The following is a 60,948-nucleotide window of genomic DNA, read 5'->3' as shown; positions in this document are numbered from 1 at the left end:
TATATTTAAAAACAGACTGTAGGAACTTTAATTGGCTTCTGATCTGAATTCTTCAATACCAAGTGGTAAGGACAGGGTAATTCTCCGAAATTCTCTCGACAAAACATAAAATACTCAATATTTTATTGAAGTCTTCCCAGCTCTCATTGTTCCTGACACAAATTCTCAGACAAGAAAAGAGTTGTTCACGATTAACCGATATATCTCATCTTCTGCATATACATTTCCACCAAACAGGAGAACATTTCTCACTCCCAGGGTGAGTGTTCTGTGTGACCCTGCACAGGATTTTTTGTGATTAGGTCTATCACTGCTCTCCTCAAAATTGCATGCACCTAGAGACATCCCAGCCACTGCCACAAGGGATGGATAAAAGTTGTCACTAGCTGGGCCCACTGTTTACCAAGGTACCTGCTGTTTATATGCTAAATTACATACATTCTTGGCCATTACCAGGAAAACGTAAGGATTTCCCACGACAGAGTATCTCTAACAGGTGTCAGAATCCTGACTGCTCAATGATCAGGGAAGAGGTACTCAACAAGTCAGGATTTCAAGGTACAGACTAAAATTTCTTTGTCAACTCGGGACCCTGCATCCTGAAGAGAAGGTACAGCATGAGAAAGACACAATTGCGATTTTAAGTATTTATTTATATTCAAAATTTTTTATCCAATAATATACTGTTTACTTTTTATGACAGGTACACAGTGAGCTCATAAAAATGCAACTAGAAAAGCCTATGCAAACATAGTTAGAATTTACTCTTGTTTCCAGTGGTAATTAAAATAGATTTCTTTTAATTCCCTTCAGCTGTTTCAACTTTTGAATCAGCTGTGCTCATTAGGCAACCTCTTCTGATTTATTCAGTTTCTCTGCTTTGTCCAATTCTTCTGCTTTATTTGATTCTTCTTTAGCTTCCACATCTGCTACCTCAGGGTGACTGCAAGCAGCGTCCGTAGCTGAGAGCTTTTTCATTTTGATGTTTGGCAGTTTCCTCAGATCACCATCCCATTCTCTTAAAGAAAAAAAAAAAAAATCAGTGTAAAACCGTTAGCAATAGAAATTGCAAGAAGGAATGGCAGAATTACTTCACCTTTCCTCAGAATGCGCTAACTCACGTGAGGCTGCTTTTCTAAATTTTACTACTAATCCCAATGCAGTATCAATAAGGAGCACTGTTTTCACCTAGTCTTGTACACTACAGCAGCTGTATTTTTTCTGTGAAGATTAAGTACTTTCAAATTTCACATTCTGAACAAAAAAATATATGATTCACTTTATTCCCACAGACTATTTGTATCCTCAGTTTCTTTAGGCCACCTATTTCTAGGTTTGACACATTAAACTCTCAAGTCTTGCAAGAAATGGAAAAGCAGTTTGGAAGAGCTGCTTCATCTGGATGCTGAATTTGCAGAGCTAATATCACATGTACATTATTATTTATTGTAAGTGTTAACATCTTGCATGACTAACTTCAAGGGGACACAAAATGTTAGCAAATATTAATTCACATGATAAGCATATTATTTCAAAAGGCTGCATGAAGGAGGAAGGGTTCATTTAAATTTAAATATCACAAGTCAAATCCAGTACTCAAATAATGGAATAGTTGCCTGATTCTAGTAAGTGCACTTCATGGACAATTTTTCTCAAGGGCAGAGACAGTATTTGCCAATTATAAGATAAACATGTTCTTGCTCTGCGAAGGTAATCAAACACCACTTTCATCAGATGTCCCAGTGCAAGAAGTCAATTGTTGTATTTATAAACACAGCAACCAGAGGCCTGTCTGTTCTTTGATATTTATGACTTTATTCCAATATCCTGTAAGTGTGACTTCTGGCTACGTATGACTCCTAGGAGTTAACAGTATATTGCTCCTGGCAACATAAGCATTCATAAGTCTTTTTTCTCCTTTAAAGTGTCTCATTTGATAGAGCTGTCAGCCAGACTGTTCATTCAATCCATTACAAAGGCACATTGACTTGCTCACCCAGACAAGCTAGCAGCAAGTTTCACAGCTTGCAGTTGTCCATTCACTTAAGATTTTAAACTAGTATATACAAACACTACTGTACTACACCTAGAATTGGATCTTCAAGAACATGACTAAGAACTTTGTGCTGTTGTAGTTGCTTAGTGATGATTTCTGACTATAAATGCCTTAGGTCAGTATGTTATATAACAATTACCATCTGAAAACTCATTTCAAGTAAGAAAGCAGTATAATGCCATTTATCGATAAATCTATGTCTTGATCTTTAAACACTAACAGAGAATGCTTATCCTGTTTGTGTAAATCAGTGAACAGCGGAGGTGAGAGTTTTAGGTAAAGAGAAAATATTCTCTAAGAATACTGAAAAAAAAAGATACTTAAGTTATAGAAATTGAATTCTAACTGTTGAAGCTTTCTAACTCTTCCAATGTTTTAATGACTGTTACCAGCATTTAGCTTGTGACAGCTAAGAAATGTTGAAAGAGCAACACCACGCCTAGCCTTTTTCCAATGACAAGTTCTCTGACAGTTTTGCATAAATTCTTTTTTAAGAAAAAATACATACAACACATCAAATTCAGAAACACTGTTTTGCCTAAACAGATTAGTAGTTATAATAAAAAGAACTTACCTGAAATATTTAAGATGCTTTCTGTTCATAATGTCTGGGATTTCTAATGGGAATGAAATGAAATTCTATTAGATGTGTTACATTATTCAGGTGAGTTTCACTGCACAAAAAGAAATGTGAGCTAAAGGGCTGAAAATATTATTTCGGACATAAAAAGACCAAGCAAATGAGAAAGTGGATTCATATTAGAAAGTCTCTAGTGCAATACATAAACAGAAAGACCTCTCATTGGTGAAGAAAAGGAAGTGAACTTATACCTAGGAACTATTCCAGAATTCAAATGTACCAGTTACCAAAAAAACAGACCTGACAAATAAAAAGAAGGTGCTTCATTTTCTCTAAACTGACACATCTGAGAAATAGCAAAATTTCAAGCGCTTAAAGTTTCCGTTAAAAAAAAGTCTAATGAAGAAACTAGAAAAATAACTAATGCATTATTTGTTTTAAAAGTATAACTAACATCCTCAACCAAGATCAAAGTGTGGTCAAGCTAGGTTTTAAAAGACATTCACAAATATAACAACACCGTTCTGCTCTGCAGAACTTACTATAAATATGCACAACAGATAAAAGGTAAAATAAGAAAGCTTAGTTTCAAAGCTGAACTAAATATACAAGCCTCACTAAAAATTAGTGACTACTAAGTGGTCCATAAGTATTTTTAAATGTTTTTGGAAAGAAAACTTCAAAGCACTTAAGTCACCACTGCAAGCAAGACAGATCAGCAGTAGAGTTAGGAAAGTAACTCTGATAATTCAAGTAAGAAAACATAACAAACAATTATATACACTTCGTACAATTTACCATGCAGTACAAGAATATATATGTGTGTGTGTGTTTTTAAAATAGAAACACTGGGAAAAGTACAGTAAGATGTGAGGTGTTTAAATAGAACATAGTCTTGGATTTTGGAATATAATACTACCACCTTCAAAGTGCAATGAGACCATCTGAGAGCAAAGAAACGCTATTTGATAACAATCAGTCTCCTTCCGATGCCAATTATAGTTTCCATTGTTAAATACCTTTTCTATAAACCACTCAATACTGGGAAACTAGCATTCCATGGTTGCTGAAATGCCTGTTAAATACTGCACTAAATGCAACATAATACTTATAGACTGTTGGCATCTGTCTCCTCCTCTGAGTTGAAAAAAACCAAACATCAATAGTTTCAATGACTGAAAGTTTTCAGTCTTCTCCACTAACAGAAATAAGTGACATATACTCACTACCAATCTTTATTACCTTTGGTAGTAAAAAAGAAGGCAGACATCTTGTACAGAGACCTATGGGACAGATTTTTTTTTTTCCTTTCTGGAGCAGCCAAAACATTCCTACTAGATGTCTAGTTTATAAGCTGATGCAGAATTCTACCTGGGATGCCTAAGCTGCTTTGCTTTGATTGAATGTCGTTCTTTTCTTGGTCAGTCCTGAAGTATTGCAAGTGACCTATGTTTAACATCTTCACTACTTTGTAGAGATTTATGCCTTTGGAGGCTTGAAATTTTTGCACAGTATAACATACCTTATTGCTGTCTATGAAGTGTACAGATTTCACAGCAAGCTGGTCTCTTAATAAAGACGACTGCTTGCTACCTCTGTAATGTTAAATCCACTTTATTATTTTTGCTATTAACAACGTGATGTTTCAAGAACTTCTTATACCGTCCTTGAGCAAACCCTGAACTTAGAGTCCTGCCTTTGTTCATCTATCAATTTTCCCAAGTCTTACAGTGATAAATCAGACCATGCTATCAATGCAGAATTATAGATGATTTTGCTACTACAGAATGTAGGATGATGGCACCTGCCACTTTCTTCGTGGCCAGAGTCTTTATTATCCAGAAATTCTTTCTTCCCTTCACATTGGGTTACAAAGTTACCAACTGAAGAACAATAATATACACAAGAGTTGTTGATACCAATTACATTGATTTCTGCAGCCTGCTTCTTGGCAAACAGGTAACAGCAACACTGCTCACAGCTGATCCAGGCAAGGCAAATAAAAATATATCTAATCCTCTTTTTGTCTGCCGATTCCTGGGTTCCGATAAACACCAGTGCCACATTAGGTCCATCCTTCCCAACTAAGCATTGAAACAAAGCCATGGTCACTCTTCCTTTCTTTGTAATGGCTTGAATTGCACTCTTGACAGCACAGTGCCAAATGCTGAAATGTCCTAACCTCCCCCACGTGAAAGAACTCCTTTCCGTCTCTCAGATACTGTACAAGGAGCGATGCCTACTCAGTTTTCTCCTAGGGCAGAGCTTAGTGATGTAAACAGTGAGTGTGGCAGGAATGGCACTATGCTAATTTGGGACAGCTGCCCCAGAAATGTGCTGAGATTCGTATATGTTCCTTCTGTCAAAGCACTGACCCAACATACAGTTCAGAGTTATTCTCAGACAAACCAGGACTAAATTGCAAGACTTTCAAATGAAGCCCTTTCAACTGCTTCATTTTGGCTGAAGAAACACGAAACAAACAAAATAAACAAACCACCTTGGAAAGCATTTAATGGCTTTTATTAACTTATATAGGATGTTTTCCAGACAGAATATTATCTAACAGGTTTATCTAGCTTGTCATGCAGGGCCTTCCCCAGCGTCACAAGAAAGCACACATTCTGAAGGGGGGAGATTCTCTGCCAAATCAAGATTTGGCACTGAACAGATCTTTAGTGCTTTAGCAGTGGCAACATTTTTAAATTCTGCTTAGATGTGTGTTTGCAATATGTTACACAATACAAACTCCAGCATTGCCAGCTTAGGAACAGAACTAGAAACTCTAGTCTCATTCTGGTTTGTGTGTAGAAAGTATAATCATATACTGTACAGTAACTGATTTTTTAAATTATGGTGGAAAGCACTGTATTTTCCAGATTAATGACACCTATCTTACTCAGATGTATCCCCTTAGCCTGCACCAGTGTCATGTTTTTTGCTGTGAACATTTTTGCTTGTGAACATTTTTAAAGCTAACTAACAAGCCCCAGGAGAGTGTTTTCTAAACTAAAGATGGAAAAAAATGGAAGACGGAGAAATATGGCACAGAGGTTAGTGGAAAAGAAACAGACACAGTATTTTGGGGAGCAGATACTGTCTGGCATTTCTAAGATGAAGTATTCAGTAACCTACGTATTATAACAAAACAGCAGTGAAAAACTGAAGTAAGCACTTGTTTTCATGTTTCTGACCCTTTTAGATAATGTTTTATTATCCTATCTTTTTTCTGAGGAAGAACAAACAGCATGCTAGCTCTCAAACTTTGTCATGAAGATGTTGCTGCTTAACACCATTTCAGGATAAGGAAAAAGACAAAGTGACCGAGCTTAATTTGTAACACAGAACTTGTGTAAAATACTGTGAAGTAAGCACCTTTCCAATTGTTCATACTGGACCTGATTACTTCAAAGTTCTGATGGACATCAGAAATAAAAAGCTTCTGTCAGCTATAGGTCTAACCAGTCCTAGCTCTGTGCACAGGCATGGACTGGAGGGCTTCTAAAGCACAACTAGAGAAAAAAGGAATAGAGAAAACAATCCCACAGCTAGAGTGCCCTTTTATAGGCAGGCAGGATTCTGCTGTGTCCCACAGCACTATTTTTTGACCAAGTGCTCTGTGACAGTCTGCCAGGATGCTTTATTTCCTTCCAGAAGTATGCTCTTAATAAAAACATTAGCATTCTTCACAGCAGTAACCATGTCTCTCTCCCAAAGCAAAGATTTGCGCAAGAGATTTACTTAAATCTCACAAGGACTGAAATGTCACTGCTCTGCACAGAATAGAGGCTGCATATATATCACATTCATTGGAGCTGTCATACAGAGAAACACTCAAATCAGGTCAAAGGATGATATTGCAGCCTAAAGTTAAAGAAAAGGATGTTACAAATTGTAGAAGCTCTTTAGACAAAGAACCATTCAGTTACACAATAATGATTATAACAGAAAAGAGCAGCTAACTAAGTAGTGCAGTAGTTACACTAGGCAGATACATGTAAATAATACAATTTTCATCTGAATTACATCCATTTCCTTGTAATACGAAGTTTCAGGAATTAGTTAATACAACTGGTGCGTTTAGCTTTAAAGACTGTTTTCCCAATGAGATTTACATTATGCTTCTGTGAGAATACGCAAGGTAATTAGAAGCAAATTATCAAAAATGTGTGATGTTCAGATGAAACAATTATGATGCTTTTCAACTGAAAGCATGCTAACCCTGAGTTCCAAGGATATATCATTTCAATAGCTTAGCTCTGAACATGTAAAACTAGATTAAAAACCACACATATAAATGACAACATCAGAAAGAAAATTGCAGTAAAATTAATTTATATACATTTAAGGAATAAGGAAGTGAAAGTAGCTGCTAACAAAACTCAAAAACTTCATAGACAGACTGAATGTTCCCTGTATAGGTACTATTTAAAAAAAAAAAAAAAAGCAAGAAAAAAGACTAACATTTACTATGCTTTTGGATATCTATCTACTACTTTTGTAAACAGCCAGTAAAGAATTCACTTTTCATTTACATATAACTGATATATACACATATATATGCATGGCATCAAATTTTAGGAGAGTTTCCTAAATGTAAACAATTCATATAATCTAGTCCCTTCATAGCAAATGCACATGTATACAAGAAACAACTGAGTTCAAGAATAGAGGAGAAAGAAAAAAACCGCACAAAACCCACACAACAAATACAAAGTCAGTTATAAAAGCTCCCCTCACTACAGCTTCCAGGGATAATAATGAGCTAGAGCATAAAAGCAGAGTTTCCAGCTGATTTCCATTTATCCCCAATCTCTAATTACAGTATTTAGCAGCAACTATTTTCTCTGAATGAATACTGTCCTAGACAGAGAGCAAAACCTGCAGCAGCTGTGATAACAAATAATGAATGATTTGAGAGCGTATTTAATATGTGAAGTTGCACCATGCTCTCTCAATGCTTTACTTACTAATACTATAATAACCCCAAATTTTGCTTACAATGTTTCTAGATTCTTCTTTATTTTTATGTTGTGCATGTGTATTTGACATCTTTCTATCTAGTCCTGTTGCTTTTTTCAGTCAGCTTTCCACAAAGAAGGAAAAAAGGAAGAACTAAGATTTGAAAACAAAAATCAAAAAGTAGTTTTTCTACAACTGAGCTATTTGATAACATTCATAGTATCTTCCTATGAATTTCCCCCACTCCCTTTAAGAAATCAAAGATTACACATGAAGTCACACAGCTATTGTTGAATTCCTCTGCTATTGCAGGATGTGAAAGTACTAAGTAACACCGGCAGAATTTTTAGAGCCATTCATTTTCTTTATTGGTAAAATATAAATTGGGGGAAAAGAGAATATGACACAACCCAAACCTTGCTGTGCTTTGTATTCTAACCGCAGAACAATGCAGATTTTTTTAATGTCCTCCATTATGCACTTTTACTGTTAGGACTGACTGCCTTTGAATAATACTGTAGCATTAAAGCCAAGTTCATCACTTAACTCCAACGTGCTTATTTCTTAGAGAAAAATACATCAATTTCACTACTATTTTGTAGTTGACTCTCCTCAGAACAACTCCTTGCTTTTTGTAATTTCATTATCCCTTTGTCTTTCTCCCTTATTGCACCAGACTACTTCTGCTTCCCTTCAGCCTACTTCCAGCTGTCAAATTTTTAGTCTTTTATTTATATTCTCTCACATGTAGCTTTCATCTATATGCTATTAATACCTCCAAAACCACAAAATACTTTCAAAAAGAGTTTGTTTCTTCTTAAAGAAGGCTATGTACCTTAAGAGGGAATTTTCCTCTCTAAGCTCATGTTGTGGTTTTCACACATGATGCTCCTCAGAAGATTTCACTGGATGATCTGCTGGCACAGATGGCTACCCCACAGGAAGATAAATAGTAATAAAAAAAGTCAACAAGAATATCTGGCATCATGATTTTATTCAAACTTGTGATAATGGCCAAGGTACGTGATTAAAAACTCAAAGTGCTTTCAACTAGGCTTTTATCTACATGACTTTTAGTTTTGAATTTTCGGAGGTTTTGTGGGTTTTTAATTATTAAGAGGTTAAGTATTAGGACCTTCACATATTGCCTTTCACTCCTTCCACCATCTTATGCAGTAAGACAAAGAAAGGAGCATAACTCCTTTGCCTGAGAAGAACAAGAGCAAAACCATAGTTTTCTACTTGTGGATTATCACTTGTGTTTGTAGAATAGAGCCTGTAGAGTAGATGTGTCACGATAGCCCAGGATTTCTTCCTGGATTACCTAGACTTAAACAGGAAAACTCCAGAAATATTCAAATTTTGGAAATACATCTGTACTACAATTTCTGCTGCAATCATTCTCCCATATGAAAGACATCTCAACCTTGGTGGAATGAAGGGTCTCTTTCTGAAGATGTTTTAGGCACATGAATTCAGAGACTTTGGTTCTCCTCAAGTTCATGAAACTTAAAGCCCACTCTCTCATGATAAGAAACCTGCTGAAGTTCTTCATGCCACTGGTGCAACTCAGTGGAAAGGGGCAAGTCAGGCCACAGGTTTATCCCTAACAGTAATTTTACATATTATCAAAAGTTAGAGGAAGTATAACAACTTCATTGGCCCAAGTCGGGTTAACAAAGCCCATCTAAAAAAAGCAATTAATTTGTAGACAAAGTGATGTTTGTTATTCCCCCACATGACCAAATAAAGTCTTGATGCTAATGCATGTTAAAACATGCACGCCCACTGAAGTGCACTTTAAAGATAAAAAATACTTTGTATATAATGAAGGTCCATCAAGCTGCTCAACAGAATTTGTATTTGAGACAGGTGCATGAAATCTCACTTTAGTTTCAAAAATATGTTATATATGACTGCACTAAAGAGGCAGTACTAGCAAAGATGCACAAAAGCAAAGCAGTAAAGCAGAAATGTATAAGCCAGATCTCCACTATCTTTTCTTCCTTTTCTTCACTCTGCCCCTCCTCCTAAACTCCTCTGCAAGACATAAACACCTGCCACTTAGTTAACTTCTTTAAAGAGAAAAATAAAAGATAATGCCTACACATTTCGCTTAGATTCTAGCCTTGTAAGCAAGAAAAGATGTGACCACAGGATTATTTGTAATATTTTTACATACCTATTCCATAGCCTTCGTAGAGCTGTCTTTCACGTTCTATGGTCTGCTTGATGACCGCTTCCCGTGAACCATGCTGTCTTCCTTGTCTGCCTTTAATACTGTTTTGTAACTCAATCTGCTCCAATTCAGCATTGAATCGACACATATAACTGAAAAAAATAAAATGTGTTTATGCTAGATGCAATCATGCAAAACTTTTGCAAAACAGAATTACTTTGATAACCTAAGAAGTTATTTTTACTAGTTGTATTTATTTTCTAAATTAGTCAGAGATGTTTCTTAGATTTGAACTATTACTTTAATCTTCAAGGTGGCAGCTCCATTTAGCACTTCATTTGAATCATCTGCAGCTTCCAGAAGGACTACTTTTTTTATTTGACTTTTTTTTTTTTAAACTATGCTTGCATAAACCAAACAAAACAAAAAACTCAAACACATTGTTATAATTCACCTGCTCTGGAAGACCAGTGTTAAATCTAAGTATTCCTAACTAAATTGCTGAATTTCACCACCTCAATAGCAATTTTTAAACTAACGTTCTTCTTTGGCATATGTTCTACATCACTGGCAAATTTCCAACCCAAATCCAAAAAGTAACTATCACTTTTACTGCCTTTGCAGTATCAGTAGCGTTGATTAGCAGTTTACAGGTTTCATGAACAGCGTAGGGAGCACATCAGAGCTTCTGAAAGGAAACTGATATAGTACATGTGTCTAAGAATATGTATACATTACATTATTTAGGTAGCAGGTGAAAAATGGTGACAAACCACTAGTATGTACATCCAGCAGCACAGAAATAATTGAGTTCCTTCTTAGCACACTCAATTTTTTTGTGACTTCCTGCCCTAAAAATTGACCCACTTGAGTACCGTTTAATCTCAGCAAAGAAAATTAAAGAATAAAGAAGAAGAATGAAACCTGTGTATTTAAGTGTCACAGAATAACCCAACTAGCAAATTAATGCAATTACTACTGTCCAAATCATTTAGTTCTCCACATGCTACAAAAGCAGAGACATACTTAATAACAAAACCAACAAACAACTTCAGTAATTCTAGTGTGAATATATACATCTTTCAATATATAATGAACCTCAGTTGTAACAAAATCAACTGCTTAATATTATTAATAGTAATATGTAAAAAAGTCCTTCTCTGAGTCATCATCACTTTATCAAACTTATTTAAGAACATTATTTTTAAAAGACAAATCAAGCTTTTTAATCCTATTTTAACATCAGTCTTACTTTTCAATTAGTTCGCCAGCTTCCTTCTTTGTGTATTCAATTTTATCAGGGTCAAGGTGACTTTGAAACCATTCCAATTTTTCTCCTACAAGAATAAACATTAATGATTACATCATCACTGTAGCATCATAGCATCAACACAGATTAAAGTTCTCCAAAATTTCTGAAATAATCCCCCATTTTTCAAGATTTTGAAGGGCATCATAGACTCAATGATATTGTGTGTACCAGGTATGAAGGTAGCTATAATAGAAACATTCTCACATTATTTCAGATGTATTTTACGTCTTCCTTACAGAAAAAAGACGTTACGCTTTGTTTTACTGGAAATTAGTGTTTAAAATATCACTGGATCAATTGCTTAAGATGGAAACTTAGGAAGGCCTCAAGCGGAAAAAAAAACCAAACCAACCAACCAAAAAAAAAACCACACACCACCACAATGGCTGAGCAAGAGTTTTGATCATCACAATTTTAAACAGATTGAATTGAAAAGGTGCAGTGTCAATCATATGAAAAAGATTCCAGGTTGTGTCTCATTACTAGCACAATGTGTCTGTTAACCTACATGTACCATCCTCTTTTACAAATGATTAAAAAAAAGTATGGAGACAAGTACAATAAATACATGTACAGATGTACAAGAGATGTTCGGTCTATATTGCCCTGTCGTCATGTACACTGACCAAAGATTGGGCTGTATTTAGGCCCAAGTTCAGCCCTGTATATACTACTTGAGTGAACATGTCAGGTATTTTAGCATTTCAACAAAGTCTATTTTAAGATTACAGAGTCAGATTATAAAGAAAGTATCTATAAAGTTGCTAAAACTTAGTCTATGCTAAAAAGTTGATACTGCATTCAGTAACAGAAGTTTCTGCTCACCAATGATACTCAAACGCAAAGCTTTGTCAGTCTTCAACCTAGCAGAGAAAAGCAGACATATTAGCCAGGAATGAGTACCATACAAATAATGATCTTCATTTTCCTTTTCCCAAGAATCATTGTTTTGGAGTCACAATGAAAGTCAAGGTAAAATTTCAAGTAGAAATCTTCGTCAAATTGAGAACAATGTAAAACTTATTCTGCTTCACCTAAAATTTGTATTTTTTGGTAACAAAAAAATTTGCAAAAAAAACCTTTTTGCTACTATATGAAATTTATCCAGTTTACCTGTTAAATTAAACAGTTTATTGGAAGAGATTGAATGGAAAAAACCAGATGAAAACAGGACACAACGCTTTTCTTAGAGCAAAGTAATTTTATGAAAGACCTGCATTGTCATTTATTTATCTAGGCAATGAAGTATACAAACACAGTTTTCTACTGGAAGAAAACCTTCAGTTTCTAGTGTACACAACTTATTTCAGCATGAGAAATGAATGACAGGATCAGATGTTGCCTTATTGTAGCTTATATAAAAGCCTCACCTCAATGACTGCTGGAAGACAACAATATTAACAGGCAGGCTAATCAAATAAGGTAAATCAAAGAAAGGTCCGCTCATCTCCTTCCACACAAGAAGTAACTTCTTTTGCTCAATGGAAAGAGAGGATGAGGACAGGGATACCATTTTGTGACAAGCTGTTGCTTTGTGATGATCTTTTCCTGCTATCTCCACAAAATCATCTGCTTAGGCTCTGATCACTTCTAAGGATGATTAGTGGTTTTCTTGATGTTTACTAGGTACCTAAAAGGTTAAAGCCTTCATGCTCCACCAGCACTTCTTTATCTCAGATATCGTATTCAACTGTTCTACTCTAAATACTAACAAAAAATAAGTAGTTGCCAAATCAGTTTACCAGTTCAGTGTTTTTCCCTATAATATCCACACACACAAATGCCATCTATGGCTCTGAGAACTAAGACAGGCACATTGATTAGGAAAAAAAGAAAAAAACAAACATGGTTGACAAGACATATTTCCTCATTTCTTGTTTCAGGTTGCTAAATACCTCCATATTTCTCCCATGTCCATTTTTGCTAGCTTATGCACCAACTAGTGGCTTGGTTAAGCATTTTAGGACAGTTACATATGAAAATCCTTCTATAAGAATTAAAAATTCTGGGGTTTTTTGCAGTTGATTTTTTTTTAATTTCTGTAAGCAGAACAAACAATTTTAAGAGTGAACGTTTTTTCAGTTCCACATAAAGAACCTGCAAGAATAGATCTCAAAGCATTGCTGCTGCAAACAGCAAAACAAGAAGCACAGTGGCTGCAGGGAAATTAAGAGGTTAGACAACAAAATAGCTAAGGAGAAACAAACAGAGAGCTCCACAAGGAGATATTTTAAGGCTACTGTTTACACCTAAGCGGTTGCTTCATGCCAGATCAAGGAATACTGTAAAAACTCTTTAACTCTCATATCTTACATCATGACAGTATTAGGCTAGTATATTTGTAATGAAAATGCACAGAATCCTAAAAGAATTACAATATATGAACAATGGAAACGGTATATTTTAACTCAGGAGGGAAAAAGAAAAAAAAATCCACGGCTAGATCAGCTCTCGCTACCAAAACCAGAGAGAGATTTCAGCAGTAGTAAAAAAAAAAAAAAAAAACAAACCATGATTGGTGTCAGCACATCACTACTAAGAGAAGTTCCAGGAACATCCCATTATGGTCTGGTTTCTTTAAGTGTAGAAAAAGCAATGTTCTGCTGGCACCAGTGAATCAGCTATTGCTGTCTCATAAAAGCATCTTTTTAATTATAACAGAGCCAAGTTACCTATAGGAATAAGGATCCACAGGTAGACTAAGAGAGAATAAATCCATAGTAAGATACTGGAATTTGTTGCTGCTCATTAGACCTTGAGAAACAGTGAGAAGAGGGATGCAGGCAAGAAAAAGGTGCGATTCAACTGAACATGACAACTTAAGACTGTAGGCAATTTTCTAAAACCAACCAGTTTGTCTTCTCTTATTATGGTCAAGATTGGTCTTTTGTAGTGCAGCCAGTTTCTGGACAATAAGCTTATTATTACTGTTATATTTCATTGGGAATTGCATTGCATTGAAAGGTATCTGGACAAGGGAGACTGTAAAAAGACTCCTGCAACTTAGAGCAGAATTTCTCCTTCCTTTTGCCCAGTGCTGCATTAAGTATTGAAATTCCTTCTGGGTAATGTCTTCCCTTTTTTACTTATCTTGTTGGGCAAAAGATACTCAAATATGCATTTCATAACTAAATGCAATTTCCTTTCCTGTTCAGCATAAACAGGAATTTTCATAGGAGTTATTTATCTTCCTCCATCATAAAGAAAAGTAAAAAAATTAAATAGAAGCTTAAACTGTCTATAGTCCTGAATCCTGTCTCCAGCCAAGCACCAAAGGAGACCAAAATCAACAACAAAAAAACCAACCAACCGAAAAAAGAAAACAAGAAAATTAAAAACCCCACACAAAACCAAGGCAAATGTTTACTCCTACTTCTGCAAAAGACATTCTCACCTTCCAGTAACATGTCATTCAAGGACTTCCTACACCCAAGGCAATACCTTTACTGAGTAGTAATCAACAGACAAAATGTATGTGTGTTCAAAAGGTCAAATTTAGCCAACCACAATAAAAGTATCTTCTGGCAAATAAATCCACAGCTTAATTAAAATAATAAAGATGAACCATATGAACTTTCTAGATTCATTGACTGTCTCTGATCCTTATTTTAGAATGAAGATCAAAGAATCAGCTTTTCCATGCTGCAGAAGTGCATTAGCCCATACAGAGAAACCATCCTCTTTACTCAGTATGGGTGAGATCACAGTGGGAATACTGCCTCCAGTTTCGGGCCCTCTAAGATGACTTATTTCTATATGATAAGAAACATGGTCAAAGAAGCAACCAGGTTTGTAGATGGGATTAAGAAAACATTGCAGAGACTATGAGGAAGCTTCTCCTGTTCACCACTGCTATAAAGTCCACTGCTTTAAAGGTGGCTTCTGTAGTCCAAAGCACCCCAACACTGCTCTGAATACCCTTTCTAGCTAGAGCAACCTTACAGCTTTGCTCTAGATAAGGTTCTACATCCATCCCCAACCACAAAGTTGCACAGTCTCTGAGGAATATATTAACCATACCCAGAGTTCCTAATTTTACATCTTCACACATATGAATATTTGGGCTCAGCTCACATGGTCCATCCAAATACCAGTATACTCTGACAGAAAATGCTTTAAGGCCAGTCTTCTCCAGCTATCTTTTCCCTCTGTGAAAGGGGAAAGTAAAGCTTAAAACCAGAAAACTAAACTTGCCATGGAACAGCAAGAAATCACCAAACAGGAGTTAACTACTCAGTTTTATTCGGAAGTCTCTCTTCTGCAAGAAGCTTTCTGGGTCTTCTTTTCTCTGAAGTCAGCATTTTAGCAGAAGAAGCTACACCCTAGGCAGGGTTCTTATTAAAGCCCAGAGCAAAGTCAAACTAGGTGAGTAAGCTTCATGTGAAATCAGCAGCATCGCGCCTTTCAGATTATGTAAAGCAAAATGCTGCAATAAGAAGAAACCTGTCTTGTAAAGACAATACCAAAAATCAAATAGCACAACTATACACTTTGTATAAGCTGATTTCATTGAAGTAAACCTGTCAGTTCACATGGCTCAGCACTACTTATATAGGTCTGTCTTTACTTTAAGGTCATATCAGCATAACCGCCCCCTTCTACCACCACCATCCTGTCCCCAAACAGAAAATGTCTATTGTGATGCTGTCCATTGGTCTGTACATAAATTTTGCACAGTCAACTTACTTTTCTTTCTTTTCCTGTTTGTGTGCTTCTCTTGCAAGCTGCGCAGCTTTTCTGCTGTAGGGATGGATAACTTTTTTCTCTTGCTTCCCTCCTTGCGTTTTTCGTAACTTTGGCTGAAAAGAAATCAAAGATGGCTTATGCCACTGAAGTTAATTAAAACATAAAGAGAAGTTAAGAGCATACACCATTGTTCAGACTAAAAACATCATGCAACAACATCTCAGAAAGCCCTGAGCTTATCAGCAGCAGCTTATCAGTTCCACCAGTTAGATCTTACCCTCCTCAGCAACAAACAAAATTACTTGAACATGGTACATGGTGTAACAAAACTACCAGAGCACTGAAAATGCTGTAAGTAATCTTGCATAGTGACTATTCTCAAAATACCTAATTTGTAGAACCCTGCAGCTAGGAAACTAAAATTAGGTCTGGGTACTTTTGCAGTAAATGTCCCCATTCAACTGGTATCCAACTGTTGCATCTGGATTCCTGACAAAGGCCATATGTAATTTGTACAACATAACAAAAATGGATATTTTTGTCCCTCCCCTGCAGACCATGAGTGCCTCACACTAGGCAGCAGCCTGAGGCTTTCCTTCACTAGCTGTTTGTGCAGCAGAGATGGAATAATACTCACAAATGTTTAAAATATTGTAACACTAGTTTAAGTGATGTTACTTTTTGGTGAAACAGTGTTTGAACAAAACTGAAAAGCTTTATCAAACAACATGCAATTTAAACTCTTTAAAGTAAGAAGTGTGCGCGCAAAAGAAACAACTGAAAAAAAAAAGGAAGCTAAATGTGCACGTGTGATGCAGGAAACAGCAATCAATAAATGGGGGCTTCGGTACATCGTATTATCTGTGTTAGCACCAGTGTTTGGGATTGCGAAAAGAAAGACGCCTTGCTAAAGTCGAAAACACATTATCCTGAGCACCTAAATAACTCGTGAGAGACACCTTGCCCCAGTTTCACACCCCAACCCCGCTCCTCCCGTCAATCCGCCGCTGCTCGCTGGCGGCTGCACCCACAAAACCAGCCCCGCCGCCCGGGCCCCCGCCGGCCAGGCCGAACGCCTGCCGGGAGGGCGGGCAGGGTCACTCGGGGCTCCCCGGGAGGGAGCAGCTTTTAAACGCAGGGTGGGCTCACCGCCGCTCACGGCCCGCAGGGCCGCCTGCCGCCTCTCAGGGTCCCCGCCGCAGCCTCCCAGGGCCTCCCCAGGAACGCGGTGCGGCCGCTCCCGGCGGGAAAGGAAGGGCCGGGGCCGCCGTGTGGGAAGCCCCCCGCCGCCCCACAGCTGCCCGTGGCCGCAGCCCCAGCCCTGCCCGTATCACCATCTCCATGCCCGTCCCACGCCCATCCCGCCGCACACACCATGGCGAGCGACCCTGCTTCCGCCGCCGCGGTGCAGCAGCCAAAGGGACCCGGGCGGGCGGCCGGGCGGGCGTTCCGGTTCCGCGGCGGGGCGGTGCCCGGTGCCTCCGGCTTCGCCGGCACCCCCGGCGTTAGCTGCTTCGAGCGTGGCTTTTTTCTTTCTTTTTTCTTTCTTTTTTCTTTCTTTTTTCTTTCTTCTTTCTTTCTTTTTTCTTTCTTCTTTCTTTCTTTCTTCTTTCTTCCTTCTTTCTTCTTTCTTCCTTCTTTCTTCTTTCTTTTTTCTTTCTTCTTTCTTTTTTCTTTCTTTTTCTTTTTTCTTTCTTTTTTCGTTTTTCTTTCTTTTTTCGTTTTTCTTTCTTTTTTCTTCTTTCTTTTTTCTTCTTTCTTTTTTCTTCTTTCTTTTTTCTTCTTTCTTTTTTCTTCTTTCTTCTTCTTTCTTCTGTTCTTTTTTTTTCTTTTTTCTTTTTTCTTTTTTCCTTTTTTCTTTTTCATCCTTTTTTTTCCTTTTTCTTTTCTTTTCTTTTTTTTTTTTTTTTTTTTCCCCTGGGAAAACAAACAGAGGAAGAACACAAAGCTACAGGTTGGCCTGGGTTGCAGTATTGGAACACCACTGACTTGTGCACTTGCAATAAAACTGTTCCATAGATCCACAGAATGGTTGGCATTGTTTTTACATCCAGTAGTTTAGGATGTAGCAGTCATAACAGGAAACTGAACACTGAATTTTAAATCCTCCATCCAAGTAAATAGATTTAGCATAATGCTGTTGAATGCCACAGGCATCGTAGCGAACTTGAGAATAGCTCTGGTTTAATGCTGTTCAAGTCTACATGGGACCAGCAACTTAGATTTGGCTGGGGGATGCAGAAGGAGGTATATTTTGAAGGGGAGTTAATGGTGAAATCGAATATAAGTCAAACAACATGGCAAAATGACAGTGAAAACATTTTGACAGTGGGATGCCACTCACGAATGCAAGCCAAAGTTGAAAAAAACCAAAACCAAAACAAAACCTACTTAGATTCTTTGTTAATTTGGATGAACAGCAATGTGGCTGTATTTTTTTTGTCTACTAAGAAACAGCAGCGATGAAGAAACAGCCTTGACTTAATTATTTGCTTTTAGACGCACAGTTTCCAAACTTGCACCATGCCCCCGTTGCGACTGTGGTCTTTGCCTTCCTTCAGCTCCCAAATGCAAACACAAGTGCCAGCACCAGCCTCTACCAGCAGCCACTCCAGCATCACGCAGATTAATGTCCTTAGCTCGGAGATGTTAGAGTGCACATGTCTGGAAAACTCAACAGCTGTGCTATTCCTGGCAGAATAGCACAGAAAAAAACTGCTGTGGTCTCCAGTTAGTTATCATCTCACAGAGAGATGCTGGGTGGGAAGCAGGGGGAGGTGTAGAATTGGCTTTACTTCATGGTTGGGACACATGCTGTAGCTGAAAGGTACCCACAGTGCAGCATTACCGAGACGCATTCTACCTAAGCTTAAATTTTTAATTGGGATATTAAGAAAGAAACGTAGGCTCTGCAGATACTTATACTTAATGGGCAGCTCCAAGGGGCTTTTCAGCCAGTCTTTTGCCATTGACTATAATGAGACCCTTGGGTGATGATGCATCTAATTTGATGACCTAGTTACAAACCAAAAACTATTCAAAGTAAATGTGCACCAATTCCTTGTCTAATCTTGTTCTTTAAATAGTTTGTAATCTGGAAAAAAAATTCTTTGTTTTTAACACTTCATTCTCTCCATATAAAAAGGATCTTTTGTAAAATATCTTGAGAGCTATGTAGAATAACTGCTCTTTAAATTCTCCTAAGTCATATATTTATCCTGGGGGGGAGAGGGTGGGCACAACACAATAATCTAAGTTCAGCATGTTGATATATGCATCTTAATTTGCATTTTTCACATTAATTTTACCAATACTATTGCCAATGCATAAATTAAAATAAAGGGATACCTGTCTGTCATAGCCCTTCTTACAGTGTTCTGTCTCAATGAGACAAAACAAAATGGGTTTAGTAAGTTTAGATTAAATATTCTTACATCCCAAACCAGGTTTGGTATTAAATTCCAGTTACTATGGAACATCATGTTAAATAATATGAAGCAGTAACCACAATATCACAGAATCATAGAATCACAGAATGTTAGGAATGGGAAGAGACCTCAAAAGGTCATCTAGTCCAAACCCCCTGCCGGGCAGGAACACCTAGGTGAGACTACACAGGAAGGTGTCCAGGCGGGTTTTGAATGTCTCCAGAGAAGGAGACTCCACAACCTCCCTGGGCAGCCTGTTCCAGTGTTCCGTCACCCTCACTGAGAAGAAGTTTATTCTCAGATTGCCAGACTCTCTCCAGGAGTTCTCTGTCCTTCTTGAACTGAGGGGCCCAGAACTGGACACAATATTCCAGATGAGGTCTCACCAGGGCAGAGTAGAGGGGAAGGAGAACCTCTCTGGACCTACTAACCACCCCCCTTCTAATACACCCCAGGATGCCATCGGCCTTCTTGGCCACAAGGGCACAGTGGTGGCTCATGGTCATCCTGCTGTCCACCAGGACCCCCAGGTCCCTTTCCCCTACACTCCTCTCTAATAGGTCATTCCCCAACCTATACTGGAACCTGGGGTTGTTCCTACCCAGATGCACGACTCTACACTTGCCCTTGTTATATTTCATTAAATTTCTCCCTGCCCAATTCTCCAGCCTGTCCAGGTCTCGCTGGATGGCAGCACAGCCCTCTGGCATGTCAGCCACCCCTCCCAGCTTGGTGTCATCAGTGAACTTGCTGATAGTACACTCAATTCCCTCATCCAAGACATTGATGAATATATTAAACAATACTGGTCCCAGTACTGACCCTTGAGGCACTTCACTAGATACAGGCCTCCAACCAGACTCCGCCCCATTGACCACGACTCTCTGGCTTCTTTCCTTCAGCCAGTTCACAGTCCACCTCACTACCCGATCGTCCAGACCATAGTACCTCAGTTTAGCTGTGAGGATGCTGTGGGAGACTGTGTGAAATGCTTTACTGAAGTCAAGGTAGACCACATCCACCGCTCTGCCATCATCTATCCACCTCGTTATGTCCTCATAAAAGGCTATGAGGCTGGTCAAGCACGATTTCTCCTTGGTGAAGCCATGTTGACTGCCCCTAATGACCCTCTTATCCTAGATATGCCTTGAGATGGCACCAAGGGTAAGGTGTTCCATCACTTTCCCATGGATGGAGGTGAGGCTGACTGGTCTATACTTGCCCGGGTTCTCCTTCTTGCCCTTTTTGAAGACTGGAGTGCCATTTGCTTTCCTCCAGTCCTCAGGCACCTCTCCTGTTTCCCAAGACTTGGCAAAGATGATGGAGAGTGGTCCAGCAATGACTTCAGCCAGCTCCCTCAGCACCCGCGGGTGCATCCCATCTGGACCCATGGATTTATGGATGTCCAGATTGCTTAATTGCTCCCTAACCCACTCCTCATCAACTAAAGCAAACTCCTCCATTGCCCTGCCTTCCTCTGGGGCCTCAAGGGTACAGGGCTCCTTAGGACAGCCTCTGGCAGAGTGGACAGAGGCAAAGAAGGCATTCAATAGCTCTGCCTTCTCTGTATCCTCTGTCACCAGGGCACCCACCCCATTCATCAGTGGGCCTACATTGCCTCTGGTGTTAATTTTGTCTGCCATGTATATATGGTACTTAGGAGACAGAATCCATACAATTCTGAGAAGGAGACCCTATTATAATGATAATCCCATGTATCAGATTTTCAGAAATTCTGACATGTAAAAATTAGACCACTTGATCTATAAAAGCTAGACCAACTTCTGAATATTCCCATTTACAGTGTTATAACTCTATTAATTAGAATGGAGGTTAAAATTGCAGTTTTAATAAAATGCAAATTTCCTGAGTTCAAGGGAGTCAACTAAAGGTTAAAGCAATTAACAGCTGGGTTTAGAAGCAAGAAAAAAGTAATGAGCAGGGGAAACTACCTCAGTGAGGGAACAGTGAGTAGTCAGACATAGCTTTGTCAGGAGCTGCCTTGGCCTGAAATGCACCTGTAGTAGAGCTTTTGTGGAAAGACATATGTAGAATTTCTTAACTATATTCCATATTATTAATTAGACCAAGCAATACAATACAAATATAAAATTGTAGTTATGCTTACAGTTATTTTGTGGATTTTTTAAAGATAATCTGTCCTACATTTGTGATTTTTTTATGTGCTTTTACCTTAATGAATGAAGGATATAGCCACCTGATGGTAAACATAATACAAAATACACTGCTAACTTTAAATTGTGTTGGGTTTGTTTGATTGGTTTTGGGTTTTTTTGTGTGGCGTTTGGTTTTTTGTTTGGTTTGGTTTGGTTTGGTTTTTGTTTTACTTAGTGTATATTTACCACAAAGTTCCTGATGAATGATATACTCTTTGGAATACCAGTTTCTTTCTATATATGCAGAGTTCGAATCTGCTCACGCAACGAGGGTATAAATGAAACTGGTGTGATACTGTTCTAGGGATTGTTTAAATGTAAATAAATTGGGTAAGAATGATAAGTCACTGAAACCGATACATAATCTAGGTTATTTTTAAGTGAACCTTTAGGAGAATAAATGAGCTAATACTGAGCTCGGCGTTGTCACAGTTCAGTCACTGACTGAGCTTCAGCAAATGAAGATGCATTCACTGGTTAAAGACATACCCTAATATTCTCTGTATCCTGATTTCATAAATACAATGCCATTTGCTTTTAATTTAGCCAGGTTTATGCTTTGAAATTACATTCCTATCAATTCCATGCCATTGTTTAATTCTACAGTTTACAGATTGTGAACATGTTTATCTGCGTGACTGAGGCAATATTTTTATAAATTTGACTTTAATGACTCAACAGAGCTATAAACGAAGGCAAGAGGGCCTTGTTTTGAAACTTGTGTTCTTCACATGGATTACAGCAGATTTTCAAGCATTGGTTTGAAATTTGCTTTAAACTGCTTATATATGACAAATTTGTTTTTACTTCTGTCATTGATTCTTGTGTATTTTGCACTGATATCTTAATTTCTCTGCTGATAAACTAAGGAAAGGTACAAGAGAAGTACTTATTTATACAATTTACTCTTCCCTTCCTGGTTTATAACTATTTCTAAACTATAGAGCACAAGAAAACACTAAGAATACCTAATGTGCTCCTTTGATTATATTTCATGCTAGCTATTTCTGCATTTCTCAATTTTTCTAAATGCTGTTACTTTTTCATTGTTGTTGTTTTTAATCTCTCTAATTACTCTCAAACTCTACCTAATGGATTCCTGTCACTAATCAGAGAAGCAGAAGACCACTTGTTCCTTTTGACAGGGCCTCCTAGGCTAATGCAATTACCTGGCATAGTCAGCCATTTTATCAATTCTGTTAACCTTTTTAAATTAGAGCTCTTGCCACTTCATTTGTTTCAATTTTTAAGAGGCTCTCTAGTGCAGTATGTGCTTACATATGCTTTAAAATTCTAAATACGATTTAGTGTACTAAAAAATATAAAACAAAAATCATCATCTATGCAAATAACCTACAGTGTCTTGTAAAATCATCCTTTTCTATCCCATCTGTTTCCTCCTTTCCTTTCCTTTCCTTTCCTTTCCTTTCCTGTGCCCTGTGCTTCCACCAAAGTCCCAAAAAATTCGTACATCATAAACCAGAAATGTTTCAAATAAACCAGTTCTGTATATTTTGAAATATTCTGGTAACAGAGCAGCCAGGTAGCATATCAGTTTCAAGATATTGGACATATTAATAGAATTTAAAGTTTAAAACTTTCCTAGATGAAAAAACCTGAAATGAGACTACAGAGTAGTAGTATAACATGCTGCCACTGTATAGAACGGCATCTTCAGCGAAGAAAATCAAATCTGGTATATTAGATTCTTTAGATACTCTATTTCACAGGCTCCCTTCAGGACCAAACCTGCTCAGGGTGCAAATGAGTAGTTACATTTATACAGTCCTAAAATTACATTTGGCCCTTTGAAGGCAACTGTGAGGCTGATGTGGCCCCCGGTGAAAATTAGTTTGATACCCCTGATATGTAAAATGGTTACTGAGTTAGCCTAAAGAAATCAATATTTCTATGCGACACAGAAAAATGTGAAATCTCAGTGTTTTGTGTACCATTAAATTTTGAGTGACAGTAGATAATTTCTTAGTCCTATCTGTCGTCTGGTTTGAGTGGTCTCTTCTTGTCCTTTTCAATCTTCTTCATTTCATGCCCTGTAGCTGCAGCAGTTGAGGCTATTATATGAACATATTGCATAATATTTTAGATGAGGTGACTCTGGAAATTCAATTTTGTCTGAGATTCATGGAAACAAGTGTCATCCATCAGGTCTCAGGAGGTTTTCACCAGCTCCTCTAGCACACGTATTGGGGTGTCAGATGACTGAAGCTACAAATAACTTCTGATTTTGTTGTTCATACTGACTTTTTTCCTCTTTTTTAAAACTTGGAATAGACTTTCTTATCAATGCAGTGAAAAGACATCACAGTATTATGCACAACTAAAATATGCATGTATACAACCCTCTGATATTTTCAGTTTAAAATAATGTAATCCGCATAACTTCTGTAGTGTTACACCACATTACAGTAAGAGAGCACCTCTCCTACAATGTTTATTTTTCATTAGATAATCCACATATTTTCAAGTTTCAAACTGGGTCTGCAAGAGTGATCTGGGGATAGTTTAGATAAACATGTTCACGGTCATTGCTGTATACATATATTACAAACTATGTCCTTTCATACTTTGTTTGTCTGATTTAGCTGGTTGCCATCTTTCCTCATTAGACATAACTTCTCCTTGTAAATCTTCCACCATCCTAATAATCCTTCTGTTTATCTCTGTAGTCCACATCCAACAGTGTGTTTATTCCTAAAAAAAAAAAAAACCTTACCCTACTTAATGGTAATATTTGCTTTGACAGAGGATCTTCAATCAAGAAAATGTGGTGGTTTATAGGTCCTTATTAATAATATAAGTCTAGGAAAAGTAATTGAAATGTGACATGGTTCATCAAACATAATTTTGTTGGACTCATTTTTGTGCATATGTTAAGTATCAGGAAGATGCAATTTGCATAACATCATATAGGAGAAAATATAGATGGGGTTTCCCATGGATAGAATGTCATTTGCTGAAATACATAAGATAAATTAAGAAACTGAGGTATTAGAAGAGGCACATTATGTTTCATTTAAGATTACAGTAACTGGGTTGGTCATCATGAAAAATTTGTTAATTTTACCCTGGATAAATGTAGATATATCAGTCTGTGAATTAAGTCCACTTCTCCCACTGTTGTAAGAAACACTGGGAGCACAGACTCTACAGTTACCCCAGTCTAAATCGTTACTGAATGCAATTAGTGTCAGAGCAATGATTGCATCATTGTGTAACATAGCGACCGCCGTGTAATGCACATCTCTTGTAAGAAACTAAAATTGCCTAAAGGCAGAAATCTACAGTGAGTTTTGCGTAGGTTAATGACACCGAATAGAGGTAATGAAATCCTGGGAAATCTCTGCCTCCAAATTCAGAGCTGCTTGAATGTAGCTCTGCAGTGACGTAACTGCACCCATCAATGAAAGGCAATTTTCTCACTAGCTGTCACCTGACACAGCAAATTTGATTACATTCCCTGTGCTGTGGCTACTGTATTCTTTGTACGTTAAAAATTACTTTGGAGAATAAAACTCACTGGAGTTAAACTTGTTGCATAGCTGCTGGTAATTAAAAACAGGATAAAAAGAAACTATATTTAGAATATAAACACTTTCACAGTATTACAAGACAGCTGCACTAACTGCTATGGCTCTGATCCTTGGTGTTGCTATTTATCATGAGTTCACTTCCTTGTGAAATTCCGAATTTCCAACCAAACCAGAAACTTTCTGGCATAAGAAGTAGAGGAAATATTTCTTTCACAAATAAAGGAAATTGTCTGCAAAAATAATTTTGAAATAATTTTAACTCTTTTCCATAGAAGATCTTTAGATTAATTAACATTACATTCTAGAAAATCAGGATCTGATGCTTATCACTCGAATCAAGACCCTGAGTCCCCTTGCTTACTGCTGCAGAGACTTGGAAACTATTTTGGAGGGACTAGAAAAAACATGTGCCCTGCCCAGACGCTCCGTTATAGCACCCATGAGCAATCTTGCCTCCAGCATTCATTTCCTGCCATGCTAAGGAAAAGGTTGCATAATGTATATTTTTCTGTCTAAATGGCCCTCAAGGTTGCAAGCTGGGGCAAAAGCCTTCACATCAGTATTGACTTCGGCATCATACTGATTGTAATCTGCATCACTAAGCCAGAAACCCAGAACTTCTTGGTTTGACATTGGAGAGAGAAAGGCAAAACGTTGCGACAGAAATTCTCTGTTCCTAAAGCTCACCAGCCAGACCCTCAGGTTTTATAAGCTGGCATTTAGCATTACTTTTCTTTCTTTAGGGACCACAGACATTGAAGGCAGTATTTCAAGCAACAGCTCCTGAGGATTCTGGTCTTTATTACTTATCTTGTAATAGGACATGCATAGGAAACATAATTCTACTGCTCTGACTAAAGCAAAGTGACAAGCCCCTTTATTTTCAAAATTAAGTACCACTACATAAAACTGTACAGAAATAACCAAACAATACCTGCATTTTCTAGTAGTTCAAAATGGCTTGGCATCTAAACAACCCAAAAGATAGCTTCTAGCGACAGTATTTCCTGAGGGAATATAATTACAGCTTCATGTTGCTAGTTCTTTTACCTTGTCTTTTGTTTTTGGATGGCAGAAGAGAGAAAGATAATTAAAACCAAGAAGAAACAACTAAAACCACAGTGACATTAACTGAAATAGCATAATAGGCGCTTACGTGTCTAGAAATACAAAACCATTTTTGCATGTCATTGTTTCCAGCTGTAAATGTGAATCTGTAGAATTAAACAGTGTCTTTTGGGGCTGTAAAATGTTACTAACAATTGCAGCTTTATAGCAGCGAGCATATCAGTGTGTGATACCACTGGAAGTTACACGCCATTATGTAGCACTGAATCTTGAGCCACCATTCAACAAAAAACTCTTGCACCTTTCCATACAAGCATCCTGTTTGCCTCTATATTTACTTCCTATCATTTAAGACCTTTTCATGCGTAGTAACTTCTCAGTGATTGGTTTGCAGGGAGTTGGTCAGTATGGCTAACAAAATGCTGTCTAGTAGTAGCATACGTGGAAATAGAGTGCTACGGAGAACTGAAAGGGTTAAGTTCACCCCATTAGGAAATGTTAATGCCCCATAAGATGATAACCTGTAATCTGTTTTAAATATGACCACGTGTCTTCATGAAGTTGAAATATATGTCACAATATGTGATCCATAGGCACTATCCTTTGTGCTCCATAGGCCTCTTTATATCTGGAAACTACATGTTAGGGAAGTTCATATGGGAGACTCTATTAATAATGTCCAGAGGGGCCCATATTTACCTGAGATTTCAGGGGTCTGGTGCTAGGAGATAAAAACAATCTACAGAAAAACCCCATGATAAGTTTGCCATGATATCTGCAAAGACATAGACTAGCACTTCCCTGCAGATAGGGTTTGAGCCTTGCAATTACATTTGTGTCTAGAAACCTGTAACTGAAACTTGTTATTTGTTTACAGTAAACACTTACTCAAAATCTCATTACCTATATGGTTCCTGATGTGTCAAGTGCACTGAAAACCACTCATCTCCAAAACACACTTACTTTCTTATCAGCTTTATTAAATAATAAACAAATTGGCAGCATATTTTTCCTGTATTGGGAAGAAATATAACCCCAACTCCCATAAATCTAGCTGAACTATTATGTATCAAAATTACCTAAGTTCAAGCTGTAGCACAAGTCTGGCTTCAAACTTGTTCAGCTTTATAATTCAGCACAATATTGTAAACAACTTACCCATTTTGGACTCTCCACCATTTAATGGCTGAGTTGTATAGTCACTCAGATCTCCTGTTGTCCTCCAGAAATGCTGAAGTACTTCACGATGTTGGGCATAATTTTCTTTGTAGTACTGAGAATGGAACAGACACAGAATCTTCAATGAAGTATTCAAGCAATCAGTTTATATTATATTCGGAATAAAATTCAGAGCTCCTGAGAAACAGAAGCATTTATTGTGAAATCTGCCTCGTATGTCTGAATGTCTCCCAAACATGATGTTTATCATGGAACACATTAATTGTACAACTCTCGGTAGTTTTTCACGAAAACAAGTAGATCTAGCAGTTTGACAGTATATTCCATGTCTACGTGGGTATATGAAGTGTACAATCTACTCAATCCACACCAATCATTAAGTGTTGTTATTAAATAATGACTTCTGTGGACAAGTGTGGATCTGCATAGATTATATTGAATTTCACTCTTTTTTTTTTCCTGATAGGGAAGGCCTATCAGCCAGTCACCTTGGCTGACTCTTCCCTCCTCTGGTTTAGAGGCAGCCACTTCTCCTAAAGAGCTTCTGAAAACAATTTCATTTGTATAAGTAAGAAGCAGTATAAGCAGTATAAGTAAGAAGCAAAACAGATCAACTAGTCAGATTGTAAGCTTGATGCTGCAAAAACAAGAAGAAAAAGCAGTTCGTCTCCTTCTGATTTTCTTTTAAATTTATTTTTCTTTAGTTTCCCAGGGGAAATCGAAAGGATTTCAAGATGACATGTGCCTTACTGCAGTCTTAATTAATTTATAGTGAAACAGTGCCAGAGAAGGGAGATACAGCTTTACTACATGGCATCACGTGGAATCTAGGAGCTAAATTAACCTGCCATTCTTGTCTGTAATGATCCTTTAAAAAATTTACAACACAATAGAATTCCAGTGTGTTCAAAAGGAATGTTCCTTTGCTTACTTATGCTTCAGTGTTACATCCTGCTGCATGCATTTAGAATTTGATCTCCTTTCCTTTTCAGTTACAACAGATGTCTTAATAAGATAAGTACCTTAACAAGACAAAATAAGAAGATGAATATAGATAATGAGTAAATCCTATGTGCCTTCAGATTCTTGGCACCCTGTGTTTGTGCAGCAACAGACAGAGCCCAGAGGGACTTTCTCAAGGTACACTGTGCAGAGCAGATCCTGCCCATGGAGGGAAGCTTTCCCTTTTGGACATTCAAGCTAATATGTAATTTCCTTACAATAAAACAACTCTGTTGATAGAGGATGTTCACATAACAACTTTTTGCTGCAATTTTAGATAAAGGTAAGGCCATGCAGCTGACATAACCACCAGTATGGAGTGAGAGCACCCTGCAGGCTCCTCTGTTGCAGTGAGCTGGCTGGGTTCATCCTGAAGCCAAGGCATTTGTGTAACACCTGACAGACTGAGTGGGCAGGTACTGGTGGTTATCCCAGTCAGGATGTATATTAACACAGAACCTTTCTTGCTACTTCAGTATAGGTACATTTATTATGTAGTCAATCAGCTGATGTGCAGGTTTGCCATGGCTTGCTCCTGGAAAGAATCAGAACAATTGTTTATTGATGTTGGGCTAGAGATGCTTTTTAAGTGAAAAGAAAGTGCAGAGAAGAGGTACCTGAATTAATTTTACTGCTACTAGGAAATTCTGGACAATAATGGAGAATTATTCATTAACCACAGATTTTGTACAACTAGTTTTATTTTTCAGAGGTTCCACTTGATCCTATTTTCATCTTCATTCAGCAGCTCCTAACTTACAACTTACTAAATATAAATAGAATCATAGAATCATTTATGGAAAAGACCTTCAAGATCATAAAGTCCAACCATAAACCTAACACTGCCAAGTCCACCACTAGACCATGTACCTAAGTGCAACATCTGCACTCCTTTTAAATACGCCCACATTCGGTGACTCAAACACTTCTCTGGGCAGCCTGTTCCGATGCTTGATAACCTTTTCAGTGAAGAAATTTTTCCTAATATCCAATCTAAACCTCCCCTGGCACAACTTAATGCCATTTCCTCTCATTCTTCCACTTGTTATTTGGGAGAAGAGACCAACACCCACCTCACTACAACCTCCTTTCAGGTAGTTGTAGACAGCAATAAGGTCTCCTTCCCTCAGCCTCCTTTTCTCCAGGTTAAACAGGCCCAGCTCCCTCAGCTGCTCCTCATCAGACTTGTGCTCCAGACCCTTCACCAGCTTCATTGCTCTTCTTTGGACACACTGCAGCACCTTGATGTCTTTCTTGTAGTGAGTGGCCCAAAACTGAGCACAGTTTTCACAGCGTGGCCTCACCAGTGCTGCATACAGGGGGCCGATCACTGCCCTAGTCCTGCTGGCCACACTATTCCTGATATAAGCCAGGATGCTGTTGGCCTTCTTGGCCACCTGGGCACACTGCTGGCTCACATTCAGCCAGCTGTCAACCAACACCCCCAGGCGTTTTTCCGCCAGGCAGCTTTCCAACCACTCTTCCCCGAGCCTGTAGCGCTGCCTGGGGTTGTTGTGACCCAAATGCAGGACCCAGCACTCGGCCTTGTTGAACCTCATACAATTGGCCTCAGCCCATCAATCCAATCAGTCCAGATCCCTCTGTATGACCTTCCCATGCTTGAGCAGATCAACACTCCCACCCAGCTTGGTGCTATCTGCAAACTAACTGAGGGTGCACTCAATCCCCTCATCCAGATCATTAATAAAGAGATTAAACAGAACTGGCTCCAATACTGAGCCCTGGGGAATACCAGTTGTGAACAGCAGCCAACTGGATTTGATTCCATTCACCCCAACTCTTCAGACCTGGCCATCCAGCCAGTTTTTTACTCAGTGAAGACTATGCCAGTCCAGACCATGAGCAGCCAGTGGACTATTTTGCTCTACTTTGAGGTAGAGAAGGGGAGGTTTGTTAGATTTTGTTTCATCTGTTAAATAAAATCCTGTTGAGACAACTTATCAGCCTGATTTCAGGAGTTCCTGCTGGGAGTAAAAACAGCATTGTAAGTGTTTTATTCCAAATAGATTCCAATAGAGAAAACATAAAATTATCTTCTTAGAGAGCATTCTCCATAATGCTTCACATAGTGTCAGGTTTTATAATTGCCTAGTAAATTATTGGTTTTGCATCTTCTGCCTTATTTTTAAATTTTATAGTGCAAAAATAGGAATATTTGGGAAGATTTTGCTTTTGTCATCCTCATCAAATCACAATGTTTTCCTTTTCAGACTTACTGTTTCTAAACGTGACAATTTCTATCAAGAGAAATTAGTTTATTTTATAAAAGTCTGATGTCTTGAAAAGCAGTTTTACACTTGGTGGGTATTTGCTGCTTTCACTATAAAACTGTTCTTTTGGTTCATCTGACACTTCAAGTAAGAGTGCATTTATCAACAGCTAATGCCATCCACTGTTGCAACAGAAGAATTTAAGAAGTGCTACCTAAGAACATGGCAACAGCAGGCACTTTAAAAGAAAAGCTTTAATGAATGCCATGAGCAGCGTATTACCTTTAGGGCTGCAATTTTTATGAACGAATAGCTAACAGATTTTAAACAACTTTAGAATTTGGCAAAAAATTATTTTCAGAGTTGGTAGAGGGGAAGCCTGCAACTCCAAAATAAATTGGATTTTTAAAATGGGTGCTAATGTGAGTAGGAACCTGACAGGCAGGTAGCACTGCCGTATGCAACCTGGATGCTCACAGAGGTGACAGGAGAGGGCGGGCTGGGCAGCTGGGCCAAGGTTAGTGTTGCAGCACGCTGATGAATGCAAGGAAGCAGGAGAGCTTTATGGCTTCCTTGCATCACCAAGGAATAACTGTCGCAGTAACTTTTTAAAGTAAAAAGCATTTCCATGCCCACTATGATTTGCATCAGCTTTGTCCCTGGTGGTCTGCTAAGTAAGTTTGACATATGTTGCTAACTGGTGGATACATTTCAGTGAGAGGCATGAGAAGACAAGCTGGAGCTCTCTCTGAAATTACTTGATGCTTCTCACTGGGGTACTGTAATTGGAAGAAGTGATCTGAACGGTCTGTCAACGAAGAAGTGAAAATCTTGATATGGAGAAAAATCTTGCCTACTGCGTGAGGCTCACTCTTTGGGAAACTGTTTTCTCTTTGTGCTATTGTTCTGTAATGAAGCAATTTTTGTAGGAAAATTGAGATGTCTTTTCTCATACATACTTGATTGCTGTTGTATGAACTTTCACAAATGTTTTTTGCTGGATCTTTGATAAGGTTTTTTTTCCTCTCCACTGTAATGTAGCTTTAAGCTATTTAAGATTTTTAGTGGTAGTGACAGATCTAGAACTTCTTAAAAAAATCCAAGGGAACCATACATGTTATCCCTACTTGAAAGTCTGGATTACAGTGCCTAATTCTTACTAGAACAGCATTACTGGATGTTAAACTTCAAATGCTTTTTTTTTAGGAGGACAATACCTCAAGCTAGTTCAGAACTACCTTGATGGTAAATATGAGAATCTTTTACTAAATTTCTTTTAGCGAGTTGTTGTGCTGGCATGCAGTTATAGTGGTTTCTGCAAGATAAGTAAACTGTAAATGATGTACCTTTGTGCCCTGTTTTACTCTAGAACTAGATATATTTTTGGTTTTAGTGTGTTAAATTTTAAACCTCTTGTTAAACCAGCAGGTCTTGTTAACCAGGTATCATGAACAGAGTAGCTGTTTATGGCAGTATCTGCATAATTGTTATCTTAAGTGAATTAGTTCAGAGAAACTGAATCATAGAATCATAGAATGTCCTGAGTTGCAAGGGACCCACAAGGATCATCAAGTCCAACTCCTGTTCCTGCATGTGACAACCCCACAGCTCACACCATGTGTCTGAGGGTGTTGTCCAGTCTCTTCTTGAACACTGTCAGGCTTGGGGCCGTGACGCCTCCCTGGGGAGCCTGTTCCCGTGCTCCACCACCCTCTGGGGGAAGAACCTTTTCCTCATGTCCAACCTAAACCTCCCCTGGCACATCTTCCTATCATTCCCTTGAGTTCTGTCATTGGTCACTAAAGAGAAGAGTTCGGTGCCTGCCCCTCCTCCTCCCCTTGTGAGGAAGCTGTAGACTGTGCTTAGGTCTCCTCTTAGTCTCCTCTTCTCCAGGCTGAACAGACCAAATGACTTTAGCCACTCCTCATACAGCTTCCTCTCCAAAACCTTCACCAACTTCATAGCCCTCTTCTGGACACTCTCCAGTAGCTTTATACCCTTTTTATCCTGTGTCTCCCAGAACTGCACACAGCGCTCCAGGTGAGGCCGCACCAGTGCAGAGCAGAGCGGGACAATCGTCTCCATCGCCCGGCTGGCAATGCTGTGCTGGATGCACCCTGGACACGGTTGCCCCTCTTGGCTGCCAGGGCTTGCCGTCGACCAGAACCCCCAGATCCTTCTCTGCAGAGTTGCCCTCCAGCATCTCCTCCCCCAGTCTGTATGTACAGCCAGGGTTGCTGCATTCCATGTCCAAAATCTGGCACTTGACAAACTGAACTGGTAATTGCATGTGGAAATCATTCATTATCATCATTACAGTTGTTCTTTTGATCATTTTTTGATAGCTTTCTGTAAGTATTATATCAGGAAGAATTAGAGATGGTGTGAGGGTTTTTTGGTTTGATTTGGTTTGGTTTTTAACATATGTTGCCTTAAAACTTCAATTTTGAGTATGGAATTTTGTGGGCATTTCTAGATGGATCAGACCAGGGAGTGGTGTGGCTCCAAGCCTCGCAAGTAGCAGCCAGAGAATATTTTATTAATACATCTATTTTTTAAAACTCATTTACAGATGAGTCTGTGGCCTTGTGGTTCTTTTACCACTTAGCAGGTGTAAAAAGGTGTTTCTGTGAAAGTGTTAGTTACGTTGTCATCAAACAATACAGTTTGCCAAGACTTTGACCTTTGCAATTCCTCTGACAACAAATTTACAGATTAATTATGCGTTGTGTTAATAACATCCTTTTACAATCCGCAGTTTCAGTTCACTCTAGAGCCCATTTCTGCAGCTGTCATTCAGAGGGATTAACAGGGTTTCTATTACCTTTTCATTAAGTCTGTCTTTTTACGAAGTTCACCAACATAGTTTTTTTGCTAGTAAGGTATTTATCAGCTGGAGACCATCTGATTCTTTGATCATCTTCTGTTCTGCTCTGTTTAAATAGAGATGATCAGAATGATACATGCAATTGTAGATGAAAGCATACCATTAATTTCAAGGACTGCATGACACTCACATTATTTCATTTTCCACACCTTAACTGATTAAAAATAATCATCTTGTATAATCCCTTCTAAAATGACACACCTCAACAGTTGTCAGTTTACTGAATTAGAAGAGGAACTGAGTCAGATTTTTATTTTTTTCTTTAAATCTGCTGCCTAGTTAGGCTGGTGCTTCCATTGATCTACCCCAAATAATGAGTCTTTTGTTAGATAAAATAAACTGGATTGTAACTAGCTTTTTTGGCTGTACTTAGAAATGGTACTGCCAGGTATTTCAGCCTAGATGTAGCATAGCAACAGAAAGAAACAGGGACAAGAGAAAACTTCTACAGCTATTTTTCTTTTCTTCAGGTGCTCAAGGCAAAAGTGGAAGCTAGGATGAGCACCCTGCTTTACCTGCCTCTGAAGTGTGCGAGCGGACACTGGAAGCACAGCTCCAAATGCAAGCAGCAGCTGGCAGAGCCCTCCTCAGGGTGAGATCCAGCAGCTTTCTTCACAGCTCCTGAACGGAGGTGAGCAAGAAACACTTTCTCCTTTTAAGGCTGTTCTGTATTTTGGTTTGCCCCTGATTACACTGGTGTCTGCACAGTATTCACCACTTCTGGAAACTTACCCTAATTTAGGTGTGTTAATTTAGGATCCTTAGGGTTCCTCTGATATTTAATGAATTATTCAGTATTGTTAGTGATGTATTTGTTACTTTTTGATGCAGTAACGCTGGCCAATGGCTGCCAGAAAATTCTTTTCACATTCACTCACCTAGTGACACAAGTCCTCAGACCAATCCTTTTAGCTTTTCAGGATATACACCTCAGTTTCCAAATTCATCGTAGAGCACAAATGCTTTAAGGTGGTTTGCTTTGCACATCATTCCACTATAGTTAGTAATTTCCAGACAAGCAATGAGCCCTCAACTTACTGATGTTATTTGAATGTACCTTTAATACAACCCAGCTTCAAATATAAAAATACACCTGTTTACTGAAGCAAAAGACCTGCTTAAAAAACAAATAAACAAACAAACAAAAATGCTATCTTGAAGTCTGTTTCATATGGAAGTGTTTTCCTAGCTGTCACTTTGAATCTTTACAGCACATTTCAGCCATAGCAGCCTAGGGATCAACTCGGCTAACACTACTCTGCCTCCAAATATTACTTCTCCCAGCTGGATCCTATGTCTCCTTGATATACTGGATTCTAGCTGGTATAACTGAAGCTAGAAATAGAATTGTTGATGTGCTTTGCTGCTATAAAAGAAGCAGAGGAGGTAAGATCTTGTATTAGATCATCTGAATTGGGATTTAGGCTGCATATTAATATAAAAGCATTTCCTTTTTAACAAGAAGGCCTTATTGTATTTCACTTTTTTTGAGCTCTTGAAGAGAGCTTAACTGGGAATGCTTGCCTCTGAATTCACGAAAGATTCTTCAACATATCAATTCTCTTCTCATGTTTTCTTTCTCACTGAGGAAAACAATTGTGTTCTAGCTACAAATTAGGCTTTCCCTTTTCAGGCAGAAAAATTTACCTTGTGAAATGCTTGTTTTTCTGATTGCAAATTGCGTATCATAAAAGTTATCCACTGTGTAATAGTTTCAGTTTTACATAGCTATTCTGGCTCACTAAAGTGACTACACACCATGTTTTAATCAACCGTGTGTCAACAGTAAGACCAAAGTACATAAACTAAACTCCTTGTGTTCTGAACATTTCTTTCCCTGGCAATTTTTACACAGTCAGTCTCTGGTATCTCCACACAGACCCTTCAGATAAGCCAATAAAATGCAACCTGCTGTGCAGAAAAACAGACCTATAAGCCTCTCCGGGTTAAAAAGAGCCATCTTAAAAGTGGTGGTCCTTTTAACCTGGGTAAAGCTCACCTTTCAGCTGAGATAATTTGATGCAAATGAACAATGAGTTAAATTTTAGGCTGCCTGTGGGAGTATGATCACTATCCTAATGTTTAGTTCCCACTGATGAGTGTCTGTGGCCTCTATATTTCCTGAAGTTCTCACACTAGGAACTTAGCTTTAGGTATGTATGTATTCTTACTGTGTTGACACTATTTAAACTTTGCCTCTGAACTGAGATGCTATCTAGATACTTAGCTGGACTCAAGTGCACTTGACTTAGTCTGATTTAAATGTAAAACTAATGTTTTCAGGGCCTCAGAAGGGATGGAATAAAGAGACACAGTGTCCTTAAAGTTAATACAGTAAATCAAGCAACCTTATATATGAAGGTAGGCAGGACAATAGACGCAAGTGAGAGAGACTGGATTTTTAAATTCAGTGTTTCAACCTTAAATTAAGTGCTTACTACAGGGAAGGGGAAAGCAGAGCAGAAAATTAAGCCAAATTTATATTACAAGTATAGGTATTGACCAAAGTTGAAAATTTGATAATAGCAACTATAAATGAGGAAAGCTGGCTAACAGGAAAATAAATTGTTTTTAATATACTCTCTTTCCCCCTCTTTCTGAATAATGTGGGCAGTTTGCTTCATGCATGCACTAGAGGTGGAGGGGAATCTGTAGAAAAAGATACAGTTTTGTTAGCATGAAAAATAACCTGTGCACCCAGCACATGCTCCCTCTTACAGAGGGGAAAAACTGTTCCTGCCATGAGTCTTCCTCTTCGCTGCCCTTTTTGGAGGATCCCAGGGCACCTTTAGATGTGGTGGGATTTTCAGCCTGCACTTGCTCATTCATTTCCCACCTGGAGAATGTTAGTCTTCTCAATACCCATCACGAAATGAACGAATCTTTAAAGTAGCTTTATTTAAACCACTGCAATACTTCCAGAAGTATGTCAATTTTAACTGTGCAAAATTTGCACCAGTGTGACAGTATTTTGAAGCTTGTATTTATTGCAGATATCAGTCCTTTGATAAGTATCTTTCTTGACTTTCTGCTTCGCTTTGTAAGGTGCTAATTGGAAAATGGAGCCCCTGGTTTTAGTCTCTTCTGACTTTAAAAAAGTACTAGTAAATAAAAAAATCTTAAGAGTACATTTATGGGTGAAATAACTCCAAAAGCTCTAAACACTATCTCTTTTATCGCTGGAACGGCCGTACCATAATCTCTGGTGAGGGAGCAGCAGCTGGATGGAGATGAATTATGTCCACCAGGAGAGGGCTCCCGCAGCCTTCTGATATTGCTCAATTTTGATGCTTGGAGACCTAAAGGTGTAGTAGCTACAGAGAAATTCATGCAAGAACTGCTCAAATTGGATTATGTTCACCACTGTGTCACAGATGCCATAAATGTATAAATGTAATGAATAAATGTCATCTTTTGTCTTTTTTCTTTTTTTCTTTTTAGGAAAAAAGTGAAAAACAAGGATGCTGTTGCAACTCAGTTGGATTTTTTTTTCCCTTTATGTTGTTAAACAGCATTTAAATTATATTATAGAAATCAGCTTTGTAAACAGCACCACCATCAACATGCGGACTATCACTACTGTGCTTGGCTTTGCCAAGGAAATTCCAGAGTTTTACGAAAAGTAACATAATTTTGGAGTCCTTAATATAGTTTAACCACTGTTAGGGGAATAGAAATTCAGGTTTCAGTTAGAAAAAGCTGTTGATTTTTTTTTTTTCTTTTTGCATATTGTTTATAATTTTTTGCTGTCCTTTGAATAACCTTATGTATCATGAAGGATAAATTTATATCATGATACAAGCACAGAATCAGCCAGGCTGTACGACCTCTTAGTATTCCTCTTATTTGTTAAAAATAAATGTGGTAAAATCTTTATATGAATGCTATTGCACAACTAGTGTAACAGATGCTGTCTTCAGTTCTGCTTTGAACAAAAGCAAGCAAGGTTAATTGTGTTTCTAACAATGGTTAAATGAACTTTGCTTTTTAGTTTTTGTTTATCATTGTAAATTACAGGTTTAGTTCTGCTTACAGTCTAGTGTAAGCATTATCCCATAAAATTCAAGCATGGAAAGTAGAAATCAGTTTATTACAGTGCATGCAGCCAGTAATATATGCAAAGAAAAAAACCCATGATTAATTTATGGTATGTTCTCTAAATAAAAGCTTTTTCTAGCCTATTTTTGGTGGTGGTCATAAAATTCTTAATACAGTCATATCTTTTATAGATGTTCATAATTAAAGGGATAGGTTGGAAGTTATAGTTCAGCAAAAACAACAGCCAAACTGTGAAAAATAAACCTTTACTCTTCATGTATTTGAATAAGCGTCAATGAAACATGCTGCAGTGTCCCCATAGCTTTTTAGGGACAGCTCGATCTACTCAACTTTTTTTTTTTTTTGACACATTTTGACATGTGCTCCTTTTTTTTCTACTGTTACTCTCTTTAATCATTTTTGTGGTAGTAATTCAACAAAATCTTTTTTCAATATCAGACCTATTGTGCCATATAATGGACCAATAAAAATGTGGGCAATACCTTAATAGCAAAGGGTAGTTTGTTGTTGGAGCTGTATTATGATGTGAAGCTGCGTGGGTCAGAACACATACCAGAGTCTACCTCCAATGAGTTAATATAAATCTATCTCAGTAGAAGAGAATAAATGAACCATACCCAACTATCTTGTTTTTTTGCCATACTATTAGGGAGGCCCTAGTCAGCTAGTCCTGCGCTGATAGATTCCTTCATTCCACTTCATCTCTGGGAAGTGATTCCTCATTCCCTCTCCAAAAAGTCTCACACAGGTGTCTTCCACAACTTTCTGGAAAGTCTCCAATTTTAGATTTCTTCAGATCAAGAGGGAAAACAAGTACCATAGAGTCTGCAGTCTCATTCACTGCTTTTTTTCAGTCATCTCCCCTCTTCTGGAAAAAGAATGGCACTTGAGGGCCTCCACTGACTGCAGGTGTGATGATGTGCAAGGGGGAGATGAGTGTTATGTGTCCCTGAGAGCGCTCCTGGGAGCTAACTGTAATTTGTCTGACAGAAATGGCCTTGGAGCAGCTTTTCTGATGAATGGATTCCCACAAAACCAGTAAGAGATCAACTGTGCCCATGAGTTTCAATCCCTGAATAATCTTAAGATGCACCCTCAATTAGAGCATATTGCAATTTGGTTCTGCAGTAGGAATGAAGTTCTGAACTTCACCCGTCATGATTTGCAGTGAGGATCAGATGAGGCTGTGCTCTCTGAAATGTGCTCTCATACTCCAGGATATTAATTGAGATAATGCATCATCAAGGATTCAAACAATTACCTTTATGAGATGTGTGTTGGAACTGATGGAGTCTTAAAAAAATTGTAATTGTTTTGCCTGTATTTGGTCCCAGTAGTTACATAAAAATGAGTTTAATTTTCCTGCAGTAAACAGCTTGTGCTTTTCCCAGTTGTGCTAACACCATCGAAACCAAAACAAAACAAAAAAACCCCACCCCCAATGCTAACACAGCAAAAAGTAAAGATTAGATTCTATTCTGACCTCTTATGCAGCTTCTTAATCCTTAGGCCAAGAGGCCAAAATCCTTATGAATACTAAATGAACCCTAATTTAGTGGAGAGTCTCTTAACATCTTGTTCAACATAAGTAAATCTGGATGTAAAGTACAAAAAGGCATTAAGATTACTTGTAGTAAGGATGGTTTTATTTATCTCCTTGCTTAGCTGTTTGTCTCCTCATTAAAAAAAACCAAAACAAACAAACACAACCCACAGCAAAAAACCCAAATGAACAAACAAAAAACCCCCACCAAAACAGATTTATAGTTAAAATTATAATTAGTGGTCTTGTGGTATACCATTAAATGGGTTTTGTGCCTTTGTGGTTCCAACTGAGTCTGAAAAGATGAAAAACTGCTTGCTTAACACCAGGTTACTCCTCTGAAGAAATTTTGTACCAGAAGTGCCCTTAAAATCCTTTTGTACATTATTTTGTTCACAGGGACAGTAATAAATGTTTCCTGCTGAAAAATGTCCAATTAATGTGGCATTCTAGTAATACAGACATAAGCCTTCTCCTGCTAAGACAAAGCAAACATTTATTTAACTGGATATAAGAGCAAGGCCAACGTACTTTAGTCTTGAATGTTAAATCATTATTCTGATAATTTCCCAGAGGAGTATTTTTAAGCCTTTTTATTAAAGGGACCATCTTAATGTGACTACAAGGGCAAAATGAGGCATTCGTATTTGGATTTGGATTGTGACTCTATTTTGTTCTAAAATATTTCCTAATATTAGCAGGTAAGGAAGTAATTTCATAACTTTCAAATATTTCACAAAATTTTATTTTCAAAGACAAACAAGATTAATAGAAATCTGATTGGTATAGCTATGCTGTATTTATAGCAATGCTAGTTTTACCCTTAATGCACAGCTTAGCTTTTTGAAATACACTGTGACCACATCTTCCTGTCTGTAGTGACATTTCTCAGGAAATCAGGTTTTTGACAAAGTTTGTGTCAGAATCAGTAAGACTATTTTTACCAAGGACATACTGTATTAGGCTTTTTTTCTTTTTTTTACTGTGTATAATGAGACATAGATTAATAAGGAGGCCAGGAGATCATGGTAACCTTTGGAGCAGAGCAGATGTCATCAGTATCTCTGAGTTTGAAGAGATTTAAAAACAGGTGCTGTGTTAAGACTCGCTGGCATGTGGATAGCATCATGCCCTAGAATGATGGCACAGATTGTCTTAATGGCACAGGATGATGCATTATGAGTGATCACAGGCAAAACTATCTGTATCACAAGGTTGGAAAGAAAATGCTTTTACATTATAGAAACATTTTGAAAGGGGTAAGGGCACGTGTATCCATAGTAATTTATTAGCTATTACTCATTTATTAGCTCATTATTAGCTCATTTATCAGCTATTACTTCAAAAATTTGCAATAGGCTCCTTGGCTACATGTGGGATTCGCAATGTTCAATGGTAGTGTCGCAAGCTCGTTGTCCCTGGCAGATACTTGAGAAGCATCTGGCTTTGATGGATTCCTTTGTTGCTGGCACAATATGGCTAGGGAGTGTTAGTGTGGGCATGCTTTTATTTCACTTGCTGTCTTTCATTTTCCTTCCTGTCAAAAGTCGCTTTCACTGAGTACGAACAGTGACAGCAGCTCTGCCTACTTTCAGTGGAAAGGCAACTTTCAACCAATTAAATATATAACTCCAATAAAAATATATACTGTTGGATCAAAACCAAGCAACTTCAGGAATCTTCATTGCATACTGCATGTTACATGCCTTAGAAAATATTGCTTTTCTGGATTCAACAGTATATGAAAAGACATTAAACGGAAAACCAAACCTGATCTTAGAGATTATAAACCATCATGGTCAAAAATTGTTCAAAAATTTACCTAATAGTCTTTATAAAGGTCTTCCATGAAGATTATGATTTTATACCATTATTGCAGTTACGTGGGGAAAAAAAGAAGAGCTTTGGCTAAGACCAGAGTCCTGTCAGTGGCCCTAAGACAGTTCCAGGCTGTATAAATACATTTTCTGGCTAGGACTTTTTATTGTAAATAGTATGGGCATAATTTGGTTTTCATCAAAATCAAAGGCTGAATTCCTAGACCCAACAGTATTTACAAAAGATGTATTTCTGAAGACTGTGTTGTTTAATATTGTTCATCTTGTATGCTGCACAGACGAGTATTAGGATTACTGTGAGAAAACTTGATTTTTTTTTTTTTTTCAGAGTGACATGGTAGTCGACAGACCACTATGGATTACAGAAGGGCTTTTTGATCTGTTAGTAATTTTTCCGTAGGGAAGTTTTCCATGCCACTTGTCCTATACTTCTCGAAAGGAGAGTGGGAGCCTATCTCAGCATGACTAGGAGCAGATACTTCTCTTCCTGGCTGTGCTCTTCTTCTTGATTCTCGCACATCTTCGGATCAGTGGATGGCATTTCACACTGCTGAGAAGGAAACACTTTGCCATGAGCATTTCCAGGCTCCATGAACAGGCTCCAACCAGCAGCAAATGCAGGGGCAATGTGGTTTTCCTCTCCTGCTGTGTCCCTGCTGCCTGTCCTCCCCTGCCCACAGCCCTGCCCAGGGCTGGCTCTCCCCTAGCAGGCATCTGCCTGGGACACGGTGCCCCCGGCTGCCCAACCCCAGGCAGGGACCCTGCACTGTCTGCCCCGCTCACAGCTGCTCTAGACCTATGGGAGCCACACGCATCTGATCTCAGCCACTGTTGCCATGGCACTATGGAGAAACACAGAGGCTCCAACATCTTCCCCACAGCCTAAATAAATATACTCCAGTGTTGGCCCAAACTGAGCTCCTGGCGTCGTCAGCCCCACTGGCCTGGCTGGCTCAGGAGTGACCCTGCCATGCCAGCACTTCTTAATGGGCATCTGTTTCTTCTCCACTGAAAGATGAGGGACAAAGGCCAGCTATTAACAACATTTAATCTTTGACATTTACAAAAAGTCAACTTTGTCAATGGTATTTTGTAGAACTGAAAAAAAACCCAACGTTTATCTTCCTCATGCAAGTCATCATAAGAATTTTGACATTCATCATACATAATGACCATCTGTCTGAGAGGGTCTTTTCCAATCTTTTTTTTTTTTTTTGATTAATAGAGAGGTATCACCATAGCGCTACAATCCTTCATTCTTCTAACTCCAATGGATAGATGGCTCTGCAACTGGCATTTGCTGATTGCATTTAGCAGATACTGTCAATACAAAACTCTTATTTTCTCCATTATTTAGATTTTTAGTTACAGAAGGAACTGACACATAGTAGTTTAGCTGGCCTGGAGTTGATTAAATAGGCTATTTGAAAAACCATTTTAATGTGCTTTGTTTTCTAGGAAGTGTACATATCTATGTCTGTACCTGTACATATGCCTGTATACATATGAGAATGATATAATGTAATTGGATAGTGTGGTGAGATTCATCTTCCCCAGATATACTGACATATGTAATAGAGACAAGATCACGCTGCCAGTCACTGTTGCACATGAAACCCATAGGAGCATCTATTGCAGCTCAAACTAGATGAGGTCTTCTCAACAAGCATGTGCTGGAGGGATCCTTGTGTTTTGATTTTTTTTTTTTTTTATGTTACATACTAGGAAAACTTAAATGGTTCAGTTGTTTTCTCTCTCACTCATAGAAGTTACTCTTATGGGAATTGCCTTCTGCTTCATTTCCCCTGCTACTGCTCCTGTCTGCTTCTGATATATTCCTTACTGGTATTGGGACCAAGTTACACTGGCTGTTGAAGGAAGGTGGAAGGTGGAGAATTATTTTGTTTTTATTTAACATTTCAGAGGAAACACAGGGACAGTTTGGAGATGCCGAAACATAATGCTGATGTTTTCTCTATAAATAAAAAGAAAATACATATTCTTCCACCACTGATCATCTTAAAGAACAGAAGAAGACAGATTTAGATGGCACAGGATATAAGAAGTTCAGTAGCTGTCTTGATTTAATTCTCTGTTACCACACTGCAATTCGTTCTGCTTTGATCAGTGTAGAGTAGGGAGCACAGCTATTGACTCTATCCAGGAAAATGGATAGAGCTCATATAAAATCACCAGTGTACAGACTTTGTACATTTCAGAAACTAGAGGAAGGCCTTATTCAAGTCCTAGCATGATTCTGTGTGTCATATACAGTGAAAATGAGTAGAATTTGATCTGAACAGAGTAATTACTGAATAAACGTTATTATACATTTAAATAACAATCCTAAATGTAGGAGCTGAAAATGGTTGAAATTCTGAAAGTATATAAAGAAAAGAAGGAACAGAAAACAAACAGCAAGTAGGAAGGAAGATAACAGTAAATCAAGAAAAAAAAAGCTGGAAGGAATATTTCAAGCTGAAACAATGTGACTGTTTTCTTATTCTCTTGTACTACTCGGTTACATCACATGGTATAAATAGGGTTAAACAATATATTACAATGACATAAAAATGTGTAGGTATAGACAGGGCATAAACTGCTGCAACTTCTGCAGAACTACATAATTGTCTTCTGGCTGTGGATTTAGCTTTTTTTTTTTTAAGCTTATCTACCATGATTAGCCATAAATATTTTAAAATTAAATGACTTAAAACTTTTTAAAAGCTATTTTTAAATCTATTGTTCCAATATTCTGAATTCTGTACCAATTGTACTCTATAAAACGACAGACTGCAGGCTTTCAGGAGATAATAATCTGCAAAATGCAATAGTCAGTGTCCAGAAAGAAACTGTGAAAGTATATCATCAGTGAAAATAAAGAACAATGGGTTACTGGGAACTAGACTTCAGGGAAATACCTTAATGATAGAAGCAAAGATATTACCAACTGGTATGTAATAAACTTCTTAGCAGATAATGGCTTGGGGAGAAAAGGTCTCATAAATGTAACATTGTGATAAAAATAATTTGACAATTCCTCAAAATAAAAGAATGGCTTTCACTGTTAAAGCATAACTGGAAGGGAAGTATTTCAGGGCAAAAAAATGCACAATGACAGTTCTCATTCACTCATTTATAAAAACAGTAACTTTTTTCTCAGCTATGTAAAGAAGCCTATTGGATCAGAAACCTTAATGGAAAAAAGGAAATAATCACCAGCTAGACCTGGGGAGAAGTTTTACAGCCTAAAACTCAGGGCAGAGGCTTTGTACATTTACTGAATCCTGAGGGTAGAGGTGGGTTATTAAGTCAGAGTAATCCAGGAGGGAAATAAATAAATAAATACTTTCTGCATTTGTGCTATGAAATGTAATATGACTTCCTTAGGGAAAATGCATGTGATTTGAATTTGGAAGGAAAAGTACTGCTCTGGTTAAAAAGGAGAAAAGGAGAGAGGGGGGAGATGCAGAAAGTGCATGGGAGTGTGTGTGCACACTTGCGTGTGCGAAAAAGGCACACATGCGCATGTTTATCTGAAAGCTGCTGCAGCTCTCCAAAACAAATGGGTCAGCTCTAATGAAGTGCTGTAAGCTTTTGCACTTTGGCAAAGGAGAAGAAAAAATCCTGCTGCCTTTCCGTATTCTTTGTCTTTCCATTATCACTTATTTAGGTAATGAAGGCTTACTCTGATCAGAAGCATGTTTTATTATCAGGGAAGTAATCACTGAACAAAGGCATAACTATAGATAAGTTCAGGCTTGGTTGAAAATTAGATAAAATGACAAGCCAGAGTAAAAATTCGCTAAGGAAATCAGAGGTAGGTTGTACTGGGTAAACACAGTGAGATGGAAACAATTCAGACAACAACAGCTACCCAGAACCTACTCCAGGGAATAAGGCAATCTGGGAACCAGCAGCAAAGCATCTTGCAAAGGTACTGCAAAGTATCAGTCAAAGAACTAAGGAAAATATTTTTCCCATCACATCCAGAATTATCTAAGAAAACAGTCAAAGTTGGCACTGAAATAGTCTCAACAGTAGTTATTTAGTAAATGGTATGTATTTTATTATAGTTTTATGACAATTAATACTGATATGTCTAAGCAGTCTCTCTTCCATTTATTACTCATATATTCTGTATAATTCCAAAGTACAGACTGCCAATATTTCAGGTAATGAAAATGGTATTCTTGTTTTGTACACTGGGCATGATTTCCTATGTGTAACAGATAGAATACTATACTATATGTATATACTTCTGTCAATGCAAGAAATACATGCAGCCATAGAACTATCCATTCGCACAAAATGCTACTAATCACAACCATGTCAGACCAACTAAACTAAACTAATTTAGCTTTTACATATCAGTAGGCTTGAAAGCCAAACTTGTTTATTTCATCTTGGGGTGCATAAAATCATGGTATTTGGCAGCATGGAATAAGAGACATTAAATCTGCTTTTATGCTGTTGTTAAGGAACCCATAGAGGATGGGATTCAAGCAGCACGACATCATACCCAGTAAATGGCATATGCAATATACTAATTTAAAATGTCTGTTAGAAATGATAGTGGCATTAAAATCTGTCACAATGTGGAAAAGGTGAAGAGGCATCCAACTGAAACCGAAAACTAGGATTAGTACTGTCAGCCTGCAAAAAACTCTCCTAGATCGTGTCTTAATTCTGATGATGGATCGGGATACTGTAATCATGTCCTGGATCTCTGTATTTTCTTCTGGTTTCATCTCAAAACAGATCGGTATCCCAGGGATGAATTTACTGGAGGAAGAGAGCTGGCTTTTTTCTGTGCCAGAGGATTCTGGGAGGTCTCTGGGATGAGTATCCTGATGGTGCCTTGAAATAGCTGGCATCACACTCGAAGTCTTTTTACTGTATCTTCTGTGGTGCTTTCTGCCAAAGGTGCAGCTCCATCTGGAACGGCTGGAGGGCTGCACCTGCATGCCGGTACTCTTAGAGGCATGAAGGGTTAGGTTTATCATCTCCTTTTCTTCAAACTTGTTTTCCTTGGTTGACAGTCTGGCACCTATGCTCCTGCAGACACTGGTGTGACTAGCGGTTAAACACACCATCGGCAATATATATTGTATGAACAATAAGGCTATCGTAAAGGCGATTCTGTAGGAATCAGAAGGCCATGACTCAATACACAAGAGCCTGTTCTCCAGTAGCTCTAAATTCAGAGTTTTGCTGAGGTCAACAATTTTGTGGAAAACTGGCAGAGGGGAGCAAATGGCAAAGCCAAGGGCCCAAATGGTCACTATTAAAAAATAGCCTTGTTTTGCTGTTAAATTGCTAGAAAGGGGGTATTTTATCATACGGTACCTGACTGCAGCAATAGATATTAACATCAAAGTTGAAACTAGAACTGATGCGCACTGGAGGAAGGGCATTACATGGCACATGATAGTGCCAAACATCCACTGGTCAAGCAGGACAGATGTCAGTGTGAAAGGTGAACAAAACAGCACAACTAAGATGTCAGAAAAGGCCAAGTTACCAATAAGAATGTTTATTATTGACTTCTGCTTGCGCTTTAGTATAGCCATTAGTATAAGCAGATTTCCCATAAAGCCAGCCAGACTTATAAGTGTGTAAAGACCAATAAGAAAATACTGTATGTCATCAACACTACTCTTATAGTCTTCCCAGGCAGAAAAATTCTTTGTAGTAGCAGAGGTGTTCTTGGTAGGTGTCCTGTTGTTATGGTCTTTGAATCCTAAATCCATTTTACAGTCCTGCTTAGAACAAGAAGAACAGTAGTTAGCATCTACAGGAAGAATGATACTGCTGTTAATCAAAATGTAAAGGAACAGAAATTTACCTTGTATCACCTCAATAAATTAATAATGATGATATTCTACTGTGAGGCAGATCCTGCATAATTTCAAGTCAATGCGAATTAGTTTTGTAGGTTTTATCATGTGGCATTCAGGACACCTAGGCCTCCTATCTGGCTGCTCACATGGGATGATGACAATTTCAGGTTCTGCATTACGAAGCTGGTTTTCAACTATGCTTTGCTATAGACCATATTGTCAGCCTTTCCATGAGGGAGCACTTAGCTACAAAAGCAACCACTTTAGAGTCTGTGAGATTACTCATGTGAATAACAGCTCATTGATATGAGTAAGGAAATTACAATCACCATTTGAGCATGTGTCTCATCATAGCGTGACGGCAAATTATAATGAGAGCACCTGAAAATATATGATGTTTTGACATACGCTAACAGCTGCAGTAGTACTTCTTACCTTGCTAGCAGAACACTGACACAAAATAGGTGAGAGCTTTCAAAAAGCATCAGCTTATAAGGAGATCCACTGTCAGTGATCCAAGATGGAATTCCTAATGTGGTGCATATACAAACCATCTTCTGTTAAGTGTCGAACATATTTTAACCATTTCTCAGGTAGAAGGGAAAACTACTTACAAAACACCCACAGTAATTGGATGTAATATAGAGAGGACAGCGTTAACTGGAAGCAAACCCCACACAGACATTTGAAAATTCAGGGAAGTGCTAATTATTCAGTACGGAAACATCACACATTAAAACCTAGCACAGCACAAAGTTATTCTGCCTACAGAATCTTCATGTATTAGTTTTCATTTTAGAAGAAACAGAAAGAAAGAGAATTCAGTTTAAACTCCAGTTCTACCCTTAACACCTGCATGTACTGAAGTTTCCAAGTCAAAATTCCCCAAAGTGCCATGGTCCTGTACAAAATTGTTCAATGTTTAGAAATCTTAGGCAAGACTAAACAAACCCAAAACATACATAAATTGAGCAGAAGGCTAAACCTGTCAACTAAAAAACAGCAGGGCTCTTCAAGAATGTAGCTATTCTCAGTGGGCCGTATCATGCTGACTTCTTCAAAGTGCAATAACATTATTATCAGTTTCCTGTACATGCGCAGATGTCCTCCTTCCTTCACATCACAATATGTGCATTCCTACTGTCAGGTGCCATATGGAAACTTGAACCATAAAACATCCTCAGAATATTCACTTACAGCATGTTGTGATGTGAAGGTCCCTCATGTAAGATTAGAAATACCTATTTTAAAAAAAATAATAAAGACATTGCAAGTTTTTGTTTCTTCACTCATGTGTTGTGGAGAGGTGAAAAGAACCGAGCTTTGCTAACTCCTTGCAATGTTGAGTTAAAGTGCTTTTTAAGAATAGCTAAAATAAAAGTAAGAATTGCATCTGTGAATTTAGATGATCTTAGTATTATAACTGTGTGTGTACGAGCAGGGTGGCATTAATGCAAATCATTTCTGTCTATTTTTTCACAGTCTCTAGGGAAATGGTGAAAAAACATATAGTAGAGAAGCAACACTGTCTGAGACTACCCTTGCCTCTAGACCAGGGGTATCAAACTCATTTTCACCGAGGGCCACATCGGCCTCACGGTTGCCTTCAAAGGGCCGAATGCAATTTTAGGACTGTATAAATGTAGGAATTGCCCTTTGAAGGCAACTGTGAGGCCGATGTGGCCCTCGGTGAAAATGAGTTTGACGCTCCTGCTTTAGACCAACTTTAAAGGGCCAGACTAGAGATTCTGTGAGTTATCCAATCTATATTTCTATATTGATATTTTCAGAAGTTTTCATTTTGGTGGGCTTCTCTTTATACATCTATTAGCTAAAGAAGTAAATAGTTTTTTACTTAATTTGTCTGAGTTCATTTCTCTGAGTTGGTAGCAATCATCTGAAAACAGTATGATCTGCAGATCACAATGACTTCCAAAATCAACTGAAATTTCTTTCTATTCTCTAAATATGACTCAACATAGTTTTTGGCTGAGAAAACCACAGCAGGGCTCTGCCCTGGATAAAATATGTTCCTCTACCTCAAGCTTCTGGAATTATGACCCTGTTATGTCATACCTATATCATTTTTTTTCCCTTTGTTCAGCATGGAGGAACGATGGGTTTTGCTATGACTGACGTTTTCACAGACTTCAGTGTATGCACACATCCGTAAACTGCAGAGTCTCTTTTGATTCATGAAAGCCATTTCAACTCTGCATTGCATTTCAGTATGAAATATTATCTGCCTAATATTTTCAGGGTGAACATTTCATTGTCTTTTCAGTACCACATTCACCTTAGCTGAGAAGTGTGTAGGAAAAATCCTTGCATATAACTGAGGACTTACTGAAAATCCATTAGCATAATTCTGGACAATTTTCTTTTTTCTTGGACACTTCCCTTTTCCAGTTTATATCTTGCACAGATTAAGAGAACGTTATGAACTGAGCATCCCATTGCCTGATAGCAGGTTTGAAACCTATCAGAAGGGGAAATGAAACTTTACTCAAGAGCTGGATCTGTCCAAATCTTGGTTACTTACCAACCAGTTCTTGGCTGAGAATAAGAAGACTAGTAAGAAAGACGGAAGGAAATCCAGTAACATCTTGGGATTCAAAAAAACCTCAGAAACTCTTACAATGCTCTCAAAGTGATGATGACTCTGAAGGAATTACCTTTTCCTTTATTATGTGTAGTTTCTATTTTAACTGATAGAAGGTTAAAGGACTAACCTGTAAAGGAGAAACAAACTGTAAATGTTGTTTCTCTCTCAGAAACGTGGAGGTTAGGATTGCTTTTAGAATATGTACAGGTATTTTCAGTACCAGTTAAGTTCCCACACATGGTCATATCTGTTTGAAGGTCATGCTGAATAGTAACAATGCACACCAATACTTAAGTTTTAACAGAAGCTATGTACATGCAAAAGTTTTGTTGATACATGTACCAAAACTGCAGCTTCCTCCCTAGACGTTTTGGTGATATTGGCTGTCATTAAAAAGGTTGATCAGAGGCCACAGGTTCATCAGTGAGTGGAGAAAAACCAGGCATCCCTACTGGCAGAAAAGAATCTCTATCTAGTTAGTCCATTCCATTTCAGTTACGTGCTAAGATCTGAAATCTGTCTTCATTTCTGCTTAGTTTTAATCACTGGATTCTATGGAGAGAATTGAAAAAAATCCAGTGGTGTCACTGTTATTTCCTTCTGCCACTTTCAGCTTTGGGTGACTAAAAATGAAGAGACTCTCAAGTCAGGTGCACTATAATTATTTTCTCTTCTAGAAATTTGTGTTCCATACAGGTAATGTTAAGACCAGGGCCACAGACCAAAATTTTGTGTTGTTATATTGGAACATGTTTATTAAATACATGTGTACGGCATTCTTCCGACAAATGTAATTCACAGATTGTTGCCAGGTTCTGTGCATTCCTACACCTTCAGGTGAAGCTCTTGCAGTACAGCTTTAGCAGAGCTGCTCATCATGTTTTTAATAGAATTCTTTAAAAACAAAAAGTGAATATGCTGGTTTTGCTGAAGTATATCTATTTTGTTGAGACAAATCAATATTGAAGAAGCTTAGCAGGAGTGCCTCTAAAGTCCAGCGTAGGTTCTCCAGCTCCATCTCCCCTGCGCTGTGGCTGCCTTCTGCCTTGGGAGAGAGCTGAGCAGGCACCATCTCCCCTACCACAGGTCCTGATTTCCATGAGGAAGGAGCACAGGAAGAAGCCACAACATGCTCTGGTCAGGCCCTGGCTGGACACTCAAGGCACCACAGGAGTCGTGGTGCACTGCAGCCACTTCTGCACCATCTCCCTCTAGTCACAGTTTCAGAGTGACAGAAAGAAGGAATAAAACTATAGTCTGCTGCTTTCAACAGAGAACTGCTGTGCTGACAGGAGTTCCTGTTGCAACATGCCCAAAGAGATTTTCTTTTCATTTTGGATGTATGAAATGAAAGCAGACTTTTCCCCAAAATTTCAAAAATCACCAACTGGATCTCTTGCTCTCTGAGCTTCCTCTCCTGCTCAAAAGGAACCAGGTGCTCTCTCAGCTTGAGTGCCACTGGCAGTAAGGATGAAAACAAGAGTCTTCCTCCCGTGCTATTGATCTTCAGTTCCCAAACTCATATTAGCGTACCACTGATTTCACAGGGCTGTCTGCAATTATTGGCATTTATCTTCCTGCTTTGTTTTAACAGCTGCTTTTATTTTGGGGGATTTGCTCATTCTACCTCTGTTGATTGGTCAGTCCCAGTGCAGCACATGGCCGGAGCTTTCAGGGAAATGAAGATTCCTGAAAATCCCACTGTGGGTAATGGAATTAAATAATTAGCTTCTTTTGAAAACATTCTCCTCCTATTTGAAGTGTCTTTCTAAACTGAATGGACCACAGCACCAGGGTGTTTTCATGCCTGTTTTCAAGATCAAATTTAATCAATCTGAAGGTACCTGAAGGAGATTCTCTAGCTGTCAGCTCCAAAAGCTGGATCTCTTTCACCTCCTACATCAATCAGCCAAGCAAATGAGGTCTCTTTTCTGTATTCCTGGTCTGCATACACTACCTGAGACTGTGCTCAGCTGCACCTGCATGAGCTCACACCCTGTCAACTTGAAGTGGGTTTGCTTATGTCTCCTTTAATTTCAATGGGATGCTTGAGACAAGAGGCTAGGCTGCACAAGGCAGGAGGGACTGCAGTTTCATGGCAGGATCCAGGATGGATTTGTGTATTTACTGTAAGAATTGAATGCAGTCAACATTAAATGCAAGGAGTATTTGTGGTCACCTTTTACAGTAAAATGTATTTTATGACACTTGATGTACCATGATCTCGAAAGATTTCAAGTAACACCTCCTTAAATCACATTAATCTATGATATACCTCAGTGTGACTCTCTGAATACCGTGACTTATTCTCACCGAAATCATGCTTCAGAGGAGTTTTCAGTTGCAGTTGTTCTAAGGCCTGAGAGTAAAAAGGAGAACTTAAACCACTATTCAGGTTTAGTTGAGTTAGAGGTACCACATAACCTAAAATATGCTAGTTTAATATGTTTAAAATCTTATCATTTGTCTCGTTATTCCACCTAATGCTAGTATTTAAAATACAATATCCATAAATCATAATTTAGGAAAGTGAACAGGCTAGATATTTCTCTTTCTCTACACATTCAAAGGGAAATTTTCAAGAACACAAAGGTTAGGCAGGTAGCCATCCTCCTCTGAAGGCAATTTTTTTTTTCAGAAAATCTTCCCTCTATTAGATGAGATCCTTATATTAAGGTTTATTCATGGATAAGAGCTTATATCCTACAATATTAGCATCTGTTAAGTTGACTCTGACTGGCTAGTTGCCTGTATAGCATAGTCAGTTCAGTCTGTATAACAGTGCCTATACAGGACAATTTATCTTTACAGCTGTGAACAATTCACAATCTTAGGAGACCTTTTTCTACCCTTAAAACCAAATAAAGACAAACACATACAGAAAGGAAGCAAAACGTGAAAACTCTCTAAGAAATACAGCCTTTCTGCCCCTGTAATAGTGGAGTGGTATCAGGGCTGTACAGAAAATAAAGTCAGAGAAAGTCTTAAAACTTCCACACAGCCATAAAGAGTTAATGACAGGCTGCAAGTGCCTGACCACCTAAGTTTAAGGAAAGCACCGAGCTACCTTGTTACTACTTGAGAAATGATGCGCTCACATCATTAAAGACTGAGATAACGTCTGAGCCAAAAACAGAAACCATTGAAGAGTCACATTCACAACACAAGCTAAAGATGAAATGCTGCTGCTTCAAATATGACTACATGCAACAGCAAAATCTAGTCGGAAAACCTGTGAGAATTAAGATTACTTCATAAATCTAGCAAAATGGATTTGCATGCATGTTAGTGGTGTGTGTGTGTTCATGTGCCTAACTAAAGGAAATGCAACATTACCCTGGAAAACAGGAATACGGCTTCCCAAAACTAATTAGATTATTTCTGCTGCTCCAAGGAAATGTTATGCAATACAATAGAGTATTTATTTGATGGTCAGAATAGAAAACTTGAAATGCACTCCTACATCTTATGCCACGGAGCATGGCAGCTCCCGGCTTGCAATGGGAAAAAAACCAAACACAACTCCCCAAAACGGTAAGGACCGTTAATTTTGCCCTTCTACACCTCGCCAGAGAATCACTTTGCATTGTGCGCCCCGCACCGCCCTGCGTCCCAAACCACACACCCGCCCGTCCCCAGGCAGGAGCCCCGCGGTCCCCGCAGCCGCCGCGGCTGGCACTGAGGGCAGCGGGGACAGGACGGGGCCCGCCCTCGCCGGGAACGCGGCAGCCACCCCTCCCCGCAGCTGAAGCGAAACCCCAGGATTTCCGCGCATTTGCCCCGCGCAAACTTGCGCAGCCGCCCGGCGAGAGCAGCTGAGTCCCGCCGCGGATCTCCCTGCGCGGCGGCTCCGCGCCTCGCGGAGCGTTACCTGCGCGCGTCCCCCGCCTCCCGCGGGCGCCCCGGGGTTTCGCGGCGGTGGTAGGCGGAAAGTGCCGCGGTGCGTAGCGCGGGTGCGTAGCGCGTTGCGAAGCGAGCAGCCCCGAGCAGCGCTCATAGCTCCGGCCCGGGCCGCGCTGGGGAGAGCGCGGCTCCCCGGGAGCGGGGGGAAGCGCGCATCTCCCCGGCTGCCTGGCGGCGCACCTCCCGCGGGCGCCGCGGAGGCCCCGGGGCGGGATGCCGCCGCCGCCGCCGCCGCCGCCGCCGGTGCCGGTTCCGGCCGCCGTGCTCGCCGCTCGCCCGGCCGCTGGCGGGTCAGGGCGGGAGCCGCCGCGCGGGCGCATTTCGGGAGGCTGCTCCGTGCGCGATCTGGAGCCTGTCATTGCAGCCTTGCCCGGTGTGACAATTAAGAGTTTCCATGGAAATACAGTGAGACCGTAAACAAACCCCGCGCTCGCCAGTGTTTAAGGGATGCTCTCAGTTTCTCACCCGGAATTCAGGACACAGCATTTTGCAAAGGCGAAATGCTCTCCGTGTGCGGTGGGACACCGAGCACAGGCAGGCAATCGCAGAGCACTGGCCTGAGCGCTCTCGAGTTCTTCTCACTTTGGCTGGAGCAGAGCTTTGGTGGTATTTATCCAGATTGCCTGAACACCCTTTAATTTTTACCATCCTTTTAGAACAGGTGGGAGGTGATAGATTGCCCCCAAAGATCTTTCCTTTCTGAGTAACTCAGTTCTTGCAGAACCAAATATCTGAAAAGTGGTTTTAATTTTATCTGGGCATCAGTGGGAAGGCAGGGCATTTTTTTTAAATGAGCAATATTTTAAAGCATAAAAATTGTTGGGTATGTCATAGCACAGAGCGTGAAAAGACAAATTCTGCTGTTCAAACCAGCTGCTATCTTCTGGCACAAGAAGTCTCATTGATCATAGCCCAATTACAGGGCTACTGGCGAACTGAGTGACGTGCAGGTCTCTGGGAGCACAAGTGGCAGAATCTGACACGAAAATGTAATGACTTTTCCATTTGCTGAGGCACTCCTTCGACAGTTGATATTAAGACAGCACTGCAGAAAAGCTGTCAGTATAATTAATCTGTGAAAGTCTGTGCTGCACAGAGACCAAACAGCTGGATCAACCGTATTGTAAAATGACTTACAAACACTGAAAGTCCAGTTGGGCTCCTTATTTAACTTAGGTTAAAAGATACTCATTTTAGGGGAACAGGGAAAAATTAACCTTAATCTTCAGTGGATGAGCTCAAGATGGTGAGGAAGATTGCGTCCCATCTTCTTTCGCCCGCTTCTGCATTATTCACCACCCACTGCTGGTGAATCACTGCATGTGCAAGTGGAGCAGAGGGAGCTGCCAGGTGGAAGTGACGTGCCAATCCATCTCATCCTTTTAAGACAGCTCTCCTGTTAGTCAGAAAGAACAGAATTAATCCTTTTTACGGCTGAGCAGCTGCTCATAACATTTTCAACCATCTTCCCACTGAACACCGATGGCTTTGGGGCTTTTCATGCAAATATTTGACCTGAAGACACTCACTCTGGTTCTAACTTGCTATGGGGGGGAGGGGATTAAGACCATCTCCCAGGGCACTGATTTACATGGATGTCCCTTGTTCCAGGAGAGCTTCCCATGCTGCTGGCCTCACTGCTTGGAGCAGAAGTGCCTTCCCAGAAAGAGGGAAGTTTTAGAGACACAGTATCTTTCTATGAAAACCTCTAGCTGAGAAGTCTGATACTGTCTCTAAAAAAAAAAATCTAAATTTGCTGGCAGAGCCCACAAATGGGAAATTACGGTTTCTTAAATTGCACAGCTGTGATTTATGTGGGATGCCATTGTACCTTAGTAAACATACAAACAGCCTACCTTCATGTTGACCATTTCTAAGGTGGGCAGTCACCTACTACGGTTTCCCAAACAGCCTCCAGAAATTACATGCTTCTTAGCAAGAGCAGTCAGTAAGACAAGTGATTCTTCCTCAAAGCACTTTTCTCTAAGAACAAAATATCACACTCGTTTTCTTGGTTGTCTTATTTCAGGAGAGTTCATCAACCAGTAATGAACTGGCAGGTGTGGGTTTGTTTGTTTTGTTTTGTCTTATATTCCCCTTGGATCTCTAAACAGCACTAGATTTCTCTCAGCTGTACTTGGGCAATTCATCCCTGATACTTGTGCACATCAGAGGCAGTTGCTATTCAGACCATTATCATTTTTTCCTTTTCACTGTTTGCATACCTCTATCTTTCCAGTAATACTACCGAATAATAAAATAGGTGACCTAGAGATAGGAAAGGTACTGTCATGAGAGTTATCTAATGTCAGGACTGACAACAGATAATAGTAAAAGTTCCCTAGGAACCAGCTTCCATAGGGTTGTTGAAACCACAAAGGAGTCTTCAAGGAAGTAAGAGATGATGATGTTGAAAGATACCTGTTCTGGAGGAGCTGGGGAAGAAATCTGGTGCATAGGAGAGAGAAGGCTTGGATTCTCAAGTCAGAAGGCCACAACAGAAAATACAGGAGACAACTCTGTGGTTATAAGAATACAAATTAATTTTGGCGTGTTTCTTACCACATTCCCAAATGTATCTTTCTTTTGGGAATATCATCCCAATATCTTTGAAAATTTAGCCTCTAAAGACTAACTGTTAAACACATGAAGACTCAAAGCTCTGACTGAAACTGGTGAGAACTGATGAATGCCATGAAAAATCAAGGTCTAAGCCACCTAATGACCAAATTGCACAGCATGTGGTCAGTTGTGCAGCGTCAAAGCTTGCCATGAATCAAAGTTGAATGTTACCTTAAAGTCTGCTACCAACAGAGCACCTATCTATGGGCAAGACAGTCTACAATAGCAGGACACAGCTACTACATAGTTTGAGGTATTTTGTGAGATATATTTAAAGCATTTCTGTTGCTTGAAATTTTTCACACACATCAACCCAACTGTTCATCCTCCACAAAAATACTATTAAAATACTATTACAAAACACTGTTAAAATACCACTAAAGTCTGGGTTCTGTAGATGTAAATTTGGCCCACCCCTTGCACGGATTCCTACCTCACATAGAGCAGCTGGGCATGAAGACAGTGACCCATGGACTACTAAAAAGGTTGCGACTGTATGTGAGTTTGAACCCTGAATGGACAGAGTGGGGTGGCTGTAAGCAGAAAACATGACTTAGTATTTCAGCTGAGTGGACATAATTTAGGTCAGTCTTTAAGTAACATTGCATATGATCAGGATAGCTTTATACTAGTTAGCTTGGCTGTATTGTTGAATATGGAACTGCAGCAGCAAGAGTCTCAGCAGAGATTAACCACGTAATTATTCACAGAGCTTCGTTGGGTTTGTGACATTAGCAGTGAAATGAAGTGTTGTTATGTTTGGTGTCAGTTGGAGTAGTTGCAGAACAAACATGCTTTTAGCCAAACAGAGAATTTGCTGCTATTCTTATTGTACTCAACAGCAAAATGCCTATTTAGCCTACTGATGGCACACTTTTGCCCCAAGGAGCCTGAGTTCCCTTATCTGTGAATAGAGTAATGTGAAATGAGCTGTTTCAATGGTACTGATGTTCATTACTAGAAAATGAAAACCATAAAAATAAAGTTTAAAAAAACCTTTAGAGAATGTTTCCATTCATTTTCACAGCAATGACTTCAGTTTGTTTTACATATGGTAGAAACCACAAATGACTTTTGTGGTGTTCTTTCACTTGGTGAATTTTAAGTTTTACAGAGGGATTGCATTGCCTGAACACATGACAATACATTGTAATGAAAGTGACAGCCTCATTTTATGACATCTTTTCCATTTCTGAGAGTTACAGTGAGAGAGAATTTTAATGGGTTGAACTCTTGGCATATTTTTTCCATGTGTTTCTTAAAGTCTTGTTCCCTTGTCAATTCTTTTGCTTTAAAGAAACTCTCTATTCTTTTGATCAAGCTGTTCTGTTTCATTAGTTGATGTACTTGTGTTCTGTTTATTGTACTTATTCTCTTTTTGCAATGTCATGCCTTCTCACAAATAAACATATGCACACAAACACAGCCTTCCAGTCCAGGGTGTCTTTGATGCACCAAAATACTTCACTCCCTGGAAGAAGATAATCTTTAACACAATGGCTACCTTGCTACTCCAGTGTTCTCGTGTCCTGACAGTGGTCATCAACAGAATAAGAGTTACTGAGGAAACATTTGACATCTTTGTGAGCTTAGTGCTCCACCTGGAGACCCTCAGCTTGGTGTTGAGACTGGAGATGCACAGGATAGCTAGGAGCTGCTAAAGCAGAACATAGCTGATGCTATGTGGCATTTACTGCACAACATGTATTTTCTATAGCTATAATGGAAAGAGTTTGAAAAGTGCCTGTCTTTGTTTATTAGAGTCATTATTTGTTAGTGTATTTTAGTGCTCATATGTATGTGAAGTGCTTCAGAGAAGATTGATGTAGCTGCAACAGATTCAGTCATCCGAGGTGGGCACAAAACAGTATGGCAGAGCAGGAAGCCTGTACTAAGACTTGGGTTACAGCATGTGTGTGTATATATATACAGATATATATAGCATATATGTTTGAAAGACTCAGTGACTCAGGCAGCTCTTTCCATTGCTCCACTGCTCTGTCTAAAGCCTGATCTTGCATCCATCTGCAGTGTGAGTAACTCTATGAATATTTGTTGCCATCACTGTGAGTTAAGGTCACTTAATGACATGTAGCATCTATCTTCCATCTCTTATAGGTAATCATTATATTTCCATAGTATAAAAGAAGTATTTTGAGGCTTGCTTCACCTCTGTTTATATGATGTTTGAGATTTTTGTATATACTAACCATTAAAATGTGAAGTGTCGTGAATCACTTAATTTACTGCTGAAAAGGAGATCCTCATGACTAATGACAAAATGGAGGAGAAAGAAGATCATACCTCTCTGAAACTTTGGAAATTTCTGTGGCAGAAACAGTAACATTTCTCTATTTGGATTTTGCTAGGGCAGCAAATGAGTACCTCTGCGGTAGGTTAATCTAGGAAAAAATAGAGTAGGATGGTGAGTAACAAAGACAAAACTAACAACACTGCACCACTCCCCTCTTCCCAGGCTCAACCTCACTCCTTCCTCCTGATTCTTCTGCACTCTCACCCCCCTGGGCAGAACAGGAGGACAGGGAATGGGGGCCGCTGTCAGTTCATAACATTTGGTGTCTGCTGCTCCTTCCTCCTCACACTCTTCCCCTGCTCCAGTGTGGGGTCTGTCCCATGGGAGTCAGTCCTTCATTAAGTGCCCCAAAGTTGGTCCTTCCCACAGGCTGCAGTTCTTCATGAACTGCTTCGGTGTAGGTCCCTTCCATGGGGTGCAGTCCTTCAGGAACAGACTGCTCCAGCCTGAGTACCCACAGGCTGCAGTTCCTGCCAGAAAACCTGCTCCAGTGAGGGCTATTCTCCATGGGGTGCCATGCAGATATCTGCTCCACTATGGTCCTTCATGGGCTGCAGGGGTACGACTTGTGTCACCGTGGCCCTCACCACAGGCTGCAGGGGAATCTCTGCTCCTGTGCCTGGAGCACCTCCTACCCCTCCTTCACTGACCTTGGTGTCTGAAGGGCTGGTTGTCTCACATTTTTCTCACTCCTCTCTCTCACAAGCGGTATGCATCATTTTTTACCCATTCTTAAATATGTTATCACAGGGGCATGAGCAGCAGCACTGATGGGGCTCAGCTTTGGCCAGCGGTGGGTCCATTTTGGAGTCGGCTGAAAATGGCTCTGTCTGACATGGGAGCAGTTCCTCATGTCTTCTCACAGAAGCCACCCATGCAGCACCCCCGCTACCAAAACCTTGTTGTGTAAACCCAAGCCTCTTATTCTGAACTGGTCCTAAAAATGTATCTCTGCTCTGGATACTTGTTGGCAGAGTATTACAATTCTGTATCACAGAATGCTTATTTTAATTTTCAAAATAGCCATCTTGCCCATATGGGTAAGAGCATTACAGGGAAGTAGCAGGACCATCCTGGCATAGAAAAAGACTTTTTTTCCTGCCTAGCAATACATCTAATGCCCTTGAAAATTATTGGACAATAATTTTCTTTTTCTATAACGTGTGTGGATCATTCCACATCTGTGGCAATGGGAGTCCTCAGTTCTACATGTCCTGGAGTGTCACTGCTTCAGACAGAAATATGGTCTTTATGGGATCTTCAGCTTAGATCTGTGCCTGAGTGTATCCACCTTTGTTCTGCTCAGATGGACTCTGGTGCATGTTAATGACCCACATATGACTGAAGTTCTTGCGAGGCATTGTGTGCAGCCTGCACTCACCTTCTGGCTGCTCTTAAAATGTCAGCAGTGCCCCAGCTACTGGTTTATAGCAACCGTGAGGTATGCCTGCACTTGCTTTTTTCACATTGAGGACTGCAGTTACAAAGCGGTTGAGCTGAGCTCCTGGAAAAACAGTGTAAACATTGACCTGAGTGCTGGATACTGAAACCTTCTCAGGACGTTCGTTCTGCAAAAACAAGTTACAATAATTTGTTATGTGCAACTAATTTTGTAGCTATAATTAACATGGTTCCTCACTTGAGAGTTATCCACGACCTAGGAGTGTTGTACCCTATATAACAGGGGTATGCCTGAAAGTGAGAATGTAAGAGACTGTAACTCCTTACACTTGAAAAATTAATCTGGAGCCTTGGAAGAGTTATGGTACTTCTGTTTTCTAAGAAATCCAAACTCCTAATACAGCCTGAGAAGTTTATCGGGGCATTTTCAAAGTGCTGCTTAAATTAATCTGGGTAACTTCTCCTGGACCTCCAAACTTTCTGGTTTTATGCCCATGGAAGTAGATCTTCTGCAGCAATTTTTTTTTGTGAGTGATAGAGCAAGGTATTTCAGGATTATGAAAAGAGCAAATGGAAAATAAAATTTTCCATTTTGCTTTTTGTGAATTTGTTCAGCAAACAGTAAACTATCCTCCTATAGCTGGTAGTAGTTCGCAGAGTTATACCAGCTGCAGTAAAAAAAAAAAAAAAAGGCTAGTTGATGGAAACTGGAGTTTTCAAGAAAAGCAGAAGTGCTAGCCAAGGCAAAAGCCACTACCTTTCCAGCTTTGCATCTCACTATGGAGATTTGTTCTTTGTTTTCAGGGGTTCTTTTTCCTCCAGCACCCTGGAATATCCCGCTGCTGTGTACGAACCTGCAGAAATGCCTTTCTTTTTCCACAGGTCGTACAGGATGGCAAACCACTTGGCTGGGATGAATCAGAAAAACACCTACAAGGGCCAAAGTGATAGCTCTATTTTCTTGAGGTTTGATACTTCATTGACTTACTTTAAGAATAGTTTCTTATTGCTTCTAGCTGGGGAGAAAAAAAGAAAAAAAAGGCAAGAAAAGGAATTTGACATTTCTTATTAATCCAGTCATCAGTCTTCATGATAAACACAAACAACAAGCTGTTATAGTGGTTTAAAAAGCCGAACTTGAACTCCGTAACTTGCTCCTTAGACTTAAAATCGCCTCCTCGTCCTCTTTCCAAGCCATTTCCATCTTTATCTTGGCCACAAGATGGCAATAACTTGCAGACAAAATGCTGTAACAGCCAGACAGGGACTTGAAACTGTCTCCCTTCCTGAGCTTTTCCCTTTGCTCTCTCCCCTCCTCTTTTGTTTCAATATTTAATTGCATTTGTTTCGGAATTACTAGGCAACCCACCCCCAGATGTGTAATTTAAAAGTGATGTGCTTGCAGTGAGATTTTCAGGATCTGCTCAGCAGAGCACCATCATGTGATACTGGGATAAGGTGGAGTTCGGCTTTAAGGGGGAGTCTCCAGCCTCCCTCACCAATCTTTCGGATCTCAGCTGTA

The 60,948-nt window shown here is 39.2% G+C and overlaps 2 protein-coding genes across 2 annotated transcripts; both read right to left on the bottom strand.

Moving 5' to 3' along the window:
• Positions 1-641: 641 nt before the first annotated feature.
• Positions 642-17,205, bottom strand: TMA16 (translation machinery associated 16 homolog). The gene is made up of 7 exons (XM_065634432.1): positions 17,150-17,205; positions 15,776-15,888; positions 11,915-11,952; positions 11,030-11,114; positions 9,781-9,929; positions 2,631-2,673; positions 642-1,018 (listed from the first exon to the last, which is right to left on the bottom strand). The coding sequence occupies exons 1-7, from the start codon at positions 17,150-17,152 to the stop codon at positions 844-846; spliced, it is 606 nt and encodes a 201-aa protein (XP_065490504.1). The 5' UTR covers positions 17,153-17,205; the 3' UTR covers positions 642-843.
• A 27,954-nt stretch (positions 17,206-45,159) lies between these two features.
• Positions 45,160-53,137, bottom strand: NPY5R (neuropeptide Y receptor Y5). The gene is made up of 2 exons (XM_065634853.1): positions 53,058-53,137; positions 45,160-46,500 (listed from the first exon to the last, which is right to left on the bottom strand). Exon 2 carries the CDS (start codon positions 46,489-46,491, stop codon positions 45,160-45,162), a length of 1,332 nt encoding a protein of 443 aa, XP_065490925.1. The 5' UTR covers positions 46,492-46,500; positions 53,058-53,137.
• Positions 53,138-60,948: the final 7,811 nt, after the last annotated feature.

This window comes from Caloenas nicobarica, chromosome 4, assembly GCF_036013445.1.
Source record: "Caloenas nicobarica isolate bCalNic1 chromosome 4, bCalNic1.hap1, whole genome shotgun sequence".
NCBI classification, from domain to species: Eukaryota; Metazoa; Chordata; class Aves; order Columbiformes; family Columbidae; genus Caloenas; species Caloenas nicobarica.
Note: the sequence above shows the minus strand (reverse complement) of the source record. Positions and strands in the feature narration are given on the sequence as shown.

Bases quoted from the DNA above. Each gene is read 5' to 3' on its own strand.
- NPY5R (XM_065634853.1), bottom strand. From the start codon at position 46,491: ATGGATTTAGGATTCAAAGACCATAACAACAGGACACCTACCAAGAAC.
- TMA16 (XM_065634432.1), bottom strand. The intron at 9,930-11,029 runs GTAAGACTGATG...TATTTTTTTCAG, and splicing joins GCTGGCGAACTAATTGAAAA to TTATATGTGTCGATTCAATG. The intron at 1,019-2,630 runs GTAAGTTCTTTT...TTTTTCTTTAAG, and splicing joins AAGCATCTTAAATATTTCAG to AGAATGGGATGGTGATCTGA.